This window comes from Coptis chinensis, chromosome 5 (assembly GCF_015680905.1).
Source record: "Coptis chinensis isolate HL-2020 chromosome 5, ASM1568090v1, whole genome shotgun sequence".
Taxonomy (NCBI): domain Eukaryota; kingdom Viridiplantae; phylum Streptophyta; class Magnoliopsida; order Ranunculales; family Ranunculaceae; genus Coptis; species Coptis chinensis.
Genome location: NC_141460.1, coordinates 52,695,700 through 52,767,788, shown reverse-complemented (window position 1 = coordinate 52,767,788; position 72,089 = coordinate 52,695,700). Strand labels below are relative to the sequence as shown.

The 72,089-nt window shown below is 37.0% G+C and overlaps 2 protein-coding genes and 1 pseudogene across 2 annotated transcripts; all 3 read left to right on the top strand.

The window, feature by feature from the left end:
• Positions 1–10,573: 10,573 nt before the first annotated feature.
• Positions 10,574–11,245, top strand: LOC147497907 (uncharacterized). Its single transcript, XM_086563050.1, has 2 exons — positions 10,574–11,061; positions 11,161–11,245. The coding sequence occupies exons 1-2, from the start codon at positions 10,574–10,576 to the stop codon at positions 11,243–11,245; spliced, it is 573 nt and encodes a 190-aa protein (XP_086419176.1).
• A 17,298-nt stretch (positions 11,246–28,543) lies between these two features.
• Positions 28,544–30,022, top strand: LOC147497906 (WAT1-related protein At1g43650-like; annotated as a pseudogene).
• Positions 30,023–34,878: 4,856 nt separating this feature from the next.
• On the top strand, positions 34,879–36,915 carry LOC147497905 (uncharacterized). Its single transcript, XM_086563048.1, has 4 exons — positions 34,879–35,449; positions 35,580–35,758; positions 35,864–35,983; positions 36,361–36,915. The coding sequence occupies exons 1-4, from the start codon at positions 34,879–34,881 to the stop codon at positions 36,913–36,915; spliced, it is 1,425 nt and encodes a 474-aa protein (XP_086419174.1).
• Positions 36,916–72,089: the final 35,174 nt, after the last annotated feature.

The following is a 72,089-nucleotide window of genomic DNA, read 5'->3' as shown; positions in this document are numbered from 1 at the left end:
GGTACATTTTGAGCTGATTGAATGCTTTTTGGCATTCTTTTGTCCAAAAAAATGAGGTATTCTTTGGCAGTAACATAAATAAAGGTTTGCACTTATCTGAACTCTTAGAGATGATTACCTGTTCAGGGCTGCTAGCCTGCCTGTGACTTTTTGAACCTCTTTCATGTTTTTAGGTGAAGGCATCTCTATGAGCACCTGGATCTGATCTGGGTTTGCCTTAATTCCTCCCTTAGTGTGATAAGAGCCCAAAACTGTAGTTTTAACCCCTTAACGATATTGCTTTTTGACCAATTATATAATTAATAAGTAAGAGTTAGTACTGTTATCGTGTTCTTATGTATTTCAGGCATTAGAGTCGAATATGTGCAGAAATGCGCCCCTTTCACGAGATAATGGAGTAAGGTTGGTTGCTAAGAAGTTCTATGATTAAAGGCCAAGATTCAAGGAGAAAGAGCCTTTTTAAAGCCCGATCAAAGTTGAAAAGTCAAAGTTAATGTGGGCAGAAATAGCATACAAAAGTCAGCAAAACTTCCGAAAGCCATATCTTTAGGTTCAGATCTCGAAATTGGACCTACCTTATGTCAAAACGACCGGCTCAGAACGAGCTTTCTAATGGTCCATGTCTTGACCAAATCAGAGAAGTAAAAGTAGACAGAAAGGCTATTGAAGTCATTTCTAACTGAAAATCCCTTTGTGGACTGAAGTAATGAGGTTTTGGGCTCGATTTTCCGGCCTAAAAAATGGCGCCTCAGCCCATGCATGAAATTGTGGATCTAGTCTCTTCTATATGAAGAGACAAAGACTTAGCTCTTAAGTTAGTTAGTTTTTATCTAGTTAATTAGCATCAAATTTGTTTTGAGGACAAAATTTAGTTTTTAGAATCAAATAATTAGTTTATATTTCAAGTTTTAGTTTCTAATTCAATACTTAATTCATAGATTTAGTTTGTCTTAAATTGATAATTAGTTATTCATAATCTTAGTTTTAAATTCAGTTTTAATTCATTTTGAATCATTATCCTCTTGTTCAATTAGATTAATAAAGTTTAATACTTATTCAATAATGACTTATTCTATTTGTTCTTGTGTTAGAAATGATAGTGTAATAATTCAAGGCTAAAACCTCTATTAGAGAGGTTTGAGGAAACCTTGATGAAACTTGATTTTGATTAGCATTGAAATGGTCGTAGTAATCTATGCCATTCTAGAAAGTAATTAGTTCTCTATGAGAATGGTTTGATTGCTTCATATACTGATTGTTAGTTGGTAGAGATTACCATGAACAATTAGGGATTAGATAGACTCAATTGTTATGCGAAAACATAGCAATTCGGATTACGAAAATTCCTCGTTAGTTTATTAAGTAGAATTAAGGTGGAATCAAATTCCCCTAATTCATTCTCATATCGTCAATTTAGTATTGAATTGCCGTCATTTCATTTATTGCATTTTGATTTGTTGATTTATCATCATAGTTAATTTCAATTCCATTACTCTCACGACTTTGTTAGCTTACATGAACTAGGAACCTTCATATCTAAATGACTTGGAGTGGAACGAATTCTCTACTCTATTGCATTGATAACGTATTACATTTGAGTTTCATCACTTATTCGTAGGTAAAACTATCGTTTTCCCTGTTATCAAATGGTGCCACTGCCATCTTAGTTGTGTTTAGTTTCATTTTCTTTAGTAGTGTTAATCCTACCGAAATCCCATTAAACCCACCCACCCTTGTTTGGTTCTAACTAAGGTTGTTTACTTCAGAACTAATTTTTTTTTCGCAGAAATACATTGAGCGCACCCCGCACCTCATTGGCCTAAATTCAAAGCGCACCACGCGGTGAAGCCCCTGGAACTTGAGATAGACACGAGCGCGCCCTACGCCCACCCAAGGTAAATTCAGAGCGCATCCCGAGCTGAAGTGCCTAGACATCGAGTCAGGCAAGAGCGCACCCTGCGCCCTTTCGAGGAAATTTCAGAGCGCACCACGTGCTAAAGTGTATGGTCTTCGAGTCAGGCAAGAGTGTGACCCGTGCCCTTGAAAGGCAAAATCTGAGCGCGCCACGCGCCCTATTATGAACAGCCCGATTTCCATAGATTAGTCCAAATTTTCATTTGTTCAAGTTATTCAGTGTTTCTAACTTGTTAAATACATTGAGCTCACGTATACAAGACGTTATTCATAAGCGAAGCAAGGAGGCATTCAAGTACTTCTTTCTTCCACTCCTCGCACCTCCTGTTAGAGGATTTATACTAGCATATCAAGCTTGTTTTGACTGTTGTCGTGTTTCTTTAATATTGGACTTAGCCTTGCATGAGATTAAGGTCAGGTAGAGAAAAAACGACTAACGTAATCTATCGTGAACGTCAACACACACACCAATCTAGTATACCACACACTACACCTGAAATAATGGCTGAAGAAAGAGAGTCTCCTCTCTCTAACTTTTACAAAGCCCTGAACGATAGCCCAAAATCTTGCATCATTCTTGCAGACCCAGTGGGGGATTTCCGAATCCCCCTGAATATATTTAATTTGTTACCAGTTGTTCATGGGTTAGACCATGAAAAACCTTATCAGCATATGTGTAGGATTGAACAAGTTCTTACCACATTTCATCATCCTACGGTAGGTGTGGAACAAATTAAACTGAGGGTGTTTCCTTTCACCCTAGCCGATAAGGCTGCGTCTTGGTTAACTACCGAAGCACCTAATTCTGTGGACTCATGGGCCAAACTTGTTCAACTATTTATGGAACATTTTTACCCACTGCTGAAGACAGATGAAATGCTTTCCAAGATTCACTTTTTCTGAAAGAATCCTCATGAATCCTTTTCAGAGGCTTGGAATCATTTCACTGACCTTCTTATAGAGTGTCCACATCATAACCTTGCGAAAGACACGTTAATTTGTGTCTTTTTCAAGGGACTTTTACAACACCATAAAGAGGTCCTTGATATAATGAATGGGGTAGTTTTCTCAGTAAAGGAGCCTCAGAGGCTTATAGGTTCTTAGAAGATCAAACAAAGCATAATAATAATGGGGGTAGTGGACGATATCCCCCACTCCGCTAGTTCTTCTTCAATAGTTAAGGCTACCAGTATTTTTAAGGTTAAATCTGATCCTGAGCTTAAAACTCTAATTGAATCCCTCACTAAAAAGGTAGAAGTTATTTCTGTTCAACAAAAGCCTACCCCTATCGTGAATGTAAACTCTATTACATGTAATTTATGTTTGAGTCCGGAGCATCCCGACTCCTATTGTCCTCTAGCCTATGAACATCCATCTGCATAGCCGGATAATGTTTGTTCCATTAATAGCGAACCTAACGTACCTTGGTGACAAAACCCCAACTTTGGTTGGCAGAATAATCAACAAGTTACACCGCCAAGGTTTAATAATCAAAATGTTAGGCCAACAAACAATTACAATCAAGCTCTACCGAGACAAGGACAAGGACAAGGTAATTATAATAATTATAACAATAATAATTAAAATGCTAATAGAGGTATCATTCCGGTTAATCATAACATTCACAACCCACCTGTTAATAATCAGCGTGAGATAGTTCTTGTCACACCACCCGTAACAACTACACATCCACAACCGGATCATTTCGAAGCCTTTATGCAAACCCAACAACAGATTTTACAGTCTATCCAACTTTCCTTACAGTAGTTAATACAAGAGAAAGTACAACCAAAAGGTGTGTTTCAGGTCAAGTGATACCTAACCCTAAAACACCAAACACAGCTTTTGAGATAAACGGTAATACTAGTAATGAAAATGGAAACGTAGGTGAGCTAAATGCCATCACCACTCTCCATTCTGGCAGAGTGGTTGATAACGTCATAACTATGCATGTAGTTACCTCACTAGTAGTCTCTACACCTGATATTTTACTAGATACCGAAGTAATAACTGAAGATCCTACCCCTATAGAGGTACCAGTTAAACCATAACCTAAGAAACAAAAAGCCAAGGTTAAATATCCTGTTGATCCATATGCTAAATATAGAGAGAAACCACCATTTCCCCAAAGATTAGCCATGTTAACCAAGGATACGAATTTCGATGAGATTAGGGAAGTTTTCAAAAATCTAACGATAAACCTGCACTTTCTTGAAGCGATTAAAAAATTACCTTACCATACTAAGTTTCTTAAAGAGTTGTGCACTACTAGGCGTAAAACAAATATTCCAAAAGACGCCTTTTTAACTGAACAATTTCCAACTCTAACCAAACATAATGGAATCGTTAAGTATAAGGACCTTGGTCATCCTACGGTACAATGCACCTTAGGAGATTCCCATATGACAACCGCACTATTAGACCTAGGGGCGAGTGTTAACTTACTCCCTTATGATCTCTATAAACAAATAGGTATACAAGATATGTAATCTACTAAAATGATGTTGCAATTACCTAATTGGTCTATTAAGTATCCTAAGAGTGTTGTTGAAAACGTGCTTGTTAAGGTTTAGGATTTCTACTATTCAGCTGATTTCGTTATCCTCGACACAGAAGTCGCTAACGACTCTGTTCCTATCATTTTAGGGCATCCCTTCTTGGCTACTGCCAACGTTCTCATAAACTGCCACGATGGTTCAATGTCCATGTCTTTTGGCCATCTTTCTGTTGAGGTAAATGTTTTTAAAACGATGAAACAGTTCCCAGATACGACTTCGAATGGAGAGGCTAGCATGATTGAGAGCTTAACTCAAGATTATTTTGACAACACGGTTCCTGATAATCATATGCACAAATTTCTAACCTCCGGAAGTTCCAACATTGACTCCATGATAGAAAAAGAATTTTTTACCCACTATCCCTGTGATTCTTCTAACTCACCTATTGAAAAATGTCTTGCATATCTAAAAACTTCTGATGATATGAACCTGAGAGCTCTAGCTGAACACCATTCACCCATCTCACATTATCCTGTCACTCATTCACCTTCCATCAATGTTCCCTGCCCTCCACCTTTTCAAAGGAACCTTGAGTTTGCACTTAACCCTCTTGTTTCTACTATGCTTCATGATTTCTAAACTCTCCTAGTAAGAAACTACTACCTAAAGTGCCACCCGAGATCTTCATTTTCATATGTGTGATAATACCATGAAGTCAATACATATTCTCTATGACCCATTCTTCTTATGTACTGGGACAATATTAGAAATCCAGGTGGGGAAATTGATCTCCCTAACAAAGTTAGCTGCCTTTAGTTTTTCAACTTCGACTTTTATTGCTTTGGATCTGTCAGCACCTATCCTTCTAAGTTTTTGCTTGACCACTACTATATCACTGCAGATATTTAGCTGGTGACATGCCACATGGGGGTCAATCCCTTGAATTTCTTTGAATGACCAAGCAAACACGTCTTTGTGTTCTCGAAGGAAGCGCATTAGAGCCTGACGCTCTTCAAAACTCAACAAGGTGTCGATGAAAGTGGTTGTTGACGAGCTGCCTCCCATAATTTCCACTTCCTCTAATGGCTATAGTGAGGGGGGACTCTCCCTCTCTTTTGGGACCAAGTCTGGGAGAGGGGGATCCAACTGTAATTGCTATTTGGCAGGTTACCTCACCTCCATTGGTTCAAAAGGGACTGGGGACTACTTCGTCGCCAGTGTGTAGCATGCTTTGGTAGCCACTTGATCCCCTTTGATTGTCTCAATTGACCTGTTATATGGGAACTTCAGACATTGGTGATAGGTGCTGGGAACAGCTCGGAGTCTATGCAACTAGGTCCTGCCCAAGATCATGTGATAGGGTGTGTTAGCTTTTACCACAACAAAATTTATGATAAGAGTTACCAGACCAGTAGCAACAGGTAGTTGGATCTCCCCAACTATTAGAGCTTTGTCCCCGCTGAATCCATATGGGTTGGAGTTGGTGGTGATTATCTCAGAATCAGGAATCTGCGGCTTTTTGAATGCGTCATAGTATAACACATCTGCTGAGCTGCCTGGATAAACCAATATGAGATGCAAATCATAACCTCCAAAAGGAAGTGTTAGGACAAGTGCATCCTCATGTGGGCTCTTGATGCTACGACAGTCAGCCTCAGTGAAGAGGATAAATGGATCTTTGTGGGCTACCACATTGACCTGTGCGCCCGTAGTCAGTTTGCTATTTATGATCCTCATTTGCTTGGCAATACGCATCTGATATTACGCACCCTTTTCAGTGATCTGCCCACTTCGTTTGCTTGCCTTTCCAAAAATCATATTTATCTGGAGGCGACTCTTGAGCGGTCCAGTTCCTGGGGGATCCTGAACTAACGTGCTAATCTCCTTAGGCTGTACTGCGTTCACCTATTCGTGTGCTACAAACCGCTTCCAATTCCCCTTTCAACCAGATCTTGTAGTTCATTTTTCAAAGTCTTGCAAGCTCTGGTGCTATGACCCTTACTCTTATGGAACTTGCAGTAGCTCCTTTGGTTTCTAGTACCCAGGGAGCCTGGCTTAAGCGAAGCTGGCCATTTGAGGTAACTCTAATTCTTGATCGAGTCCAGAACCTCATCTGGCATTTTGTTCAAAAGGGAGAAGTTTTTGTCCATCGAGGGAAAAGCTTCTTTAGCTCCTTCCACACGATGCTTATTCAATTCTGTGGTTTTCCATCTACACTACTAGTTACATTATGGTATTGTCCTCTGGGCATCCATCCCTTTGATGGGGATTCAGCCCTTTGGCAGCCACGATGACGGTTTCTCTTCGGTTTTTGAGTGGAAGAGTTCCCTTCTCGAGGGGCCACAGGAGCAGTCCGACTAGCCTTTTTTGTTTTCTGACGTCTGTTTAGGACATCCCCCCCCTACCCCGCATGAGTCTCAACCCTGTCTAGGAGTTTCTCCAAATCACGGGGTGGTTTCCTAGAGAGAGTTCCGAATAAGGTGTTGTTTTCATCCAACCCTTGTTTGGAAGCTATTATGGCAGTCTGTTCGTCGCAAGACTCTATCTGGATTGAAATTTCCATGAATCGTTGCATGTAAGGCCTCAATGCTTCTCCGTCCTTTTTCTTGATGTTGAATAATTCGTCGATCCACTTTGGCTGGTGCTTGTTGCATGAGTACCTGTCTATAAAGGTCCTAAACATTTCTTCTGATAACCTGATCTACCGCTCAGGTAACCTATAGTATCACTGGAGCATAGATCTAGATAGGGAAGCTTTGAACTCTTGACACATGGCGTGGTCATACCTTTCATATTGTCCCATAGTTACTTGATATCGGAACACGTGATCCACTATATCTGACTTACTATTGAAGACACTAAACTTCAGTTGACGGTAACCGTAAGGGTAAGGCTTTCTCATTATTCGAGATGCAAAAGGAGATCTGCCTACCTCCATTATGTTGGATTGAATAAGGGAGTCTTGCATTTTTCTCCCCTTGCCTGTCATCCGATGCATCTGACAGATTAGGTCATTTTTCTTAGTTTCCCATGCAGTTTCTTTGGTAGAATGCTTCTTGGTCTGAGCTTTTTTCCTATGTTGAGGGTCGACATTACGATCCTGGTCAGTTGACTCTAGTTTGGATGTTGTATCCGAGTCCTCATTTGAGTTGCTATATTCTGACTTAGATGTCTCTCGTTGAGCTGGACCCCCACACCTTGGGTTCCTTGCATGACCACCTTCTGGAAGGTCATCATCATTGAGATCGATAAGTGGTTCCTTCCCTGTGTCAGATTGATACAAATGCCTTAGTAGCTGTACTTCTCATTCAAGATTTCTTCTTTGATGTTCTAGAGCCTATACTGCCTGGTTTGCCTGAACAAACTCTGGGTTGGTGAGGACAGCATTCTCACCATCTTGATGCTCCTCTTAAGCGTTATTCATGGGGCCTGCACCGGGAGCTATTGGTCCATCGGTGCTTGTCATAGGTCTTTGGAGGGGATCACTTGCATCATGGTGACCGACATTCTCCCCCCTTCAGGTAACTCGCGCTCTTTTTCTTTCACAGCGACGCTGCGCGTGGTTGCACCACCCTTTATTTTCTTTGCTCCTGCCATCATAATGGTAAGAGTTTTTAAACTAAATCAGTCTTTTGGAATGAATGTTTACCTACTTTCGTCCTCATAGACGATGCCAAAAGATGTAAGGGAGTTTTCGAGTATCCCCTAATCTTCCTCTGTGCCTTGTGATCTAGAAGCTTTTACTGAGTAGAGAAGAGATGAGATGATTGTGAGTTCAGGATTGAACCGCTTGGCGGCTGCCTACATATCCCCTTGTTTATTTAGAAGAATTAAACTCTATTTTGCGTAGTTCCTAAGACCGAATCCCTCTGGTTTATATAGGAAGAGATACGAGAGTCCTAGGGTTAGGACTGTCCTCACTACTTGTGAGTTATCTTCCATCTTTGGACTCTGCCTTCTTATTAGGATTCCTCTCCTTATGGAAGTTTGAATCTAGACCATATACTATGAGAGGTAAGTTTCCTTGTTGATCATAATATCCCATCGTGTATGAGAAGATTATATCTAAAAGGTAACTCTTAAGATATGTCGTCACAATTCCTTCCTTATCATCAAAGATCGCCATATTCAGTTTCCTTTTGTTCAGGAACTGTCTATATCAGTTCCTAATGACTTGGAGAGCTGTCATACTTAGAGGCGGTCAGCCACGTGCCTAGCATATTTCCACTAAACACTTGTGCTAAGCACGAGATCACTTGTTCACAGAATTGATCCGATTGTCTTCATCTCATTCTAGACATCTATAGTGTTAGGTTATTTCCCATACACGTGTCATCTGTTCAATGACGGGAAATCCCCCTTACATCAGTTATATACTAATCCTATGTACATACTGATACAAAAGCATAAACTCTTAAAGGACAGAATCAAGCCATGGGCTAGAAATAATTTTTCTGATATTCATACAAGAGTGGAGCAGGCAAGGGAAATCCTATATGATTTGCAAAGGCAATTGCAAAACAAACCATTGGATTTATTCTTAGGGCAAAATGAAAAAAATTGCTCTAGAGAAATACAATAAGTTAGCAAGAATAGAGGTTGCAGAGATTAAGACTAAATATGATGAGTCCTGGTCAAGGGAAGGAGATAAGTGTATGGCATTTTTCTTTAAAGCTCTAGAGGAAAAGAAGGCCAAGAGTGGCCTTTGGTGTCTGCAGAACTCTAATGGTGGTACTGTGATTGGTCAGGCTAAGGTTATTAAAGCCTTTGTGGAATATTATGGTGAGATTCTTGGGTCTGAAGCAGAAGAGATAAGTGGAGTAGACTTCTTCAACAACTTAAAAGTCAAATCAGTGTTGTCACCAATTATGCAAGCAAAGTTGGGAAGTGATATCTCTCCGCAAGAAGTTAAAGAATCATTATTTGGCATGTATGAGAAGGCAACTCCAGGACCAGATGGATTCACTCCTTTCTTTTTCACGAGCTGTTGGGCTGCTGTTCGGAATGATTTTACTCAAGCCATACTCAATGCTTTAAAATTTTTAAAATTTTCGAGAGGTGTTAATGCCACGTTCATATGTCTTATTCCTAAGGTTCACAACCTTTCAAAGATCTATACAGGATAATATCCTTTTGTCTCATGAACTTCTCAGAGACTATGACAGGAAGTATGGTACACCCAGATGTTCTATAAAGCTGGACATAAGGAAATCTTACGACACTGTGAGTTGGGAGTCTATCTTAGCGATGATCAGAGTTTTCAAATTTCTTGATTCTATGTTTAAATGGATAGAGATGTGCATTGTGACTCCCTCATAACTCTATCCTTATCAATGGATCTCCTGAAGGATTCTTTGCTGGTAAAAAGGGCATTTGTTAAGGTGACCCTTTATCACCTTATCTATTTGTGATGGTTATGGAAATCCTGAATGGTATTCTCATGCAGCGTATCAACAACAAAAACATCTTATTCCATTACAAATGTAGCAAGGTGAGATTGTCACATCTAGCATTTGCAGATGTTTTTCTTATGTTATGCAAAGGTGATAGTGCATTAGTGCAAGCTATTAAAGACGGCTTAAAAGTCTTTGGAGATGCAACTGGGTTAAAGATCAATAATCACAAGACGTCTTTACTAGCTGGAGGCCTTAGTCAGTAGGATGCAAAAGCTTTAGCGGAGATTATGGGAATAGAATTGATTAAACCTCTAGTTAGATATCTTGGGCTACCACTCATCTCTGCAAGGTTGAGGATTAGAGAATGTTAGCCTTTAATATAGAAGGTTGCTAGCAAGATTTCGAATTGGAAGTCAAAGTTGTTGTCTCATGCAGGAAGACTACAAGTTATAAACTCTGTTCTTATTGCTTTCCATACATATTGGTCCATAACTTTCATTCTACCTTCCACGGTTCTTGAACAAGTTTAACAGATATGTGCAAAAATTTTGTGGACTAGTTCTATAGAGAAGAAAGGGCATCACCAAGCTAGCTGGAATACTGTTTGTCTTTCTAAGGAGGAACGGGGTTTGGGAGTCATGAACCTACAAAGGTGGAACATTGGGGTCTACTGTGGTTTGATTTTTAAGTTGGTCACAAGAGAAGAAACTGTTTGGGTTGACTGGATATGGCAGCAACAAATTAAAGAAAATTTTTTTCTGGTCCATGAGTATCCCAAAAGACTACTCATGGATGCGGAGAAACATTTTGGATACTAGGAATGAAGCTAAAAGATTTATCAGATATGAAATTGCTAATGGTGAAGACACTCTCTTATGGCATGATATTTGGTGTTCAAGATCTCCTTTGATCGAAGATGTAAAGGCGAGAGCAGCATGGGACTTCCAACTGAATGCTACAGTAAATCTCCTTATTTTCGATGGCACATGGAATTTAGAAGTTCAAAATTTGCAGGTGGCAGGATTGAAGAAGGAGATCAATGAAGTGCAAATCAATTCACACCTAGACAAAGACTTCATCATCTGGACTCTTCATCAAAGTGGTAAATTTACTTCCAAGAGTGCATATGAAGCTTTGACCAAAGAAAGAGAGAAGAAATCATGGTGCAGTACATTATGGGGAAGATGGGTTTTTCCACGCCACTCCTTTTCCACATGGCAGCTATTTCCTAATAGCATACCTACACAGGACAGGTTAGTACATAAGAAGATTCTCAACAGTTCGGTGTGCTACCTGTGTAATGAAAGCAGAGAATTCTCAGCCCATTTATTCTTTGAGTGTCTGTATTCAAGGAATTTCTTTGGAAGAGTGAAACAATTAGTAGGAATTTGCACTAATGCCAGCAATGCGAATAAGGAATGGTTTTTGATAATTTGACAGTGTAAAAATGTAGAGGTGGGGGAGATCTATAAGGTGTTCATATGTGCTTCGGTAGATAGCATATGGAAAGAACATAATGCAAGACGCTTTCGACACAATGGAAAACCTCCTAAGGTAGTGTTTAACAAGATGGTATGGGATTTGAGAAACTATTTACAAGTTCTAAGACCTGAACTCAAAGATAGTGAAAGTGGAAGAGGGTTGTTTCTCAGAATCGGTATTACCAGTGATTTCAAGCAACAGATGTACACAAACTGCTCATGGATTCCTCCGATGGGTACGAGAATGGAAGCAAACACAGATGATGCGTTAGATAATTATGGGCCAGGTCATGGAGGAGTGATAAGAAATTATGAAAGTAGGGTTATGGCTGCATTTAGTGGAAGTGGAGGTATGGCGTCAGTTATATTCCAAGAACTGAAAGCTATAGAGGTCTGTCTTGGTCGATGTCTGGTAGAAGGCTACTTAGAGGTAGAAGTAGAATCTGATTCATTAAAAGCCATCAATGCGATCAACAAAATTGAGAAACCTCCATGGTATTGTCGAGATGTAGTGGCTGCTATTGAAAGAAAGAAAGAAGGCTTCAGTTTCATATCTTTTTCACATGCTTTCCGAGAAGTGAATAGGGCAGCTGATTATTTTGCTAGTTTACATAGAAATGTTAAAAATGTTGAATTTTCTACTGTATACTTTGCACATCCTCTAGATTTTGTTGTACAAAACATTGTAAACGAGGATGAGAGTGGAACTACGTATGTAACGAAAAGTTAAATTAATACAAGTGGGGGTCTGCCTAACCCTAGCTTATTTGGAAAAAAAATAGACCTTTATTGTAACTTAAAAAAGGGTAAAAATCGAAAGGTTGGGCCTGATTCTCAGATCACACGCCAATCGATGTCGCCTTCTCCTCAAACAATGTGTAAGCACGCCTTGAGAGGTAAATCTAAACCTCCTCGAAGCCTGAGTAAAAGGATGCCTTGTGTGTTTAAGAATGCTTACGTGATTGTTTGAAATTTAATTTCCGCACTGCAATTTACATTCACGCATGATAACTAGAGAAAAGTAGATGTGGAAACAGTGTTTCTACACTACAAAACTCATGCTATTCAATCAATATATTACACTCTCTAAACATGTTGTTATATGGGAGTAATCGTGTTCTCCACTCTTGCTTGCACTTACTTGTAACGAATTGAGACTAAACTAACTATTGCACTAATGAGAGAGTAATATGAGGCTAAAAAAACAGTAAATATAAGGTAAGAAAACAGTAAATTAATGAATGAGAGAAGATTAGAGAGAAGTTAATCCACCATGCGACTCGATTGGCTATTAGTTTAGTAATCAATTTGCCTTTTTTGATCCCTAGCAAACACCTACATCTCTGTTGTCATTGTCTAACTAGTATGAGAGATTAGCACCCCCAAAAATCTCTTTGATGGGGTTTCTAATCTCTAGCCCTTTTGTTATGAGAATTATCTATAGAAACTCACAACAAGGGACTTGAAACTCTATTGCAAAATAATGAATAACTAAGAACTAATCATCCTCACATGACTTCATAAACTCCCTCTAATGGAGGTTTAGCCTTGTTTCATTGGAATCATACTAACTAAATAACAATAAAAAGACATAATATAAAAGAAGAGAATTGAATATTAAATAACTAAGCTTTTATTGATGGGGAATAATGGAGGCTACAATTAAACTACTTAATTATAACTCTAAACTAAACTACAACTACACTAAACTAATTAGAGACTAAGGGGAGGAAGGAGAGAATAAGTTTAGCCTTAACCCTCTTTATATAAGAGAGGGTTAGGGTTAAATTTTCGTGCATGGGCTAAAAAAGGGGACTTTGAGCCTCTAATGCCCAAAGTTGATTAGGTTAAGTCTAAAGAGGCCAAAACTATTAGAAATTACTTCAGTGCCCTTTTAGTCTACTTTTACAATTTTGATTAGGGCAAGACTGGATCCATTGGAAAGCTTATTTTGAGCCGGTCATTTTGATGTATAGTAGGCCCAATTCCGAGGTCAAAGTCCAAAGATTCGCCAATTTGAAGTTATGTTGACTTTTTTGTTCTTTATCTACCCGAATTGACTTTGACTTCCAAGCTTTGACTGGGCTTGAAAATGCTTTTTCTTCTTGATTCTTGGGACTTAAACATAGAACTCTTCTAGCAATCATCTTGACTCATTTTCCACGTAAAATGACATCTTTAAGCACATAAACAACTTCAAGAACTGAAATACACAAAAACACGTAAACTATACTAACTTTTATTTATTATAAACTTAATTGGCCTAAATGTAATACCATTAAGGGGTTTAAACTACACTTTTGGGTGCTTATCACACCACCCCCAAACAATATTTTGCTTGTCTTGAAGCAAAGATGAGAAATCAAAATAGATAAGTGGCAAAAAATATGGTCCTAACTAATCTCGTTTTGCAGAGTGTGATTGCATTAACCATATGCAATAAGGCCTTAAACCACAAGGAATTCCCTAGTAGACGAGTTATAGCCTCGTGAGAGTTTTCTAGAGAAGATACTAACAAACTTCATTTATACTACAACGACTAAGAAATAAAAGTAAATGTCCCCTAATTTTATCTCAGAATCTATACATATCACTAACATTTAAACAATGATCATCAATCTAACTCCTAAATTAATACAAGCATAATAATCAAATCATCTTAAGATAAATAACTATACAATAAACTATGTTATGAAATGCAATCGCAGGTCTGTTTCTAAAACTTTTGGGTAGCGTGCCTAAGTAGGTTCTCACAAGGAATGTGTCAAGACACATAACACTCTAATTTTTCCTCTCAAGTTTGCTAACTCCAGTGTGCAGTGGGCACATGTTTCCTCACAATCTCAATGATAATCCAAGGAAGCTTAGGTCGATCAAACACATCTACCACTTACTATCATACCAACATATTCCTAATTGAGCTAGAGGTCTTTATTAGGTGATACGGGGCATAGGTGTTGGTTAAAGAAGGAAAGAAATGGATATTCAAAAAGACAAGTCTAAGATAATAGGGTATTCAAAATATGTAACTAGAGAAAACCTTGTTTTTACTTTGCTTCTACACTTTGTTTCCATCCTTAGCCCTTTTGTTTTGGCTTTTGACTCCTTTTATTCTATTTTTGGAGTTCTAACTTTTTATTTTATTTTATTTTTCTTCGGATGGAAACTTTATTTTCTTTTATTTTTCTTTTATTTTTCTTTTGAAGCAGTTAACTAATTTTTGTTTACACAGGTTTTTCTCTTCTCTTTTCTTCACTCATCCTATTTCTCAGACTTATCTAGATAGGTAGCTTGATTTTATTTTTTATTTTGTTTTATTGGGTAAAAGATTTGTGGTTTGTGAAAAGGCTCAGTGGGGCGACTAGCGGATAATTACTTATAGGTATGAATCTTTAGCTATATCGATCCAAAGAGGGCTTAAATTCTCACTTAGGATATGGCATGGTGATCAAGCAAGTGGATGTATGATATCTCTACTTGGAATTTACTTCTCCCTTGTGTCATCACTAAGATATTTCACTCTTATGAGGCTTTTATGCTAGATGCTCATAGAATATGTATTAAGTACTATAACCTAGGATATGTATTAAGTACAATCATAAATGCTCATGCAATATGTTCATGAAAAGATGCAATGACTATTACCTATATATTAATCTAAGTTTCAAAAATTAAATCCTAATTTATGTACTATGTGAGATTTCTAGACTAATATCATCATGGAGAAGAGAACAATACCATTATCACTAAGTGCATAGTATAAACTATTTTTATGATTTTTATATTTTTTATACGACAAATAATACATAATATACAACCTAATATGTGCTTAACCATTTACAACGTGTTTCTATTGTTAGAATATTTGTTACTTTATTTAGTATTAGCAAGTATCTTGTAATCTTAGTAAGTGTATTATCTTTTCCTAGATATGTGGATCTAGGAGATCTTCTGTATTCATGGAGGCTCCTTCTTGTATATATATCTCCTGGTTATCTCTACTAGTAGTATATCCAATAATGATTGTGGCCTCTTAAATTCATCCGGGTCTTTTTCTTACGCATAATACCCCTGGATGAATAATAAATTTTTCTTACGCATAATACCCTGGATGAATAATAAAATCAGATGCCTAGATATTTATTAATGAGGACTACTTTGTCTTTTTATGCTTTTATAAATTTTCAGTACTGATATTGTCCTTAAATAAAAATATTGCTTAACACCTTTTAATAGGAGCAATCAATCTTTTCAGGTGGCAATATATTAAAAAACCAATTCTACGCCATTTTGAATTGTCCGCATTACTATAAATGGTATTTAATTAGCAATTATTGGGTTATTTAATAAGACGTTAAGCAAAGGAAAAGTCTAATGAGAGAATACCAAGTGATTCTTTTCCCTTCTCTCCCATCTCTTCTGTTTCTCATATTTCCTATCTCTTTGTTTGTCATTGTTTCCAATCAGAGTTGCCCTTAATTCAATAATTGAGGTAAGTCATGCTCTGAGTTATTTTATGTAGCTTTTACAATTTCTTCTTCGATTTCTTTTTTCCCTATAGTACATTTCCCATTCTTTTTTCACTGTATTATTGCTTTATAGACTGCGCACTTCATATATAACCAAGTTATTTTCCATCTGCTAGCGCAATATGGTACATTGATTTGTTACCTTATGTTGTTGTTTTTTTTTTATTGATTCTTTTCTCTCAACATTCAGCGTTAAGATAGATCCAGATGAAGCCTTCTTGAATAATGAACAATATCCTGTACTCACGGTGTTGTCAGCAGGTCATGCTTTGCATGTCTTTCTTAATGGACAATTATCAGGTAAGCAAGGTCTGTTTTACCTTCTATGGAAACTAATTACACAAACAAAGATATCATTACAACAACTTATATTCTAAAATTTTCATTGCTTTTCTTGGCAGGAACTGTGTATGGGAGTTTAGAAAACTACAAATTAACATTCATTAGTAGTGTGAAACTGATAGCTGGCATTAACAAGATTTCCTTACTTAGTATAGCTGTTGGCCTCCCGGTTTGTTCTTACTCTTTCACTGAATTTTTCTTATACTTTGTGAAGCACGTTTGTTGCAGGGAATATTATCGTTGTTGTTTTTTTTTTTTTTTTTTTTTTTTAAATAGAATAGTGGCCCACATTTTAAGACATGGAATGTTGGGGTTCTTGGCCCCATCATGTTAAATGATCTTAATGAGGGGAGACGAGACTTATCATGGAAAAACTGGTCTTACAAGGTCGGTCTTGCTATTAGATCCTTTAAATTTCCATTGATACCACCTAATAGAGGCCGACTCTTTAGATTTTTGCCCGCAGATTGGTTTAGAAGGAGAAGTTTTGAGTCTTCATTCACTCAGTGGAAGTTCCTCTGTTGAGTGGGTACTGATAAAATGTAAAACTATATTTGATAAAATGTAAAATGATAGTTTTACCTACGAATAAGCGATGAAACTATACGCAAGTAAAACTAGAACTATTTTCGGCTTTATATTGCCTTATCAAAGTTTTCTACTCTCGATGCTATTGCAATAAGTGGAGTAGAGAATTCGTTCCATTCCTAGTTCTTTAGAATTCAATGTTAACTATGATAATCAGTCTATCAAAGTCAATAAGAGTAACGATGGAATTTATACTACGATGGTAATTCAACTAATCAAGATACGATAATTCAACTACGAAAATACTAAATTGAAAATATGATAATGAATTAGTGGAATTTGATTCCACCTTGATTCAACTTAATAAACTAACGAAGAAATGTCGTAGTCTGAATTGAAATGCTTTCGCATAACAATTGGGTGTTTCTAATCTCTAATTGTTCATGGTAATCTTTACCAACTAACAACTAGTATGTGAAGCAATCAAACCCATTCTCATTGTGAACTAATTACTTTCTATAATATAATAGAATATTACGACCAATTTCTATGCTAACAACAATCAAGTTTCATCAAGGCTTCTTCAAACCCCTCTAATAGAGATTTTAGCCTTGAATCATCATACTATCATTTCTAAAACAAGAACAATCAAAACAAGTCATTATTAAATAACTAATTAACTTTCTTAATCTAATTTAACAATAGTCTAACATTCAAAATGGATTACAACTGAAATTCAAACTAATCTAGAACTAAAATTATGAATACTAATTATCAATTTAAAACAACTAAATTTATGAATGCAAGATTGAATTCGAAATTGAAGATTGAAATATAAACTAAGTATTTTATTCTAAGATTCAAAACTTTTTCTAACAACTAATATAATTGACAACTAACTAGATTAATCTATATAAACTAATTTAATGAATTAAAACTAAGTATTTGGGTCATTCACTAATTTCAACTAACTAGAAAAATGAATTGCTAAGTAAAAAACTAAGTTCCAAACTAATTTTCTAATCTAGATCTAGGTATCCTTAAGAGCTAAGTCTTTCTTTGTTAAATGGAGGAGACCAAACCCACATAATCATGCATGGGCTGAGGAGCCTGTTTTGGGCCGGAAAATCGAGCCCAAAACCTCAGTACTTCAATCCACAAAGCACTTTTCAGTTGGATTTGACTTCAACAGCCTTTTCATCCACTTATGCTTTTCTAATTGGGTCAAGGCTTTGACCATTAGAAAGTTCATTCCAAGCCGGTCGTTTTGACATAAGGTAGGCCCAATTCCGAGGTCTGAGTCCAAAGATACGGCCTTCGAAAGTTCTGCTGACTTTTGTGTGCTGTTTCTACCCGCGTTGACTTTGACTTTTCAGCTTTGACCGGGCTTTAAAAAGGCTTTTTCTCCTTGAATCTTGGTTTTTTATCATAGAACTTCTTAACAGCCAACCCTTGCTTCTTATCTCGCAAAAGGGGCGCAGTTTTGCACATAATCGACTCCAATGCCTGAAATACATAAGAACACGATAAAAGTACTAACTCTTACTTATTAATCATATAATTGGTCTAAAAGTAGTATTGTTGAGGGGTTAAAACTACAATTTTGGGTTTTTATCAAACCACCCCCAAATAGCATTTTGCTTGTCCTCAAGCAAATATGAGAAATTAGAATAAGTGACCAAAAATGGAGTTCTAACTAATCTCGTTTCGCCGAGTGCGATTGCATTGACCCTATGCAACAAGGCCTTAAACCACTAGGAATTTCTTAGTGGATGAGTTATAGCCTCGTGAGAGTTTTCCAGTGAAGGTACTCACAAACTTCATCTATACTACAACTACTAGGAAATAAAACTATTGTTTCCTTATTTATGTCTCAATTATCTATACATCTCACTAGTAATTAATACAGAATAATCAAGTCAAAACCTAAGCTAATATATGCATAATAATCAATCATCTACGAATAAATATATATATACAATGAGTAATACTATGAAACGCACTAACAGGTCCGTTTCTGAAACTTTGGAATAGCGTCCTTAAGTAGGTCCTCACATAAAAGTCAAGAAAAAAACACTCTGATTTTTTCGCTCAAGTTTCGCTACTCCAGTGTGCAGTGGCAGGCTTTACCTTACAATCTCAATGACACACAAGGAAGCCGAAGTCGATCAAACACATCTGCCACTTACTATCACACTAACCTATTCCTAATTGAGCTAGAGGTCTTTATTAGGTGTTGCGTGGATTAGGTGATTGTTTAAGAATGAAGGAAATGGATATTCAAAAAGAACTAGTCTGAGATAATAGAATCTTCATATTCAATTCTGTAACTAGAGAAAACCTTGTTCTTTTGCTTCTACACTTTGTTTCCATCCTTAGCCTTTTTATTTTGGCTTTTTAACTCCTTATATTCTATATTTGGGGTTTTTATTTTGTTTCTATTTTTATTTTTCTTTTCTTTTCTTTTCTTTGGATGGAAACTTCTTTTATTTTTTCTTTTCGGAAGCAACTAACTAATTTTTGCTTACACAAGTTTTTCTCTTTTGTTTTCTTCACTCATCTTGTTCTCAGACTCGTTCTAAAATGGGTAGGTTGATTTTTTATTTATTTTTGTTTTTGTAAAAGGTGAAGGAATTGTGGTTTATGAAAGGCTAAAAAAAGGCTCAGAGGGGCGACTAGCGGAAAATAATTCATAGGTTTAAATTTTTGGTTATATCGATCCAAAGAGGGCCTAAATTCTCACTTAGGATATGGTATAATGATCAAGCAAGTGGAAGTGTGATTTCTCTATCCGGAATTTACTTCTCCCTTGTGTCATTTCTCAAATATTTCACTTATATAAGGCTTTAAGCTATATTCTCACAAGATTTGTAGAATAAGTACTCTAGCCTAGATTTTAGAAACTTACTACCAAACAATCATAGATACTCATGTAATATATTTATAGAAAGATATAAAGATTATTACCTACATATTAACCTAAGTTTCTAAAAACTATTATAATGCAAAAGCTAACGTGAGACTTCTAGATTATTAAAAGCATAGAGAAAGAAAACAATACCAATAATCCTAAGTGTATAGCATAACTTTTTTTTTTTTTTTTTTTTTATTTTTTTTAATTTTTTTAATTTTTTTGAATTTTTGAACTTTTTACTAGAAAACAAGTGCATATTGTACATATCTATATCCTAACAGGTGCCTTAATTTACCCGTGTTTCTATGCCACCCCCAAACAAAAAAATGTTTTGTCCTCAAAGTAAAGAATTAAGGAGGATAGGAGTTACCATTGAAACACGTGAAAATTTAGAGCATCTGCAAAACAAAGTTAAAATAGACTAATATAGATAAAGAAAAACAGACGCAACTCTATATGAGTTCCACCCGTTATGGGATAACAAGAATCAAATTGCTTAGGACATAAGCAGACACTAACTAAAATAAAAACTTACCTTATCTCTATCGTTTAAGCGTCATCCTCCTCCTTTTCATAAGAAGAAATGAGGTTCCTTCACATCTTGCCATGCCATGATGATTTGCTAGGCTTCATGCCATTTATCATCTACGATCGCTAACCTGTTAAGCACCACTTGGTCGGATGGGTGTAAGGTACAACCTGATGAGGTTGTATCCTCCACCCTTGCCAAGTCATTGCACGAAAAGATTGAATAATACAAATGGTGGGTTTCACAATGTCGACCCCAACCCAAAACGTGAAGCGGGCACAAAAAACAGGAAAGAAATATAGCATAATACGGCAAACTAAAATAGGCATAAGAAGGTACTTATGCCTCATGCTATGGGTTCATGCTAAACTAGACATTATGGTCTGGGGAATATCATAAAGTATACGTCCCCCAGCTAAAGCAAGGAAAATATCACAAGTTTCATCATTCGCAGAAGAATAACGCCATTCCCCTCTAATGTTTAGCATGATCCAAAACATAACAGTGCCCACGTTCATGGACAGGCTTCCAAGGGCAACGTTATATTCCCCTTGGTCCTCTATCCTAAATATTCCTACCCCATAATGCTCATGCAAATTCTCATAGTTATAAATGTACATATTATCGACCAAATAGGCTTGTGAGTCTTGTATTTCAGCGGGCATAGCAAGTCCAAGAACAAAAGCTAGCAAGAACTTGGTAATTTCCATTGGTTCATCCTCAATGGTGATAGAGAACAAGTTCTCCATCTAGTTTACCAAAGAACTTACAATTATCATAAAAATAAGATGTAAGTGTCGGAGAATAATGTTCATAAGGTCTTACCATTAGCGATTCCCAGCCTACGTGTATGATCACCTCGTGAAACCAAGCACCATAGGTGTCGCTTTGGAACAAATCTTCAGAAGACTGCTCCGGTATGATTGTAGGAGATGGCATCACAATAAACACACTCTAGAAGTGCTACAAAGAACCCTGGAACAACTCACAAAAAATCAAAAATTTCTGGGGCTACGAAGGTCAGGGCGCGGGGTGCGCTCAGAAATGGTCTTGGTAGGGCGCGGGTCGTGCTCCCCTCAAATTTGAGTTACAGTGTTTTCAGTGCAGGGTGCGCTCAGAAATGGGGTGTGTTGGGTGTGGGGCGCGCTCCGTGTGTGAAGAACAGGGTGAAGTGAAAAATAAAAGGAAAAATGTAGAGGTTCAGGGTGAGAGATGAAAGTGAGATGTGTAGGTTTTGTGTGTAGAATAAATCAAGTATATATAGGGTTTTAGTTTCTAAAACAAATTAACAGGTTGCCAAAAAATTTAAGGCAATTGTCGGAAACAAAATATTTCCAAAACCTAAAACGGAAACAACCCAGATTCATTATTCCAAAACCAACCTAATATCTTTTAGATTGAATTTAGAATAGCAACTTCCTAACTCATTGAAATTTCATCCTACCACAATATCTAATCATAGCTACACCAATAGTAGCAACATTCTCGACCAACTCATTGTAAAATTACTTCTAAAATGGTGGATCAGATAAAGGCAATGCTAAAAATAATAATATCACCCCCAAACAATTCGGGAAGGTGGGATTTACGCAAAAATCATCGCATGCTTAGACAAAATCCAAGTTAAATTAAAATAGAATTTCAAATAATAATTAACTACAGAATTCAAATTTAACTACTGAATTTAACAACTTAACATCTAATATACTAAAAACAATAAAAACAACATCAAAACAACAAATTTATAGAACAGAGTTTCGGATGGAACGACCAACACCCCACCCCCAAACAAATTTTATAGAACAGAGTTTAGAAAATTTGTTTTAAACGTGGGTCTTTTAAAGTCAGATTTCTGAGACTTCATCTCTAACATATGTATATAATGAACATGCAGTTTACCATATATCAACAACCAAAATAGTTGTGAATTTTTCCATAAATAATTAACATGGAATGCACCCCCAAATAGAATCAAGCACCAAGATTTTCTACGACGCAACTTAGTGAAATGAAAGCGAAGTCTGATATACCTAGAACGTAACCGAGCATACACCTTCTTCTTCATCTTTGAATGAAAGGGTGTCCAAGTGAATGATCGTGAGAAAATGGATGTTTGTGGAAGATATGTTGGATATGTATAAGTTTTAGAAGGAAAGAATGGAAAAAAATGGGAATGTGGGTTTAGCACAAAACTCATTCATGGTGTAGGTAGGAACTGTCTCAATTCTAAAAATGAAGGTGTCAAGTGCCTTTTCCTTGGGAATTATTTCTGTATTAGAAGGATTTTGAAAATCATGAAACACAGGAGAAACAAGAGAGTCAAGTACAAACTCAAGGTTCCTTTGAAAAGGTGGAAGGTGGGGAAAATTGGTGATGGAAGATGAATGAGTGATAGGATGATGTGAGGTAGATGAATGGGGCTCGGCTAGAGCTCTCAGGTCTAGATCATTAGAAGCCTTGAGATATGCAAGACATTCCTCAATAGGTGGGTCAAAGGAATCACTGGGATAGAGGGTGAAAATTTTATCTTCCGTCATAGCGTCAAGGGATGAATGTATGTTGACAAGGAGGGACTCGCGAGGTGGCAAGGAAGAGTTGCAAAAGAGTCAAAGGAAATCTTCCTCGACTTCCAGGGAGTTCTCGTCGAAATTGAAACTTCCAAAGGAAAAGAATTTGTGCATTTGATTATCAAGAAACGTGGTTTTGAAATAATCTTGAGCTAAGCTCTCGATCATGCAAACCTCTCCATCCAAAGTTATATCTGGGAACTATTTTGTCGTTTTAAAAACATTTACCTCCACAAAAAGATGGCCAAAAGACATGGACATCGAACCATTGCAGCAGTTTATGAGCGCGTTGGTAGTAGCCAAGAAATGACACCCTAAAATGATCGGAACAGAGTCGTTAGCGACTTCAGTATCGAGGATAACAAAATCAGCAGGATAGTAGAAATCTTGAACCTTAACAAGCACATTTTCAACCACACCCTTAGGATACTTAATAGACTGATCAACTAATTGCAATGTCATTTTAGTAGGTTGCATCTCCTGTAGACCTATTTGTTTATATAAATAATACGGGAATAAGTTAACACTTGCCCCCAGGTCTAATAGCGAGGTCGTCGTGTGGGAATCTCCTAACGTGCATTGTATAGTAGGACGACCAGGATCCTTGTACTTAACGATTCCATTATGTTCTGATAAAGTTGGAAAATGTTCAGTTAAAAAGGCGTCTTTGGGAATATTTGTCTTACGCCTAGTAGTGCACAACTCTTTAAGAAACTTAGCATGGTGAGGTAACTTTTTAATCACTTCTAGAAATGGTAGGTTTATCGTTAGATTCTTGAAAACTTCCCTAATCTCATCAAAGTTTGTATCCTTGTTTAACATTGCTAATCTCTGGGGAAATAGTGGTTTCTCTCTATATTTAACGTATGGATCAACAGGATGTCTAACTTTGGCTTTCTGTTTCTTAGGTTGTGGTTTAACTGGTACCTCTACAGGGGTAGGATCGTCAGTTTCTATTTCGTTATCTAGTTCAATATCCAGTGTAGGGACTACTGGTGGGATAACTACAGGCATAGTTACAGTGTTATCAACCACTCTGGATTGATGGCATTTAGCTCACCTACATTTGCATTTTCCTTACTAGTATTACCGTTTACCTCAAAGGCTGTGTTTGTTGTTTTAGGATTAGGTATCGTTTGACCTGGAAACACACCTTTGGTTTGTACTTTCTCTTGGGCTAACTGTTGTAAAGAAAGTTAGATGGCTTGTAAAATCTGTTGTTGGGTTTGCATAAAGGCATCAAAACAATCCGGTTGTGGATGTGTAGTTGTGATAGGTGGTGTGACAGGAACTATCTCACGTTGATTATTAACAGGTGGGTTGTGATAGTTATGATTAACGATACCTCTATTTGCATTATAATTATTATAATTACCTTGTCCTTGTCTTTGTCTACGTGGAGCTTAATTGTAATTGTTTTCTGACCTAACGTTTTGATTATTATACGCTGGAGGTGTAACTTGTTGATTATTTCGCCAACCGTAGTTGGGGTTTTGTTACCAAGGTGCATTAGGTTCGCTATTAATGGAACAAACATTGTTCGGTCTGTGCGGATTGCTGTTCATAGACTAGAGGACAATAGGAGTCGGGATGCGCATGACTCAAACAGAAATTACATGGAATAAAGTTGATATTCATGACAAGGGTAGGCTTTTGTTGAACAGAAATAGCTTCTACCTTTTTAATGAAGGGTTCAATTAGAGTTTTAAGCTCAGGATCAAATTTAACCTCAAACATACTGGTAGACTTAACTGTTGAAAAAGAACTAGCGGAGCGGGAGATATCGTCACTACCCCCGTTATTATTACGCTTTGTTTGATCTTCTAAAAATTTATAAGCCTCTGAGGCTCTCCTTTACTGAGGAAACTACCCCCATTCATTATATAAAGTAATTCTTTATGGTGGTGTAAAAGTCCCTTGAAAAAGGCACGAACTAACGTGTCTTTCGCAAGGTTATGATGTGGACACTCTATAAGAAGGTCAGTGAAACGATTCCAAGCCTCTGAAAAGGATTCATGAGGATTATGTCGAAAAAAATGAATCTTGGAAAGCATTTCATCTGTCTTCAGTGGTAGGTAAAAATGTTCCATAAATAGTTGAACAAATTTGGCCCATGAGTCCATAGAATTAGGCGCTTGGGCTGTTAACCAAAACGCCGCCTTGTTGGCTAGGGTGAAAGGAAACACCCTCAGTTTAATTTGTTCTGCACCAACCGTAGGATGATGGAATGTGGTAAAGACTTATTCAATCCTACGCATATGCTGATAAGGTTTTTCATGGTAACAAATTAAATATATATGGGGGGATTCGGATATCCACCACTGGGTCTACAAGAACGATGCAAGATTTTAGGCTATCGTTCAAGGCTTTGTAAAAGTCAGAGAGATGAGACTCTCTTTCTTCAGCCATCATTTCAGGTGTAGTGTGTGGTATACTAGATTGGTGTGTATGTTGACGTTCACGATAGATTACGTTAGTCGTTTTTTCTCTACTTGACCTTAATCTCATGCAAGGCTAAGTCCAATATTAAAGAAACACGACAACAGTCAAAACAAGCTTGATATGCTAGTATAAATCCTCTAACAGGAGATGCGAAGAGTGGAAGAAAGAAGTACCTGAATGCCTCCTTGCTTCGCTTATGCATAGCATCTTGTTTACTTGAGCTCAGTGTATTTAACAAGTTAGAAATAGTGAATAACTTGAAGAAATGGAAGTTTGAACTGACTTGTGAAAATCGGGCTGCTCCAACAGAGGGCGTGGGTTGTGCTCAGAAATAGCGTAGACAGGGAGCGGGTCGCGCTCAAGTCCAACTCGAGTTCCAGGCGCTTCAGCACAGGGGGTGCTCGAAATTTTCCTTGATAGAAGCTGGTCGAATTATAATCGGGAAGTTCCGAGTTCGAATAACCTTGGTAGCTCAAAGTTAGCCTTTTAGATGGCGATAGGCTTAACCCGTGCTTTTTCCTAGGAATTTTTTTTAATTTCTGAACCAGACAATCACGGTTAGAACCAAACAAGGGTGGGTGGGTTTAATGGGACTTTGGGAAGACTAACAATACTAATGTAAACAATTCTAAACAAAACTAAGATGGCAGCGGTGCCATTTGATAAAGTAAAAGATAGTTTTTCCTATGCATAAGCTACGAAACTATAAGCAAGTAAAACTAGAACTATTTTCTAGTTAATATTATCTTATCAAAGTTTTCTACTCTCGAGGCTATTGCAATAAGTGGAGTAGAGAATTCGTTCCACTCCTAGTTCTTTAGAATTCAATGTTAACTACGATAATCAGTCTATCAAAGTCAATAAGAGTAACGATGGAATTTATACTACGATGGTAATTCAACTAATCAAGATACGATAATTCAACTACGAAAATACTAAATTGAAAATATGATAATGAATTAGGGGAATTTGATTCCACCTTGATTCAACTTAATAAACTAACGAAGAAATGTCGTAGTCTGAATTGAAATGCTTTCGCATAACAATTGGGTGTTTCTAATCTCTAATTGTTTATGGTAATCTTTACCAACTAACAACTAGTATGTGAAGCAATCAAACCCATTCTCATTGTGAACTAATTACTTTCTATAATATAATAGAATATTACGACCAATTTCTATGCTAACAACAATCAAGTTTCATCAAGGCTTCTTCAAACCCCTCTAATGGAGGTTTTAGCCTAGAATCATCATACTATCATTTCTAAAATAGGAATAATCAAAACAAGTCATTATTGAATAACTAATTAACTTTCTTAATCTAATTTAACAATAGTCTAAGATTCAAAATGGATTACAACTGAAATTCAAACTAATCTAGAACTAAAATTATGAATACTAATTATCAATTTAAAACAACTAAATCTATGAACGCAAGATTGAATTCGAAATTGAAGATTGAAATATAAACTAAGTATTTTATTCTAAGATTCAAAACTTGTTCTAACAACTAATATAATTGACAACTAACTAGATTAATCTATATAAACTAATTTAATGAATTAAAACTAAGTATTTGGATCATTCACTAATTCCAACTAACTAGAAAAATGAATTGCTAAGTAAAAAATTAAATTCCAAACTAATTTTCTGATCTAGATCTAGGTATCCTTAAGAGCTAAGTCTTTCTTTGTTAAATGGAGGAGACCAGATCCACATAATCATGAATGGGCAGAGGAGCCCATTTTGGGCCAGAAAATCGAGCCAAAATCTCAGTACTTCAATCCACAAAGCACTTTTCAGCTGGATTTGACTTCAATAGCCTTTTCATCCACTTATGCTCTTCTAATTGGGTCAAGGCTTGGACTATTAGAAAGTTCATTCCAAGACGGTCGTTTTGACATAAGGTAGGCCCAATTCCGAGGTTTGAGTCCAAAGATACGGCCTTCGAAAGTTCTGCTGACTTTTGTGTGATGTTTCTGCCTGCGTTGACTTTGACTTTTCAGCTTTGACCGGGCTTTAAAAATGGTTTTTCTCCTTGAATCTTGGCCTTTTATCATAGAATTTCTTAGCAACCAACCCTTGCTCCTTATCTCGCAAAAGGGGCGCATTTTTGCACATATTAGACTTCAATGCCTGAAATACATAAGAACACGATAACAGTACTAACTCTTACTTATTAATCACATAATTGGCCACTTTTTTGTAAGGATTTCAAGGTCTATATTAACCATCCTTTTCTAATGGCCTGATATGATGTATTTTCCTTTGTTGTAATGCTTTTAGACTACTTTCGATTTAACATGGGTAAAGGTCAATGGATAAATGAGCAGAGCATTGGGCATTACTAGCTTGCATATAAAGCATCTGGTACCTGTGGTAGTTGCAGTTATACTAGAACGTATGACGAGAAGAAATGCCTAAGCAATTGCGGAGATGCCTCCCAGAGATGGTGAGGCAAAGGTGACCTTTCCTAATTACATAGTTTATGTTAATCAATGTTACCTAATCAATCTTTTATGTTCGATGCAGGTATCATGTCCCCCGCTCATGGCTGAATCCAAGCGGTAACCTTTTAGTCATATTTGAAGAATGGGGCGGTGACCCAAATGGAATTTCTTTGGTTAGCCGAACCGTTGACAGCGTTTGTGCTGATATATTTGAATTGCAACCGACATTGTTAAGTTATCAGAGGCGAGTCTCTGGAACAATCAACCGGCCATTAAGGCCCAAAGCTCATTTAAGGTGTTCTCTTGGGCAGGAAATTTTGTCTATAATTTTTGCTAGCTTTGGAACTCCCTAAGGGGTCTGCTGCAGCTTCAAGGAGGGGAGCTATCATGCCCATAAGTCATATGATGCTTTTGAAAAGGTAGAAAATTCGCATGAGAATGTAAGCTTGTGTTTCCACATTCCTTTCTTTATTATAGAAAGTAGACATTGAGTCATTTCTGATCACTATACCGTTAAAATAATAAGCTCCAAAGTTATAATGATCATCAAGACAGAGAAATGAAATTAGGATGTAGGGTCCTCTCCAAAACCAGCACGGGTAAGATTTTGGTATACTACACTTTCCAGTAAGCAAAAACACCAATGATCAGCATATTTCATTTTTTTTTAGCAAAAAACAAAAGGTGTCCATTTACTGGCAAAAAATTATCGAATGAACTGGCGGGTTTACCCTATCGCTCACCTATCTCCGTATCGAAAAAATAAAAATAAAAATGTGCACTACAAAACAGGTCCCATTGACAAAATCTTTCTGTGGCAAATTTCCTGCTAACCTTAAGTTGGTCTGACAACAGCACAGGAGATACTTTTGCAAGAATAAGTTGCGGTTAGTTAGATTCAAAACACTATAAGTAGAGGAGCATCTCATAGTTAATGCATTCACTATGAGCAAGATGAAGAATTTTCTTAGTATTTCAGTGTTTCTTGAGACCCAAAAGCCTTATCTTGCAATGCTCCTCACACAATTTCTGTATGCTGGCATGGCCTTGCTATCTAAGGCAGCAATTGATGAAGGAATGACCCCTTGTGTATTTGTGGTTTATAGGCAAGCCTTTGCTTCGCTTGCCTTAGCTCCATTCAGTTTCTTACTAGAAAGGTACTTCATTCAAATTATAGTTGTTTCTACCATGGTGCACGTGTAGTTGTTTAGTTATTGACGCGCCTGACTTATCTCTAGGAAGCAAGCTCCACCAATGTCATGTCCTGTACTTTTCAGAATTTTCTTAGCGTCTTTATTTGGGTAAGAAGCTTCTTTCTTTTTCTTCTCTGTTTTCAAATGTTGATATATAGATTCCTAATAATTGAGGTACAACTACGAAAATTTCAGGATGACTTTAAGTTTGAATCTCTACTATGTTGCACTCAACTACACCTCAGCAACATTTGCTGCTGCTTCCACTAATACAATTCTTGCCATTACATTTATCGTGTCTACTTTTCTAAGGTAACAAATACAGCTTTTTGTAATTAATTTAAGTAGCTAGATTGTTTAAAGGACTCTTATTTATTTTGTCACCTATTACAAATTTTATCATGATGGAGAGCATTTCAATGAGACATCTTTATGAAGTGGCAAAGGTGTTTGGGTCGGTATTGTGTATATCAGGGGCACTGTTGGTGGCTTTCAATGAAAGTCCTCCCGTAAAATTTATGATTTGGTACTCAACAGCTCACAAGGAAGATTCCAGCCTGAACTCATCTGCAATTGATTTTAATTCCAAGTTAGACTGGATTAAAGGGCCACTTACCATGCTTTTGGCAAATACAGCTTGGTCAATGTGGCTTATTATGCAGGTTAGTTTAGTAGCATTGAGAAATGCCACCATTAAATTAGCATGTTGTGGTGCGTAAATATTATTGCTCCTCCATGACTCGGCCAAGATATAATTTTGTTCAAATTTATACGTTTGTTGAACCTACATGAATCAATACATGACAATGGCAGCAATTAGGATTACTGGGCTTTAGTTGTTCCCCTGCTTTCTACAGATCCAAAATCAGCTTATACGCAACTTCTCTATAATTCAATATACAACTTTCTCGGCACTATTTCCTTCATGTGGCTCAAAAAATTTGTTTGCCTAATTGTAGTGCTTATATAATTGTTTTGGTCTCTTATTTTCATTTGGCTTTCCGTTTGCAGGTCCCCTCCTGAAAATATATCCAGCCAAAATATGCCTGACCAAAGATGATGTTTCTTTAGCTGCATTCTATCAGCTATTTGGGCCATTGGTTTTGATAGAAATATTTCATCATGGAAACTTGGTTGGAATCTTCAACTCTCATCGGTTTCGTACTGTGTAAGATCTCTACTTCCATCAACTCCTGCCTTTATAAAGTTCAAAATTCTGTTGCAACAAAGGAAACACTGATGGACTGAATCTGAAGGCAAAATTCTTTATAGATTGCCACTGCACTTTCTGTCTATTTAGATTTTGTTTTCTTTATATATCACTTGAAGGAGGAGTTACAATGCCTGTCACAATCAACAATGTGCATTAATAATAGCATGTGTACCACATGCGTAAATAGATAAGGAACATAGAGCTGTAGGTCCCTCGGTCTACATGTATGCTCCTGCAGGAACATTGGCATTTTGTATTTTTGCCAATCACATTCATGTGACTGTACATATAGTTAGTGTTAGTTACCTTTATGAATTCTTATCAACTCAAAGTCTCAAACCATGATTTCTTTATAGATGGCTGCATTTTAATTGTGACTTTTTATTTGGGTTTAATTAAATGTGGACAAACCTTAGTAGTCTACAATAATATGGAGGATGGCAATGCACCCAAGACTTGAAAGTATGGAAATGGATACTGTTCCTATGTCATTAGATACAAATGTAAAGATTGTTGAATTGAAACTTGCAAGGATATGTAAAAATGTTGGGGTTTTGGCCACTACACTGTAAATATGGTAGATTGGTTGGTACTGGAGTTAGTGCTTCTCAAGGTGTATTGATCAAAGGTGGCCAAGCACTTGAAATTGCCCATACGGTTAGCTTGACAGTTTTCTATAACTTCTTGACTACTATATACTAGAATGATGGGAAAATGATTCCAAGTAAATAAGTATTACCACTATCGGATGTTACTTGACATAAAGATATGTTTGCTACTATTTGTTCTCATCTGTCGAACTAACTCTTGGATACTAAATTGTGTTTTTAAATCCAAATTTCTTCTGAGAACTTAAAATTGGTATGTGATGACCCAACTGCATAACTAATTTTTTACTACAAAAAAGGTCGAAAGCTGTTGATTAATAATTCATTGCGGTCTTTGACTCATTTTTGTGGGTGAAACGGAAGCTAATTAGCAATCTAAGATGGTGATTAGGGGTTTTACTTTTGCTTAAATTTTTAGAAATGAGATAAGAAGAGATCAGATAAATGTGCATATGCTTAGAAGTTGTCTCTCCAACTGGCACTGGATTTGCATCTTGGGAGCAGTTGTTATGTTCATTAACTACTAATGATTTAATGCAATTATTACGTCATACCAATACTCTATAACCAGTGTGACTCTGTTGGACTGCTTTACAATACCATGGGTCATTATTTTGACATGGATAATGTTTCAGCAATAAACTGCTTCAACACAACGAGAGCAATGGTGACGAACGTACTAAGAAACAGAGGATTTTGATGTTGGGGGAGATGAAACTGAACCAAATAATGGCTGCCTACGTACCCAAGATCTATTCTCTACGGATCAAGTTTCCACGTAGTTCCTTATGAAAAATAGTTTGATATTTATAGAGATAGAGTAGAGAGTCCTTGTAGCTCAAGTAATCTTGTATCTTGAGTAATTGTGATAGAGTATAACTGTCAACTGATAACTATCTCTTTGATAAGGAATGAATCTGGACATAAATCAACGTATATTAGTGGCAAGCCATGTGGCTAAGGTTCAGCCTTAGACACATGAGTTAATGGGCCTGTACATTGATCCATGATATTGCGAATTGGGCTTTAGCCCTGTTGATTAAATGAATAAAATAGAGACCCCTACTAATGGACGTTTGCCACGTAGGTGGGGGTCGAAACACCGCCCCCTCTTTGTCAGGCGAACAAAGTTCACATGGCAAAGAAGAGAAGATAAATCACGGAAAACGTGAATTAATAAAAGAGTAAGCGGAGTGTATAACAAAGTGTCGTGGGAGTGGAAACGATAAGAAAAATGGACAATCGGGAAAAATTTGTGAATTAGCGGAAATGAAAAAATGTCAAATTAACGTATACGGGACACAATGACGTAGTTAAATAAAAAAACGGCCGAAAACGCATAGATAGAATAAAAGATGCACATAAATAAAATACGGGCGAAAATATCAAAAAGAAATTGAGTCTTTGAATCAGATCTGCAAGCATTTTAAGTAACAAAGGCTTAAAAGTGATGTCGATGGCGATACCAGTGAATAGCAATACTAGGATTAGGCCGTTGAAAACTGTGGAGAAAAATCCGCGAATTATCCGACGGAACGGACATAAATCGGCGAATTACTGTGAACGAAATAATTGGAATTCGATATATGTCCGAAATAACGAGAAGATGTGCATGTGAAAATACCACAGAAACTAGGATTCCAAAAATAAATCCGGATTGGATAATGCTTATCATCAAGTCTTGCACATGAAGTCGGTTTGGCTAAATAGAATTTTATACGAACTTAAACACTGGACCAGCGTATATATAAACAGATGAACACAGAGAAATACATGCTTAGCATAAATCTTAGAGAAAAATCACGATCTAGCACTGATAAACGGTAGAAAACAAAAGTAAACACCACCGTGTTCTCCAAAGTACTAAACCATTGTGATAGGAAGTTGCCGTACTGTGCTGGGGCGTTAGTTTCGCTGAAGAAAAGTTGCGGGTAGACGAAGAAAAGGTTAGTACTGTTGTCATTGTTTATCTATACATACGGTTTTAGGCATCGACAGATCACAGGAGAAGTGAACATGGAAGCCGCTATAACATTGATGACGTTGTATGAGCTGTTGGCGTTGGAGCTTTAGTTGATATAGGTAGTTTCATCACCTTGTCGTTGGAAGACCCATGCTGGGCTTGGAAGGCGCCCGCAGAAACTCACCCGTCAGCGCAGCGAGGATATCGTGGTAAGAATTCTTTGTGCGTTATGCTGTTTTGTTTTTTTTTTTTTTTTTGCATGGGCGTTGAACTGTTGAATTCCTTCCTTAGGATGTCTGATGTATTCAACATGTGGTGGCGATACACAAAGGAAGACGGTTTGGTGGTGTGCGAGACTTCGGCATGAGCTGCTGAAGAGGGAAGACGAACTGAGATGGCGAAATTGATGGCGCTGCTATGCAAACCAAGAGAAATCAAATATGATATGGTGCAATACTCCCACAATACAGTATCCGTGCTAATTCCACTACTAAGGCAATGGCGTTGTGTTTTAGTTTGGTCCCAGTGCACGGGTGACGACTTTGAACCTGTGACAACTCCAACAGTTGTCAGGCCGTGCTTCACGTTCGGTACAAATATTTTAACACCTGAATAGCTAGGTTCATGGAGGACGATCATGTCCCCTTTGCCTTTCAATAACTTTCTCCAATGGTTCTATATTGGGAGGTTTGTCTCTCTACATGGGGGCGTCTCGTTCTTTTACATTCATAAATCAACAACACTAAGTTTTATACAGGTATGTTATCTGACATCACAATGATATTCAATAGCCAACACATACTTTATTTTTATTTTCATAAAAAGAATTTTTAGCTCTACGATATTACATACTAGCAATCACATGATCATTGGTTTGGGAAAATCCAATGGTTTCTTCCTAACTTTTCGCATATACAACTCATACAAATCCTTGTAATTCATCTTCTCACGTTCTAGTTCATCGCCCGTTTCTATTAAAGTCTCTGTCAGTTGTCTTACGGACGATTCACAGTGTGCCATTTGCACGTGATCTTGGCCGAGCCGCTCGTTTAAATCTGTCATTCGCTTGTTATTTTTCTCTACCTCTTTTTGCGCACGTTTAACTTCCTAATCTTTGGTTGCCACGAGTGACTTCAATTCTATCACATCTGCTTTTAAGTGTTTGTGTTCCTCCATTATCTCACAGGCTTTCCCAAATTCTTCGTACGATCTCTCCTCTGCTTCTTCCGTCCGCTCGGTTAAGTTTTTGTTTTCATCTTCTAACTCTCTGATGGTTCCGCTCAACGCTTTGTTTGCCTCTTCCAATTTTTGGTTAAGTATCTTCACTTTCTCTATCTCTTCTAAGGCATTGACTTCATTCGGAACGATATTTTTCTTCGCGACGGCGCCAATTATGTTTCGGTAATAAACTGCTTGAACACAACGAGAGCAATGGTGACGAACGCACTAAGAAACAGAGGATTTTGATGTTGGGGGAGATGAAACTCGAACCAAATAATGGCTGCCCTCACGCATCCAAGATCTATTCTCTAGGGATCAAGTTTCCACGTAGTTCCTTATGAAAAATAGTTTGATATTTATAGAGGTAGAGTAGAGAGTCCTTGTAGCTCAAGTAATCTTGTATCTTGAGTAATTGTGATAGAGTATAACTGTCAACTGATAACTATCTCTTTGATAAGGAATGAATCTGGACATAAATCAACGTATATTAGTGGCAAGCCATGTGGCTAAGGTTCAGCCTTAGACACATGAGTTAATGGGCCTCTACATTGATCCATGATATTGCGAATTGGGTTTTAGCCCTGTTGATTAAATGAATAAAATAGAGACCCCTACTAATGGACGTTTGCCACGTAGGTGGGGGTCGAAACAGATAGGAATCGGAGCCTTTTTTTTGGTGTTTGGTTTCTTTTTTTTGGTCATATAATACAATTTGTTACACTATATCAGATTGTATTTATTACCCTCTTCTTCCTTATCGTTCTTGTCTATTGATCTAGTTCATTGTTTGTGTTCTATATCATAATGACAGACTTACCTACCAATAGTGATTTCGTTGTTGTGCATTCCAATAACGATTCCGCTATCATGTCTACTCTTTATATGAAACAAATGTCCTCACTAATTACTCCAGAACGACTTGATGGTACTAATTACATCGAGTGGTCATTGATTCGCAAAACAAGATCAGGGGCAGAAAGCGTTAGGGCTTTATCTCTAGTACTAAGGATACTCCAACAAACATAAATTATGAGAAATATGAAGCTTGGGAGGACGAGAACTTTCTGGTCAAGTCTTGGCTTCTTGATGCAATGACCAAGGACATCAGGTCAATTTTTCTTCATTTGTCTACGGCCAAGGAAATCTGGGACACTGCAAAACAAACTTACTCGGTCAGCCAAGATGCATCAAAGGGTTATCAGCTATATTGTGAGGGAATTTTTGTCCACCAAAATGGCGGGTCTGTTATTCCTTATTTTGGAAAACTAAAGAAAATATGGCAGGAATTTGATGCTATTGAAGACTGCACTATGGAGTGTGCCAATGACATTAAGAAATATACCACAAAGGTTAATTCTCAGTATGTGTATGTTTTCTTGGCCGGTCTTGATTCTCATTTTGATGGGGTTCATGGTCGTGTCCTTGCTAATAGACCACTTCTAGACATACAGTCCGTTTATGCCATAGTTTGTGCAGAGGCGAATCGTCAGGACGCCATGCTTGGTGGGACATCAAATGAAGGGACTGCTATGGTGGCTCAGAAATCATTTGCTTGTCCAGATTCAAAGAAAGGAGTTCGTAAGTGTACCCATTGTAATGGTGATAACCATATAGTTGATACCTGCTTTAAGCTCCATGGTTATCCAGATTGGCATCCAAAGGGTAAGATGGCGTCCCCCATGTCTTCTAACTCTAAGGCAGAGGGTTCAAGTTTGAAGAGTCACTTAGTCACTGTTGCCAGATTTGTTGCCTAGTCAGGTATATCTAACTCTGCTCTTATTACTTTTACCAGGAAATAGTCATTGGATAATTGACATGGGTGCTACTGATCATATGACTTGTGATCGCTATAAATTTAACCATTTCTCCTCTAGTTGTTCTAAATCAGTCATTACTAATACTAATGGTGTGTCATCTCTAGTTGTTGGTGTTGGCACTCTACCTTTGTCCCCTACTTTATCTATCCATGATGTTTTATTTGTTTTATCACTAAACTGTAACCTTCTCTCTGTTAGCCACTTAACCAAATCACTAAATTGTGTTGCCTTGTTTTTTCCTACTCTCTGTATTTTTCAGAACATCCATACCAAGGAGAGGATTGGTAGTGGTAAACAAAGTGGAAGATTGTACTATCTGGAGGATGGTTTTCAACGGTCCAATCAAGGAGTACAAGCTCTTGTTATGAGTGATGATAAGGTTAATAAAAATAATGGCGAGATTTGGCTTTGGCATAGACGACTAGGACATCCCACATTTGGTTATCTTAGGAGATTATTTCCATCTTTATTTAATGGTTGTAGTCTTTCTGATTTTTCTTGTGAAACCAGTGTAATGGTGAAAAAAATCAGAAAGACTACAACCATTAAATAAAGATGGAAATAATCTCCTAAGATAATAAAGCTGATCCTCCTTTTTCTTTAGTTCATTCAAATGTTTGGGGTTCTGCCCCACGTCCTACACATAATGGGATGAAATGGTTTATTACATTTGTCGATGACTGCACTGGGATGACCTGGGTATATTTTTTGAAACATAAAAGTGATGTTTGTACAGTTTTTCCCCTTTCCCATCAGATGGTGCTCACACAGTTTGGAATCTCTGTAAATGTTGTTCGCTCTGATAATGGGGGTGAGTATTTCAAAAAGGAGTTGATTGGTTTTATGCATTCAGCTGGTATTTTACATCAAACATCTTGCTCTTATTCCCCTCAGCAAAATGGGGTTGCAGAACGAAAAAATAGATATCTTTTGGAAGTCACTCGGTCTTTATTAATTGGTGGTCATGTCCCATCTCACTTATGGGGCAAAGCCTTGAACTCTGCTGTTTACTTGATGAATCGTACACCTTCTAGTGTTGTCCAATTTCGGAGACCCTTAGATGTGCTTTTTGATCACTGTATGCTTCTGCCCATTGTTCACTTAGCACCCTATATCTTCGGTTGTGTGGTGTATGTTCACTTACATACACAACAACGCACCAAACTTGATCTACGTGCATTGCAGTTTGTCTTTGTTGGGTATGGCTCAACTCAGAAGGGTTATGAGTGTTATCATTCATCTTCTAAATTTTTTTTGTCTCAATGGATGTCATTTTTCATGAACATGGCCTTTTTATACAGAGATCACTAATTCTTCACTTCAGGGGGAGAATAGAAATGAAATACAGAATCATGATGATATAATGGTCTTTGATTTATCGAGACCACAATCACCTAGTGATAAAAACTCAATAGAAGAAGTCGATGCAACCTCCACTGAGTGCCCAAGTAAAGGATGTGAAGATCAAGTTCATGATAGTACATTACCTCCTACAATGGATCCACTAATCCAATCTTCTCCAGAAGACCCAGTAGAGGTATCACCTGACTCTATTATTGTTGATTCCAATACTCATAATGTTGGTGAGTATAATATTCATGATGTTAATCTACCTAGTCTTAATTCTGAACTAGTTCAATATCATCTTCCACCTTGATCTAACTATGGCCAACCACCAATTAAATATGAACCTGATCCTAAAGATAAAGTGAAATATGCCATAAGCAACCATGTGTCATCTCACAAATTGTCCAAGTCATATGCATCTTATGTATTCCAGTTATCATCTATCTCTATTCCTAGTAAAATGCAGGAAGCTTTAGCAGATTCTAGATGGACTAAAACTATGGCAGAAGAAATGGCAGCACTGAAAAAGAATGCCACTTGGGAACTTATAATCTTACCAAAAGGAAAGAAGACAGTGGGGTGCAGATGAGTATTTACAGTCAAGCTCAAAGCAGATGGGGCTATTGAGAGAGGCAAAGCTCGGCTGGTTGTGAAATGGTATACACAATCTTATGGTGTAGATTATCAAGAAACTTTTTCACCGGTTGCTAAACTCAATACTGTGAAAGTACTTTTGTCATTAACAGCTAATAAAGATTGGCCTCTTCTTCAGTTTGATGAAAAAAATGCTTTCTTACATGGAGATCTTACTGAAGAAGTATATATGGATCCTCCCCCAGGTATACCATAATACTCAAATACAACAATAGTCTGTAAACTAAAGAAGGCATTGTATGGGTTAAAACAGTCCCTAAGAGCTTCGTTTGGCAGGTTCACCAAGTCTATGAAGAAGTTTGGCTACAAACAAAGCAACTCGGTTCACACATTGTTTTTAAAACACAGAAGAGGTAAAATCAATGCTTTGATTATCTATGTTGATGTTATGGTGGTGACAGGTGATGATCATGAGGAGATTTCTAGTTTACAACAGTATCTGGCTTCTAAATTTGAAATGAAACAGCTCGAAGACCTTAAATATTTCCTTAGGATTAAGTTAGCCCGATAAAAAAAATGGTATTTTCTTATCCCAGTAGAAATCTATTCTTGATTTATTATCTAAGATGGGAATGCTCAGATGTAAGCCAGTTGATACTCCCATTGAACAGAACCACAAGTTGTTTCTGTGTTTGAATGCAACTCCAACCGATAAGGGGAGATATCAAAAGCTTGTAGGGAAACTGATCTATTTATCGCATACTAGGCCAGATATTGTGTATGTAGTTAGTGTCGTGAGTCAATTCATGCATGACCCACGTAAACTTCATATGGATGCTGTAGAGCGCATATTGAGATATTTGAAATCTACTTCGGGTACAGGCTTATTGTTCTTGAATCATGATCACCTAAAAGTAAAAGGTTACACTGATGCAGATGGGGCAGGTTCAGCTGACAATAAAAGGTCTACCTCAGGATACTTCACTTTTGTAGGTGGAAACCTTATGACTTGGAGGAGTAAAAAATAGCCAGTAGTATCAAGATCTAGTGCTGAAGCTGAATATAGAGGTATGACATATGGGGTATGTGAGTTGCTGTGGTTGAGAAATTTGTTGAAGGACTTGGGTTTTGAACCAAAAGTGAAAATGAATCTGTATTGTGACAATACGTCAGCTATAGAGATAGCTTATAATCTTGTTCAACATGATCGGACGAAGCATGTGGAGATTGACAAACATTTTATCAAAGAGAAAGTTGAAGCTGGAATTATTACTTTTCCATTTGTAAAATCTGAAGACCAACTAGCTGACGTCATTGCTAAAGCAGTGGCTAGCAAGGTGTTTGTTGACCCTTTTGTTAAGTTGGGCATGTGCGATATCCATGCACCAACTCGAAAGGGTGCTGCAATATTGTTGGGCGCATACGCACCCTTGTCTAGGCAAAAGTCGAGCACATACGCTCCTAAACAACCTGGAAGTCGCCAAAGAGAGGAGCGCGTGCGCACTATTGTCCAGGCATACTGAGAGAGTGGGCACGCCTAACACCAAAGAGAGAAAAACGTCTGTTTTCCTCTCCATTTGACTCTCTTGTCAAGTTGGATATGTGTGATATCCATGCACCAACTTGAAGGAGGGTGTTAGAATATTTGTTACTTTATTTAGTATTAACATGTATCTTATAATCTTAGTAAGTGTATTATCTTTTCCTAGATATGTGGATCTAGGAGATCTTCTGTATTCATGGAGGCTCCTTTTTGTATATATATCTGCTAGTTATATCAATAAAGACTATCAGAAATATTCATTAAACATATTTGACATTTATACCACTCCTAAACAGAATCATGCTTTGCCCCCAAAGTATGGAATGAAAATAAAGGATAGAGAGTACCATAGAAACGTGCTTGTAAATGGGAGCACCTGAAAAAGAAGGTTATTCTATACTAATATATATAAAGAAATAAAAACATACATAACTCCTATATGAGTTCCTCCATTATGGAGATAACAAGAATGAATTAATAAATAGCGCTTGGGACATAAACGAACTCTAACAGAAATAAAATACTACCATACGTTCACAAATTAAGCATGCGCATATCATGGCTCCTATAGGATTAGCTTCCGAAATTCCGAGAAATAGTTGAATTTTGCGAAATTAAGGTACCTAATTACATTATGCATCCCAATTAAATCAATTTTGCGATATTTATACATGTAATTTGAATATGTGAACGTACAATGTGCCAACATTAAATATACAACCCCCAAACAATTTTGGAGAAGGGGTTCATGAAATAATTCAATATCACAATTAAATTACGTAATAACTAACCTAGAATTCAATAGCATAATTTCATAGACTCGATTGGAGTAAACATGAAAGGCAAAGGGTGGCAAAAGTTTTAAAATGAAAGACCAAAATACGCCACCCCCAAACAAAATTTGAAAGCCCTTTTTAAGTTTGAAAAATTTTGTGGCCTATACTCCAGAAATTACAAGCAGTTTATTTCAGGTTCCGATTTATCCTTCTCCTTCATCCTTCATTGAGGGAAAGGAAATCTTTGGTAAGTTATGATTTTTTTTTCTTCTTCTTCAAAAATTATTAATCAAACTTGTTTGTAGAAATAAAAGAAGCAACTTTTTTCTTTTATTAGAAACAAAAGCACTAATTTTTCAATGTGAATTCCTTAATGAAAGGACTTTTGATATCAGTTGAAGCTAACAGTTCTGGTGATTTTTTATTTATTCTAGTTTGGACTTTGGATAAGTACGTGTTCAGGTTAAATTTTTTCTTTACGAGCGTGTTCCATTGACGAGTTTTTGGTTAATTATCGATGTGTTTGATTGATGATATGTTGTTTCTAGTATGATTGTTCCATGATTTTGTTGTTTCATTTCGAGTATGTTTGGTCGATCAGTACTTGAATGTTTTTTGGTATGGTTGTGTTGCTATCCACTATTAGTTTGATGCATGTGATCAACATGGTACTTACATGCATATATACATGATGGTAATTCCATCTAGTTTAATATCTCATTGGTCTAATAATGATCTCCTGTACCATGTGGATCTGTTGTTACAATAGTATTTTATATAGCTGGTAGTGAGTTATGTTAATGTATTTTGGATGGACAAGAACTTTGGTTCACTGGCCGGCAGTAGAAGGTCCATGGCTAATTAAAGGATGGCAGGCGGTAAACTTTGTCATTCCTATTCGCATGCATTGATTTAAGTTAATTGTTAAGTTTATGATTCAATTAAAAGGCAAGTAGATAAGTTGCAACTAACAGCCAGTTTTGTTTTTGTTATTAAAGATCATCTATGCGCGTGCTTGCACATGAACATCAGTACAACTCGCTTCTAGTTTGGCAGCCAAGATGTCTTGGGTTGTTGACTTGTTATCTTATTCGAGATTTTGAAGTTTAGGATATGTTTGAGGTTTTTTGGACACTTGCTTGTGTCGTTCATCTTTTGTTGTCAATCTTCATTCCAATTTTGATGGAGCTTTTCTAATGTCTGCAGACATCATCATCACACTGCTGAAAATGTTTGAGCTTTGTCGATATTTTTTTTACAAAGGTCTAGGTCAGTTTGGTTAAGGGAGGGATTGCATTGGCTTAGGGGGAATTTTATGGCATGTTACATAAGACGCATTTGTGAAGGGGGAATTTGTGTTGCATTGGCTTAGGGAGAGTTTTATAGCATGTTACATAGGACGCATTTGTGAAGGGGGAGTTTGTGTTGCATTGTTTGGCTTTGGATTTCAATGAGCTAGAATGGTTTATGCTTAATCGGTTTTTCGGGAGTGTTCAGTCCTTGTTTGGGTGGAAGCTGTCCTTGTGAGATGCCAAGTGCTTATGTTATCTTGGCTCTTCTAACTTCTGTCATAACTTCAAAAAATAGCTTACTCTTCTGTCATAACTACATTGACTGCCATACACTTTCAATAGTTATGCTAAAGGCTACGAAGCACCGATACGTCCCTAAGGGTGAAGTATTCGTGTCCAATACGTGTCCGACACGGATATGCCCCGATATGCGTCCGATATGTGTCAGATACACAATTTGGAGTATCCGATTTTATAATTAATTTTTTAATTTCCGACATGCGGTGGATACACGGGGGATAAGCGGGGAACACGCGGGGGACAGTAATCTCACACATACAAGAAATTCTTTTTGAACTTCAACAAAAAAAAAACAAGTGAAATAAAATCTAAGTTAAGAAGAGATGCAAGAGAAGAAAGATGAAGTGAATCCAAGTTATACATGTAAGTTGCTGCTTAATGTGTTTGAATTGGTCATTTTATGAAGTAAAATTGCCATTTGAATTTGGTGAAAAATGCTCAATTATATAATATTTATATATATATTATTCAAACGTGTCTATGACGTATCCGTGTCCTATATTTTTGAAAAAAATGTCGTGTCCACGTATCTGTGTCGTGTCGTATTCGTGTCGCATATCGGTATTCGTGCATCCTAGGCTAAAAGAATGGTTTGTATTTTTTTTGGCTGGAAAGGAATAGCTTGTTTGTTAAGGCATGGTACTACCATTGATAACATTGTAATTGCAAAATGGATTATTAGAGTGTACTTATTTTGGGTTATTGTGCTATAAATGTTCTGTGTGCATTGCATGCTCTTTCTCGGGTTGTTGTCCATTTTCCACATGGTGAAAGGGTATAAACCATTTCCCCCACTTTGACTGATTTGTCATTTTAGGGACTGAAGAAGGTAGGTAGTTGTGACAAACCCATCCCATCCTAACCCATCATCTGAGCAAGTGGCACCCGTAATGGCATATACATAGGCAAAGGTTAAGGAAAGCAGAGCTAAAGCATATCCATCTAGAGTGGAGGGGAAAACACCATAGGCAGGGGTTGAGAAAGCAGTCAAAAGCATATCCTGAAACATAGCCAGTAAGAGATCTAGAGACTAGGAAATCTAGAGTATGCTAGACAAGGAAATCTTACCCAAACTTTTATAGCCATAGCTTATTCTAGGTCCTATTGAAGTTAACCGGAAAAGGCGGGTTCATTTATAGTGAGTGTTCAGAGTGTGCCTAAAACTTGAATGCGTTGCACACTCGATGGCACTTATTTGAGTTCACATTGGTTCATTTGCTATGGTTATTATATATTGTGCAATTAGACTTTATTATTGTGCAATTACACCCATGTATTGTTTGTGCTAACTTCTTCTAATGCATTACTACGTAATTGTATGAATGTTTATGACGATTGTCCTCAATGAGTTGTACTCTAAATATATGTTATCATATCTTGGTTTTACATTTCATTGGAAATGAACTAAATGTTGTCATATTTGTTTGCAGGTTCTGAGAGTCATGCGGTTTGGAAGAAAGAAGCTGTGGGTTTGTTTTGGATTATTTTTTTGGGTATAAACTTTGGATAGGATTCACCATTTCATTGGGAAATGTTGGATGTTAAGACAATTTTATTTATGTTTGTGGTTTATAAAACTATTATATATGTAATGAATCATATTATACTCTTAAAAATGGAAATGGTGATATTTATATATGACTTTTGGGTATGTTGTTGCTTAAATTTAATGTGGTTAAAAAAAAATAATAATAACAACGATGCTTTGTTAGAGCGTCGCTAAAATGATACTTGTAGTGACATACCTATAGCTCCATCACATGACACATACTTAAAAAGCATAGCCAAAGGTTGATCTCTAGCGACGGTAAATAATGTCGCAATATGAATTTTATTATCCAAAATTTGGGGTTGTTGTCACGAAATAAAACGTTGATAGTGTGAACAATTACTGACATTTTCCTATATCGTCCCCATAAAATACTTTTTGCCACGTTTTAAATAATCAGACGAAAATATATATACTGACGCTTTTTTGGGCTCTAATGACATTATAAAATGTCGCTAATATAATACTTTTGCCGACGTTTTAGTTTGGTGGCTTCAAACCTTTTGCGACTATACAATTTGCGACGATCCAGTGATGATAAAAAAACGTCGCAACTGACCATTACCGACGTTTTTATATCATTTTCTAACATTTTTTTTCGTTGCTAAAAATCTTATCTGTTGTGGTGTATTTTACAAAAAATTATATGGGTCTTTTAAAGTCAGATTCTCTAGAATGTCTATCTAATTTATCTAATATATATTAACATGCAGTTTACCATATATCAACAGTCTAAAGAGTTGTGGATCTTTCCATAAAAGTTAACACATAAAACACCCTCAAACAAAATTAAGCACCAAGATTTTCTATGATGTGGCATGGCGGAATGAGAGTGACATCTGATTGACCTAGAACCTAATCTAGCATGCACTTTCTTCTTTTTCCTCAAACGAAAGGGTCTCCAAGTAAATGATCATGAGAAAAAGAATGGTTATGGAAAATACGTGGAATCTGGATAAGTGTTAGAAGGAAGGATGGAAAAAATGAGAAAATGTCAAGTGGTTTGTCCTTGGGTATTACTTTTTCACCAGATGGGTTTAGAAAGTCATGAAGTACAGGAGAAACAATAAGGTTTAATACAAACTAAAGGTGCCTTTGAAAAGGTAGAGGGAGTGGAATCGAGGTGGTGGTAAATGATTGGTATTTATTAGGGATTAGCTCATGTAGATAATGGTCGGGTGGTGCTTTAGGTAGTTCTTGAGCGGGTGGATCATCACAGGCTCTTAGAAACTCGACGAATTCCTCTTCTAGGTTGTTTGCATCCACATAATTATGGTATTCATCTGCATCTTTGAGGAATTCATCTATCTCTTCCATTGTGAGATTGACTACATCTCCCATAGGGTCAGAAGGCAGGGTGGAACATTCTTCCTCTATAACAGTTATGTTTAGGGAGTCGAAATTGTGATCTTTGTCTTCTTCCCTAAGAGGGGTATCTACTAGTGTGGGGATGAAAGCATCAGCCGCACTAATGTGAGATACAAAACTCTTAATAGACTTTACTTCTCCTTCTACAGGCAAACCTAGTTGTCCATGCTTGAGTCTAAACATGTTAATCTTTACAGACAGATTTCCAAAGGAAAGAGTCATTGATCCATCCCGGCAATTGATTTGGGCATTGGCAGTTGCCAAGAAAGGACGCCCTAAGATGATGAGGATATAATCAAAAGAAACTTCTGTGTCAAGAATAACGAAGTCGGCTGGATAGTAAAAATCTTAAACTTTAACTAGAATGTTTTCAACTACACCCTTGGGATACTTAATAGAATGATTGGCTAACTGCAAAGTTATTTTGGTTGGTTTAAGTTCATGGAGACCTAACTGTTTATATAAATAAAAAGGGAGTAAGTTAACACTCGCCCCCAGGTCTAATAGTGCAGTTGTTATGAAGTTATCGCCTAAGGTGCATTGTACAGTAGGAGGACTAGGATTTTTGTACTTAACAATTCCGTTATGTTCAGATAAAGAGGGATATTGTTCAGTTAAGAAGGTTTCTTTGGGTATATTGGTTTTCCTCTTCGTGGTGCACAACTCTTTTAGAAACTTAGCATATCTAGGTAGACTTTTTATAGCATCTACAAAAGGTAGGTTTATAGTCAAATTTTTAAATACTTCCCTAATCTCATCAAAATTCTCGTCCTTTTTAGACATAACTAGTCTCTGGAAAACGGTGGTTTTTCTCTATACTTAGCATAAGGGTCAACAGTATTATTAAACTTGTCTTTATTTTTTGCCATTTTTCAACTAGGTTTCCATAATGGAACATCTACAGGTGTAAGATCATTAATTTTTATTAAGGGGTTTTGTAAGGTTTTCCCTTTTGGTTGTGGTTGTACTGGAACTTCTACAGTTGTAGGGTCTTCAGTTTCTATGACAATATTAGGTATGGTTTCATTTTTAGCTTCTGTTTGTGGGTGATCTTTAGGCATAGTCACTTGGTTATCAACTACCTTACCCGAATGAAGGGTAGTAATGACCTGTAGTTCCCCTGGGGATATATTACCATTACATTGAGTATTGTTTACTTCGAAGGCAGTGTTTGTTGACTTAGGATTAGGCACTATTTGACCTGGAAACATGCTTTGTTGGTTATTATTTTAGTTAGGAGACAGGTCAAGTACCTTTTGGAACAATGCCTGCATCATATTAGTTTGTTGTTGTTGGTTTTGTATCATGGTTAATAATAATTCATCTTTTGATGGGTTAGCCGGTTGTGCGGTAATAGGATGGGTTACCCTTTGGAACAATGCATGCATCATATTAGTTTGTTTACTTATTTTTTTTTCTTTTCTTTTTGAAGCAAGTAACTATTCTGTTTTTGTATAAGGTCATCTCTTCTATTTTTCTGATATCCATCCAGTTCTCAACTTGTCAGCGGGCTAAAATTTTTATTGTGTGTTGTAATAGGTTAGGAATTTTTGGTGAAGAATAAAAAGGCTTTTAGAAAATGGTGAATGCTCAAGAGGGGTAACTAGAGGAAAACTCTCTTTTTGGGTTTTTAACGTGTATTTGGCTATATCGATCCAAAAAGGGCCTAAATTCTCTCTTGGGTTATGGCGTGGTGATCAAGCAAGTGGACATGTGGTTTTTCTATCCGAACATCCTTTGAGTCTGTAGGAACCGTTATGGTTTTGCCGAATGATTTACTACGAATGAACCGCGAAACACCCACGCGCAGTGGAATAAGGGGTGTCACGGTTTGGTTAGAAATTTACCTTTTTGGATCGACTTCTTGATATCTTTGAGAATCCAATAACTATGAAATTAGCAACCACCTCTTGATCTTCTGTTGTATTCCTTTTAATAGATTGGACGTTGTGTGGGCAAAGATCTACCAACCCCCTTCTTTTTCACAAAGCTAGAACCGATTTTGGATCTATCTTTTCTTGCCTCTCTTTTCAATCCAGGTGAAAATTAAAAACGGCCAGGAGAGAAGGGTTTCTATTTATAGGCTACAACAGGGACCATGAGGAGAAATTAAGGTTGGGCCTCCTGACGGGCTTAGGCTTCCCATTTCCGCCCATAACACACGACCCAAGTCCGTCAACAAATGGCTTATTCCACTAAAGGCCATTGTTGCACTACAACCCTAATCCCAAATTACGTGTTACGTTTATGGGCTCCATATTATATGCTCATTGATCTCCCCGTGTTTAAGATATCAAATGTCTGTTGATTAAGTCAAGTTACTGACAACTACATTAATCAACTTCTTATGTCCTTGAGTAGTACCACTCAACCTCATTGTCATGTCGGATCAAATCCACCTGCAGGGTTTACATGACAATCCTTATGAGCTCCTCGAGGGGACATCATCAGCCCGACTTCTTGCGGGACATGAATTCCTTCTATAATCAACAACACACCTTACATACAATGTCATTACCCAATCCATCGAGTTTGTTGATTCACAAATGAATCTCACTCATTGATGATTTAAAGCAATGTACAATGCACGTAAGTGCCCGTTATTATATCTGGATTAAGAGGACAAACATCCATAATAACAGAGGTATTTGTTTTCTTATATAGTCAGTATAAAGAGAAACAACCTCACTTGGTCCTGTTCAATACACACAAAATGTACTAGTGTAATCATATAGTCAAGATAGACAAATACCAGATTATACTGCAACCGTACCAATGGTTTGTCCAAATCCATCTAGGTTGTGAACGATTACTTATACTTTATAAGGTGCTGATGATATGATCTTCTGTGTGTCACCACACACCATATCATCTACAACATAAAGTATTAGACACATGTATATAGCTAATAACATATATAATATGCATAACATTTGCCCATATGATTCTCATTCAAAATATAAAGAATTAGAGTTATTAGAAAAGTAATGCTTTTACTATATAACCTTATCAGAGTCATCACTCAATAATCATTCAGATGAGGTTTTTGGCTAGATTCTCACAGGAATGGAACTTAATTATTCTAACCTTGGCTTCGGAAACTCACTGCTATATACAAACAAATGTTGATGCATGCCATTCATGAAAAGATGCAGAAACTATTGTACGTATATTAGTCTAAGTACGAAAAATAATTCCTTACTTTATTGCTATAATGAGACTTCTAAATTTTTTATTCATCATAGAAAAAGGAAACAAGACTTTTTAATACTAAATGGAAAAATATTTTTGGTCTTTTTCAAAAATATTTTTTAGAAAGGAAGAAATATACTATTATATCTACTATATAGAAAATGTTTAGTTTTTGCAAAATGTTACTATACCACACCCAAATAGAACTATGCTTTGTCCTCAAAGTATGAAGAGATAAGAAAAGAGATTGCCATAGAAACATTAGCAAAAACGACAATACACCTGTATTATGTTCTTCATGATGAAAATACGTCACCCCCAAATAAGTTTGGGGCGTGGGTTGTTTGATATAAAACAAGAAATACATGGTTTTATTAAACTAGGGATATTTATTCTACTATGAATTTTTTTTGGGTTTTTGTATTTTTTTGAAAACATATATGAAATGCATGAAAGAAAAATTGAAAATTTTGGCATGATGTATTTGTTTTACCTTCTACTCATATACCAAATTCTACAAGAAAAGACAAAACAACATAAAACAAGCAAATAATATTAAGCATAAAGTTAAACTTATACAACATCATACACGTGAAAAAAGAAACTCAAAAATAAATAAATCTAACTATACGGAAACTAGGAATCCTAGTCAGAATCCGTGTGTGACTCGTCTCGACGTTTAGAAGATCCATCTCTTTGTCGACGTCAGGACCTGGCATGTTTATCACTACGCGGGAGTGCGTCTCTGATGCTCTGCAGTGTTCTAGTGACACTGTGCTGAAAACGTCGCTAGAAGGACCGCTGCTCCTCTCTGAAGGTATGCTATTCGGATCTGATAGTCTGCTATTCCGCTATGATGTTCCCTTGAGTTTCCCTGAGTTGGTGGAGATACGAATGCAGAATCCTCAGGCCTCCATAGAGGAAGTGAATTCTGTCCATAGGCTGAGTGAACTGTCGAGTGGCATCTTCAGCGAAGTAATCCACCTTCATGGTCTGGCGTGCTTGCTCAGCAGCTCTGGTGGCAGGTGGAAGCCATAACGTCTGGATGCAGTCGGCATAGATAAGACATGTGGTAGCGTCCTTGACCTCCACTAGGGCGTTTGTGGCTTGAAACTCCAGTGCTGCATGATCTTTTTGACCAGCACTAGCAGAGGGGTGGTTGACTTCTTCGGTTTGCAGAGTTGCTCGAAAATAAAAGAGACGATGCATAAGCTATTCTTCTGCTCTTAAAGAATCCATAAAAGATGTAGCATTGTCTTACCTATATCTGAAAGCTTGGCCGAGCCTAGCAGGTTGTAGACTAGCCACTGAGATACTGCTAGATGGTCCTTCGTAGCGAACTCTGAAAAGCGCAGTGAGACTTGGGGTTTTTAACCCCCTCGAGAAGTGTCTCTACCATAATCACGTCGATGGTCTTTTTGTTTGGGGACTATTCCGTCTAAACATAAGCCTTTAGATGAATCCCCTGAACTCCACTCACCACCTCCTTGGTGAGCTCCAGCGAGCGACCATCCTTGACAACCGTGATGCGGTTATCCTTCCCTCTAAGCATGCAGTTATAAAACGAAAGAGTAAAAAAAGGAGAATAAGCTGCACCTTCCAACAACACCAAGGGTGCTCATCCTCTTATTTTGATATCTGCCCTAAAGTGCACTTCAAACAGATCGGAATAGAAGAGGTCTTGAAAATTTGCTCCGGCACAATTTTAAGAACTCGAGCCATTTGGAGTAGGAATTGATGAAATTGGGGTTGCTGGAATGGGGGTTGAAAATGGGGTAGGCTATAAAAAAATTGGATGGAGGTGTGTTGAGGTGAGGTAGCGGTCGCGAGTTAGATGGGGGCAGGCATGAGTTGGCTTGTGGTTGCTAGGGTTTGGAAATTTGTGAGGAAGAAGATGGGAGGTTAGGTGGTCGCGTGGGCTTAATAAAGTTGATGGCATGTGCCTCTTTAGTGAATTTGAAATTTTGGCCCAACCCCAAATGAAATCAGGAAATTCCGATCTTGTCATAAGTGCCTTGCCAACTTCAAGAGCCGATCCTGCGCTTCGTTACTCGTCCGATCTTGACTCGTGAGGTACCAAAACGATCATCATCGAAAATTTAACATAATGGTATCAGGTGCACTCATATCTAATGGGGGATGAAAAATAGATAATGGAAAGAACTGTACAGGAACTGTAGGGAAATATGTACAAATAACAGAAAGAAAATTTTAATTAATTTTTTTAGGTTTTGAATAAGTTTGATTGAAATTTTAAAAAGGTGGGTCTTTTTGAGTCAGATCCCCAAGACTTGGAAGTTTTTGAAAACTCGAATTAATCCCTACCAGATGGCTAGATTACTCTCTTAGACCGAGCGTAATACACTGGGGGATAACACATGTAGACTTTATAAACAGAATTATTATGACGTTGAAGACTGGGGCAAGTTGGTGTTTGACAATTCAAGCACCATCCTTCTCTCATAGCTCGTCTCTTACATACGTATGAAATTTTACGTAAACCAGGGATAATTTTCAGTATATGTGTCCATATCTTAAGCTACAGTTCTCTAAGAAGTGCTTGCACACGATTATTGAAATTGATCCATCTTGTCATGCTAGGTGAAGGGTTTTTGTTTGCTACAGAAGACATTTTTGAAAAGTTTTTCAGAAACGAGAGAGATTTAGAAAGGGAAAAGATTTAAATGAGAGGGGAAAGATTTTTAAGAAAGAAAAATTTTGAAATTTTGAAATTTTTTAAGTCTTTTAACGTCAGATTCTCGAGACAAAATAGAGAAATGGAGGCAAAAGATACAATTAAACAGAGAATAATATCACTTTGGGTTACTTTATTTGTTTAATTCTCGTTTGGAGACACCTCATCTTTTTTTAGTTGGTTTTCTCATTCAATATATCTCTATCCATATAGAGGTTTTGCCAAGAAGATAAAAATTATACGTTAATCAGGTATCATTTTGGTTACTCCGAGCGTATAACTTTTATTTTTATATCCTCTGGTTTTGAAAACTATGGAGAGATATTTTAAGAAACTCGTACTCAAAAGTTGTGATTCTAGATGGTATTACTCGAAAACAAATCATAACAGATAATATTAGGCAACTTTAGTGTCGGCTCTATTTCAAACCTAATCTAGGTAGACAGACCTTTAGCTACGCGAGTTGGAGGATTTATTGCGCAAGACATGGAATGTCCTAATCCGGGCGAATAGCTCGATGATATAGGCGACCCTTAGTAAGCAGAACTAATCTCAAACCGTCTCTAGATTGCATTGTTCTAGGGGTTGGTGGTCTATGTTAAATCGATTGCCCATTTTGAAAAATCACTTAACTATTGATGTATCGAGAATCTATCATTAACAGCACAAAGAAAACAAACATTTTTGAAAAAGAAGTGTAAAATAAAGAAAAGAAAAATTGTATACTCGCTCCATAGATTCACACTTACTCCAACGATGAGTAAAAAATGTTTTAAAAAGAATATGTTAGATATACTATGGACTAAGGCTTCGGCACTTACAACCACACCCTCCAAGTGGAGAGGTCCAGTTACCTTATTGATGTATCCTCTTAAAGGAAAAGATGGAATGGAATGGGAAATGAATACATCGGAAAATAGGAGTCAATCCTCGTAGATGGGATCTTTAAGAAAGAGTTTTTAGCACTCCAGCTTCATTCATGTCACTTGTGCATTCTATTCTCGCTATAAACTAATAATCTAAATAGTTGAGGATCAATCCATAAAAATAGATAAAATCATACACCCCCAAACAGAATGAGATGATGCATATGGAATGTAAGATGCAGAATGATAAGAGAAAACTTATGTAACCCATCATGGAATTTATGCAATAACCCATCATGTTTGAATTGTCCAAAAGAGTGAGAGGTTGGTAGTATACGTCCTTCATGAGGCTCAATTGATGGGGAATAGGACATACTAGGTTTCTCGACTACGGAAATGATGGACTCTTGTGCTTGTATATTGAGCACAGTCTCTTTACTGGGAAGGTTTAGAAAATTATGAATCATCTCAAAGGCAATTGGCTTAAGTGCAAATTTGAGGTTTCTTTGAAATGGTTTCGTAGTGCAATTCTCAGAAATTGGTGGATTTTTTATGAATGGAGGATGGATTTCAAGAGGTTTTAAATTGGGGTAATGATGGTTGGGTGGTGGTTCTTCACATGATCTCAAGGACTGAGAAAGTTCTTCATTTAGTTTTGGCATTTCCACAAGATTGTGGTTCATATCTGCAGTAGTAAGGATGTCACAAATTTGTTCCATCGGTAAGTCTTTAACGGCCAAACTAAATTGAAATCCACTTCCCACCATAGATTTTATTCCCTCTTTTCCAAGCACTTCATTTTCTTTATCCTCTCTGCCTAGATCTTCATAAAATTTCTCACTGCCATTTTCCAAATGTGTCGAGTCCAATACATGCTCTTGAGTTTCTTTTGCCGGAGTTTTCCCATTTATGGGTGTTGATCCAATAAGACATGTGAGAGAAAATGTGACTTCAAGCAAATAGTCATCGTCATAAGATCTGGAATTCACATGATAGTCAGGTGGACGGTGGTGGAATTTTAATTGGTTATTAATATCAACATGGGCTTTAGCAATGGGCTTTGTAATAGTAACACCTTGTTTCTCTTGTTGGATGGGTTCTAGATTGGTAGGAAGAATATTAGTCTTAGATGTGGCATTATTTGAATTGGCTTGGAGAAAACATAAGATAGTTGCTATTTGCTGAGTTAGTATTGTTTACTTGACTATTTCCTGGTAGAGTTGGTCTGTGATGAATGGTGTAGTGGGATATGAATTTGATATGGATGGTGATGTGAATGGAAATGAACTTTGGGTGAAACCGAACCCTAACTGACCATATGGATATATGAATGGTGGTTGACTATTTGTGTTGGAACTCCATGAATTTTCGGCATGACTAGAAAACTCTTGAGTGTATAGGGTACTAGGGAAGTTTGAAATTTGAAGTTCATAATCATAAGGATTTCCTGTAGTAGACTTGAATTCTATATATAATGGACAATGAGATAACTAGTGATAAGAACTCCCGCAAAAAGAACAAGGTTCTGGGTTTGCATTGTAATTCCATAATGGTTACGATGCATATTGATAAGACATGAATGCTTAATCAATGATGATGCGCAAATAGTAGAAATTCATATTTTTTTTTTTTTTTTTTTTGAAAATATTTGCTTGGTCTATAATTTACTATGCCATGTTTAGAAGAACAGTTGGGTGCGAGACTAGGATGGCTCTACTACACGTCTCAAAAGAGTAGGCAGTCACTTCACCAAGTGGTGTGCTACCAAGAATCTCGCTCATAATGAATCTGGGGGAGGGAAGTGAGGAAGGTAGTTGGTCTACTAGAATCTGGTAACTGATTACTCTAAATCCTCGTGGCTATATTTTTGTCCTTTTCTGGAGGAACGTGACTATTTTGGGTTCTAGTTGATTGATTTTAATTAAAATTTTTTTTTTTGGTCTAGGGCTTTCAAGAATCAAGCAACGTCCAATTTACCTTCATTGGGTAATGACTTCCCAATGGTTGTTATGTGACTCGGGTTCAGCCTTATGCGCAAATGTAAATTGCAGTGCAGAAAGTAAATTTCAAACAATCACGTAAGCATGCTTGAACACACAAGTATCCTCTTACTTGGGCTTCGAGGAGGTTTAGGATTTACCTCTCAAGCCTTGCTTACACGCTTCTTGAGGAGAAGGCGACGTTGGGTGGCACGTGATATGAGAAGCAAGCCCAACCTTCCGAGCTTTACCCTGTTTTAAGTTACAATAAAGGCCCGCTTAAAATGCCCACAAGTTGGGTTTTTGACAATTTATACAACTTTGCCTTCAAGGGCCCAAAATTAAAACTAAACTAATATTATACTAATCTAATTAACTAGTTTTATATTAATAACCTAGATTAACTAGTGTCAAATGGACTTAGAGTGTTGATTCAAAGTGTGTGAGCTATGATCCACAACTTGCCTCACACACTTGAACTTCCCAAGGCAATTAAAACTCTAATCCCTTGCTAAGTATATAACTTAAACCAAGTTTAACTCATACTCATGTTCATCATAAGGAATCAATCAAAAACAAATTTTTCCTAATATTTTTCGTTTTTTTTTCATCTCTAACTATTACAATCAAGTTCCACTGTTTTCTCATAATATATTACAAAATCCAGGCTCGGAGTATAACTATTCATCAAAAATCAACTGAGTGGCCAAAAAACTGGACACACTTCTTTGGAGGTGATTGGGCGGTCGCGCCCCCCCCCACCACCTAGCCTGCGGTCACCCCCCGGCATTGGTGAACCTTGGTCGTTCTTTTGCTGTCTCTTCAACTCCTTTCCAGTTTTGTTGTCCCGTAACCTGATTTGCAAGAAAGTGGATCAGTACTGAAATAAAATAAAATAACAAAAAATTGAAAAAAAAAATATAAATGGAGAGATGGGAATGATGCTCCCTTCTTAGATTTTCAACCAATCACTCTCACTCTTCAATCCATGACGGCGGCGACATTTGAATCTTTAGATAGTGGTAGTAATTTCAAAAGAGTTTGTTTTTAGAGGTGAGGTTCATCATAAATTGTTTAGAGTTTGAGTGAGGGAGATGTGAAGAAGAAAGGTAGACTCTTGTATGGATTAGAATGGTTCTATGCTAATAAAAACTTGAAAGCTTTGATTGTTGGTATGGAAATAACTTGAAAACTTGAAAGGAAAATTAAAACAAACTTGAAATAAGAAAAAGTAAATAACAAGTTTGATTGAAATAAGAACAAGTAAATAACAAGTTTTGATAGGGGGATCAAGCTATTTGTTTATTCTTGGCTGAATGTTCTTGGGACGAGAATGCCAACACAGACGAGAATGGTCTTGGTGAAGTTATAGATATTTTTTTTCTTTTGTCATTCTTTCATTGCAATAAATTTTATAATACATGACAAGATGGAATAAATTGGTTTGGAGGCTCTTTATAATATATTTGTATTGATTATATTAGCTAGAATTTGGATTTTCGATTGGGAATGGATTGCTTTCGGATCGTGTTTAGAATTAGTCATGTGGACCATAATGTTTTGAATATGTGCTGAAGTGGAATGTGATTAGGTGATTTGGAAATTGGAATATTTAAATAATCAGGGTTTTTTTTTTAAATAAAAAAATGTATATACCACTGTTTTGGAAGAACCGTGGCAAATACGGTGACTTAGTACTTCGTAAAGGGCAATAGCCACGGTTTTGAAAATTTTATTACCACGGTTTTAGAATAAACAGTGGTTAATAGGTATAAGTTTATACCATGGTTTTGCCAGAAGTATTTACCACCCCAACTAATACCACAGTTTATAAACAGTGGTAAAAGGCTTTTTGCCACTCTAAAACATAGCGGTATATGACCTTTTCTGTAGTAGTGAAGGAAATAAAACAACAAGAAAATCAAAATAAGAATTGAAAAAGTAGACAAGAAATTAAACAAACCAAATGGCTTGGATCCTAAGACAATGGATGGTTTCTCTCTCCCTTGCTTTTAGCTTATATACCCTTACTTTTGCTTTTTACAGACTTGCCCTTCTCCATTACAAATTAGACACCTCACACTTCACTTTTGTTTTTGATTTTTGGTTTTTTCTTGACCAAGGTAGGTTTAGGGAGAAAGTTATCATATTTTGAGATAAGGGCCTCCATCTCTGGTCTTTTGATTTGAGGGCTTTGACTTTTGACTTTGACCGTTGATTTTGACTGGTTGACTTTGACTTTTTCAGCACTTTTCTATAGCAGCTACTGGTTTTCATAATTAGCGTGATTAATGCTCCTTTTGGTGCTAGGACACAGCTTTTATGATAAGTGGTATGAAATACTCCTTAACCTAAAAAAGACAATAAAAGTTATGAGTTATCTTCTCATTAAGCGTAAGAGGGACTATAATACAACAATATATGGGTAATAAAATGCACATTTGGGAGCTGATAAGAGGTGTAGCTTGTTGTTGTGGATTCTAGTTAGTGTTTGGCCTCCATTGTGTGTTATGGTTGCTATTAAAAGCGCAGACATTGTCTGGCTGTGGTGGTGGTTGTTCATAGACAAGAGGACAATAGAAGTCGGAATGCTCAAAACTAAAACAGAAATTACAACGAGGATAGTTTATGTTCATGTCAAGAGTGGGTTTCACTTCTTGTTAATTGACAGAGAGGGCATTAACCTTACGAGTGAGGGATTTAATTAATGTTATATGTTCAGGATCTTGTTTTATCTCAAACATACTGGTTGCCTTAACTGTTCAAGAAGACGAAGTGGAGTGGACGTAATCGTTACCTCCCTAGTTGTTACTTTTCTTGGATTGATTATCTAAGAAGTACAGTTATATGCATCTATGGCTCCTTTACTTAAGAAAGTACCTCTGTTCATTATATCTAAAGTCTCCTTATGGTGTTGGGAAAGGCTTTTAAAGAAGGCACGAACTAGTGTGTCTTGACCAAGATTATGATGGAGACATTCTAGTAGAGATCAGTGAAATGATTCCAATCCTAAAAAAAAGGATTCTTGAGGCTTTTGGCGAAAGAAATGAATATGTAATAGCATCTCATCAGTCTTCTGTGGTGGGTAAAATTGTTCCATAAATAATTCAACTAGTTTTTCCCATGTGTTGACAGAGTTTGGCTTTTGTACTGTTAGCTAAGTTGTTGCTTTGTCAGCTAGGGTGAAAGGAAACACCCTTAGCTTTATTTGTTTAGGTGTTATGTTAGGATGATGGAATGTAGTAATAAGTTGTTTTATCCTACATAACTGTTGATAAGGCTACTCATGGTCTAACCCATGGAAAACAGGTAGCAGATTAAATATATTTGGGGGGATTCTAAAATCTCCCGTAGTATCTGGAAGAATTATGCAGGACTCAGGTCCATCGTTCAAAGCATTATAAAAATCAAAGAGGGGTCTCTCTGCTATTTCTTCACCCATTGCTACAAATGTAGTTTGGGTGGGTGTAGGTGGTGTGTGAATTTCTAGATAGGCGATTATTGTTGCATCTACAATAAAATAAGGCAGGTTTATGCGTACTAGATTTTAATTTCATGCAAGTTTTAAGTTTAATAGGCAATTCCTAACGAGCATGCAAAAATAGCCTGATTATTACTAGAAATAGATTCCTCTTACAGTAGATTCGAGAATGTAAATAGGTGTTACCTGGAGCGTCCTTGCTACGCATATAAATAGCGCCTTCAATAGCCTTGAAGCACGTCTAGTGTTACTTGAACAATTATACGGGTACTGGTCCTGGTACACAGTGTGGATTGTGAAGTCCTATAAAAAGTTAACCCTGATTAGTGATAAGATTTTAAGAATAAGGTTTAGGCTTTTTACAATGGGGTTCGTGTTGGGCCTGGATGTCAGGCCTGTGAAACGGGCTTCGGTAGTGGGTGGGCTTACTAACTAATATTAATTAATTTTTTTGTATTTTTTATCAATCCAACGGCCAGGTGACTTAGGAATTTGAGGGAGGTTGTCCGTGTGTGCACGTTCTTTAATTAGAGAACCCCAAATTCTGTTAGTTTGCTAGACACCATTTAGAATGAAGGAAAATAATTTTTTTAAAATTTTGTAATTGGTAGCATACGAGTAATGTATTGTACTCATGAGATAATATTACAAATAATATTAAAAACTTAATTTAAGCTAATTAACCTAGGGCGCGTGCGTGCTTAGAAATATGGCAAATTGGGTGCGGGTTGCGCCTAAGCAGTAGAATACGGGTTGCGCTTTGTGAAGTCAAATTGAGGGCGCGCGCACACTCGTGAGTTAAAACTAGGGTTTCAATTTTTTTGGGTCAGGTCACGGGAGGGCAGAGAGTTGGTTGCGTAAGGCGTATGCACTCAGACAGTAGCAGAAAAAATTGAAGAAATTGCAAACAATGTTTTCAATGTTGGTTTTGTGAATAGTAAAAACAGTTTTGCTAATCTAAAAGCGCAATACGTAACAAAGCAAGATGGCAGCGGCGCCATTTGATAAGATAAAAAAAAGTAGATGTGAAAGCAGTGTTTCTACACTACTAAACTCATGCTATTCAATCAATATATTATACTCTCTAAACATGTTGTTATATGGGAGTAATCATGTTCTCCACTCTTGCTTGCATGTACTTGTAACGAATTGAGACTAAACTAACTATTGCACTAATGAGAGAGTAATATGAGGCTAAGAAAACAGTAAATATAAGGTAAGAAAACAGTAAATTAATGAATGAGAGAAAATTAGAGAGAAGTTAATCCACCATGCGACTCAATTGGCTATTAGTTTAGTAACCAATTTGCCTTTCTTGATCCCTAGCAAACACCTACATCTATGTTGTCATTGTCTAACTAGTATGAGAGATTAGCCACCCCACAAATCTCTTTGATGGGGTTTCTAATCTCTAGCCCTTTTGTTATGATCGAGTTCTATCTCTAGAAACTCACAACAAAGGACTTGAAACTCTATTGCAAAAGAATGAAGAACTAATAATCCTCACATGGCTTCATAAACCCCCTATAGTGGAGGTTTAATCTTGTTTTATTGGAAACATACTAACTAAATAACAATAGAAAGACATAATATAAAAGAAGAGAATTGAATATTAAAGAACTAAGCTTTTATTGATGGGGAATAATGGAGGCTACAATTAAACTACTTAATTCTAACCCTAAGCTAAACTACAACTACACTAAACTAATTAGAGACTAAGGGGAAGAAAGAGAGAATTAGTTTAGCCTTCACCTTTTTTATATAGGACAGGGTTAGGATTACATTTTCGTACATCGGCTAAAGAGGCCACAATTGTTAAAAATTACTTCAGTACCCTTTTTGTCCCCATTTACAACTCTAATTGGGGCAAGACCAGATCCATTGGAAACCTTATTATGAGCCGGTCGTTTTGACATAAAGTAGGCCCAATTTCAAGGCCCAAGTCCAAAGATACGTCTATTTGAAGTTCTATTGACTTTTCTATTCTTTTCTATCCGAATTGACTTTGACTTTCCAACTTTTACTGGGATTAAAAATATTTTTTCTTCTTGATTTTTGAGCTTTAAACACAGAACTCTTCTAGCAATCATCTTGACTCATTTTCGACACAAAATGGCATCTTTAAGCACATAAATAGCTTCAAGACTTGAAATACACAAAAACACGTAAACTATACTAACTCTTATTTATTATAAACATAATTGGCTTAAATGTAATACTATTAAAGGTTTAAACTACACTTTTGGGTACTTATTAGCGCATAAGGCTAAACCCAAGCCAGATAACAACCATTGGGAAGTCATTCGCCAATGTAGGTAAATTGGACGTTGTTTGATTTTTGAAGCCCTAGACCAAAAAAATGAATTAAAATCAATCAACTAGAGCCCAAAGTAGTCACGCTCCTGTAGAAAAGGACAAAAATATAGCTATAAGGATTTAGAGTAATTAGTTACCAAATTTCGGTGGACAAACTACCTTCTTTACTCCCTTCCCCCAAATTCATTGTGAGTGAGATTCTTGGTAGCATAACACTTGGTGAAATGACTTCCTACTCTTCTGAGACGTGTAGTAGAGCCATCCTAGTCTCACTCCGAATTGTTCCCTTAAACAGGGCATAGTAAATTATAGAGCAAGCAAATATTTTAAAAAATCCAAAAAAATGAATTTCTACTGTTTGTGCATCATCATTGATTGAGAATTCTTGTCTTATCAATATGCATCACAACCATGGAATTGCAATGCAACCCTATAACCTTATTCTTTTTGTAGTAATCCTTATCACTGGTTATCCCATTGTCCATCAAATACCGAATTCGTATCTACTACGGGAAATCTTTACAATTACGAACCTCAATTTCCAAACTTCCCTAGTACCCCATACACTCAAGAGTTTTCTAATCATGTCGACAATTCATGGAATTCCAACACAAATAGTCAACCACCATTCATATATTCACCCAAGTTAGTCAGAGTACGGTTTCACCCAAAGCCTATTACCATTCACATTACCATCCATATCAAATTTATATTCCACTACACCATCCTTCACAGACCAACTCTACCAGGAAATGGCTAAGCAAACTATACTAACTCAGCAAATAGCAACTACCTTATGTTTTCTCCAATCCAATTCAAAAGATTCAACATCTGAGACTAATATTCTTCCCACCAATCCAGAACCAAAAAGAGAAACAAGGTGTTACTATAACAAAGCCAATTGCTAAAGCCCATCCTGATACTCATGACCAATTAAAAACCCATCATCCTCCACCTGACTTTCGTGAGAATTCCAAATCTTATGATGATGACTATATGCCTGAAGTCACAGTTTCTCTCACATGCCTTAATGCATCATCACCTATAAATGAGAAAACTCCAGCAGAAGAAACTCAAGAGCATGTATTGGACTCGACACATTTGGAAAATGACATTGAGAAAATTTATGAAGATATAGGCAGAAAGGACAAAGAAAATGAAGTGCTTGGAAAAGAGAGAATTAAATCTATGATGGAAAGTGGATTTCAATTTAGTTTGGCCGTTCAAGACTTATCGATGGAACAAATATGTGACATCCTTACTATTGCAGATATTAACCACAATCTTGTGGAAACGCCAAAACTAGATGAAGAATTCTCTGAGTCCTCGTGATCATCTGAAGAACCACCACCCAACCATCATCATTCCAATTTAACTCCATTCATAAAAAATCCACCAATTTCTGAGGACAGCACCACGAAACCATTTCGAAGAAACCTTAAATTTGCACTTAAGCCAATTGCCTTTGAGATCATTCATAATTTTCTAAACCTTTCCAGTAATAAAGAGACTTTGCCCAATATACAAACACAAGAGTCCATAATTTTAGTAGTAGAGAAACCTGGTATGTGCTATTCTCCATCATCTGAGCTTCATGAAGGACACCTACTACCAATTTCTCCCTCTTCTAGACAAGTCAAATATAACAGGTTATTGCATAAGTTCCATGATGGGTTACACAAGCATCATCTTATCATTCTACATCTTACTCTCCAAATGCATCATTTTATTATGTTTGGGGGTATATGCTTTTATATGTTTTTCTATAAAGATCCCCAATTGTTTAGATTATTAGTATACAGTTAACAACATATCATCCATCTCATATGCATAGTCTTAGGGAATCTGACTTAAAACGACACCCCACATATAGTCTTGAATATCTGACAATAAAAGATTCATGTTATATTTTCTCGATGCATTCCATGGGAGAGCATCCGTAAGGTAACTGGACCACTCCACTTGGAGTATGTGGTTGTAAGTGTCGGAGCCTTAGTCTACGTATATTTTGCATATTCTTTGTAAAACACTTTTTACTCGTCGTTTGAGGAAGTGTGATCCTATGGAACACGCATACAATTTTCTTTTTCTTTCTTTTTCATTTCTTTTTCAAAATAGTTGTTTTTCGATCTCCATTCTTATTATGAAAGATTTTCGATGCATCAATAGTGATGTGTTTTTTTCCAAAAACAAAATGGGCATTGGATTCCACAAAGACCAACCCTTAGAAGTATGCAATCTCCATTCTTAGAAGGGCAGTTTGAGGATCAGTTATGTGTTACTAAGGGTCACCTATATCACCATGCACTTTTTGTCTCAGCTTAAACCACATAAATACCAATTGTCCCTTGCTCACCAACATATCATCACTTCACCCTGAAGAAGTTTGTGCTTTCAATGTACCAAATGCACCATGGAGGCAACACCCAAATGCCACAAACCCAACCACCTCCAGGGTTCATTCACCGATCACATCAACCACCAAATACATTCAGACAAGGACAAGGTACCTTCAACAATCATAATAGAGCATTGGTTCCATCCCATTTTAACCAGAACTACCAAAATCCACCAAAGAGACCTAGTTCCACCACCCACTAGTGTCCAATCAGCTAAACCTTCCCATTACATCTTGCGTAGTAAATCTACCAACACACACATAATTGAAGCCACAGTCTGACTGGATTGGGTTCAATAAAGAGCTGACACGAAAGTTTCCTAAAATACATGTTACAGTTTGTTTTCAATCACTGCTTTTGAGTACGATGAGTCTCTTTATAACATCTCTACATAGTTTTCAAAACCTTAAGATATAATAATGAAAATTATACACCCCAAAGTAACCAAAATGATACCGGATCAATGTATAATTTTATCTTCTTGTCAAAACCTCTATATGGTTAGAGATATCTTTAGATTGAGAAAAACAATTGTTCTTAAAACACACACACACACACACACACACACACACACATTTCATATGTGTCTGTATAGATAGTTATTTACATATTTTTTATTTCTTCAATCGTAGTCTAATCATAATCATGCATGCATGTTAGATTTTCTGCATTTCATATATGTTTTCAAAAATACAAAATCCAAAAAGATTTTATAGTAGAATAATTATCCCTAGTATAATAAACCATGTATTTCTCATTCTATATCAAACATCCCACGCCCCAAACTTATTTGGGGGTGACGCATTTTTATCATGAAGAACAAAATACAGGTGTATCGTTGTTTTTGCTCATGTTTCTATGGCAATCTCTTTTCTTATCTATTCATAATTTGAGGACAAAACATATTTCTATTTGGGGGTGGTATAATAACATTTTGCAAAAGCTAGGCATTTTCTATATAGTAGAATTAATAGTATAATTCTTCCTTTCTAATATATATATATATATATATATATATCGAAAAAGATCAAAAATATTTTTTCTATTTAGTATTAAAAAGTCTTGTTTGACTTTTTCAGCACTTTTTCATAGCAGCTTCTGGTATTCATTATAAGCGTGATTAAAGCTCTTTTTGGTGCTAAGACGCAACTTTTATGATAAGTGGTCGAAAGTTCTCAGTAACCTGAAAAACACAATAAAAGTTATAAGTTGTCTTTTCATTAAGCATAAGAAGGGTTACAATGCAGTAATATAAGAGTAATAAAATGCACATTTGGGAGCTGATCACCACCCCTAAATAGCATATTACTTGTCCTCAAACAAGGATGAGAGAAAAAGCTAAGATCACAAATGAGTGATTTATTATAAGTTATACAAATCTCGTTTCACAGAGTGCAATTACATTGACTATATGCAACAAAGCCTTAAACCATTAGGAATTTCCTAGTGGACGAGCTTTAAGCCTCATGAGAGTTTTCTAATGAAGGTATTCACAAACTTCTTCTATTTAGTATAAAAGGTCTTGTTTCCTTATTTGTTCTCAGAAGTCCATACATCTCATTAGTGGGGAATAAGGACAAGCTCATTTGAACTTAAAATAACATATGTATAGTAATTTAATCATCTAAAGATAAATGTATAAAACATGAGCAATGAAATGCAAAAGCAGAGTCGTTTTTTGAAACTTTTGGAGATCGTCCTTAAGGTGGGTTCTCACAGGGGTGTGTTTCAATCACAACTCTATAATGGATTCACTCAAGGTTCGTTCCCTCAAGTGTAGTGGGCACTTATATTCTTTGTATACTCAAATGATGTCCAAAGAAACTGGGATCGATTGATCAAGCTTGCCACTTACTAACACACCATCCTATTCCTAATTGAGCTAGAGGTTTTTTATTAAGACTTATAGGGCTAGGGTGATGGTTTAGAAAGAAAAAGGAAGGGAAACAAAATTTGATAATTTGAGAAACTGTGTCTTCAAGATACTTATAAGCAGAGAAGATCCTCATTCTGTTCTTTGCTTCCGAATTGTGATACATTCTTTTAGCCCTTTGGCTTTCTGACTCCATATGATTTTGAATTTTTTGGAGTTATAGCTTTGCTTTTGTTTCTTTTTGTTTTTGTTTCTGATATCGTCTCCTTTTGATTTTGAACTTTTGGGAGATTCGATTTTTTACTCCTTTGATTTTTTTGGAGTTTTGCTTTTTGATGGGTCTTTCTTTTCTTTTTTTTTTCTTTTCTTTTCTTTTCGAAGCAAATAACTGTTCTATTTTTGTACAAGGTCTTCTCTTCTCTTTTTCTGATATCCATCTAGTTCTCAACTTGTTAGCTGGGTAAACTTTTTATTGTGTGTTGTAATTGGTTAGGAAGTTTTGGTGAAGAATAAAAAGGCTTTTAGAAAAGGTTGAAGGCTCAAAGGGGGTAACTAGAGGAAAACTATATTTTTGGGTTTTTAACGTTTATTTGGCTATATCGATCTAAAAATGGCCTAAATTCTCTCTTAGGATATGACGTGGTGATCAAGCAAGTGGATGTGTGGTCTTTCTATCCGGACATCCGTTATGTCATCACTCAATAATCATTCAGATGAGGCTTTTTGGCTAGATTTTCACAAGATATGGAACTTAATTGTTCAACACTACTAAAAAACACTTGTGTCGGTTTTTAAGTGACACAACAAAGCTGATGTGTCGGGTTTTTATGATTTATAAAGCGACACAAGTAGTGGTGACACAACAGTTTTTATGAAACCGACATACTAGATATATTACTTGTGACGGTTTTTAAGTATAAACTGACACAACAAGTGTACTACTTGTGTCGGTTTTAGCCTTGCACACATGTAATTTTATTTTTTATTTTTTTTTGATTGGCAAGTCTATTTTAAATGAGATCAGTAAGTCTTTTAGAGAGTTAAGGCAGACCCACACCGACTACATTGAAGGACCCTAGCCCGAAGGCTTACATTGCCCGAAGGCTCATCAACCCCGAAGGGGGTCTTACATTGCCCGAAGGCTCATCAACCCTGAAGGCCTCGCCGATGCACCATTTTGAGTAGACCTATCCGCCTCCACCTTGTCCATGAAAACTTGTTGTTTCTCCACCTTATCTCTAGGACCTTGTCTTTAGCCCAAAGGCTAGCTTTGCCCCAAAGGCCCATCACATAATTACACAAGAAATAAATCTCATCCAACACTTGGTGAGATTCGAACTTGCAACCTCTCCCATGAGGAGAGGGGTACATAACCAATTGAGCTAGAAGCTCTTGTGTATAAGTGTAAATTTGCTTTGGGGAAAGCACAAATCAACACAAGAAATAGAGTTGTTATGTCGGTTCTTCTTTAAACCGTACAAAACTGGATCCCTTCTTGTGTCGGTTTTAGTAGATCATTTGTTTCGATCGAAAAAAAAAATGTAGAACTATTGACCTGTATAAAATCATTGTCATCCACATCGATATAATGATAAAACATAAAATGAATAGTTTACCTACGAAATGAACGATGAACTCAAAATGTAAGTAAACTAAAACTATCTTACGTGTCTATATTTATCAAAGTTTCTACTCTCAATCCTATGAGATATAGTGGAGTAGAGTGATTCGTTCCACTCCTAGTCCTTCCGCATGTTAAAGTTCTCTTCATATAAGTATTCTTACTCTAAAGTCTAATGAGAGATTTACGAAGTGGCAACTAGACTACGATGCAACTACCCACAAGATGCAACTAGTCGATTATCAAAAAAACTATGGGAATGCTACGTTGATTCGATGATAAGGAGTTAGAGGGAGATTGATTCCACCTTAACTCAACTTAATCCTATTAACGACGAATCGTCGAAATCCGACTTGAACTGCTTCGCAGAACAATTGGTTCTTCCAAATCCCTAATTACACATGGTATTCCTACCAATTCATAACTAGCATGTGAACGATTAAACCCATTCTCATGGTGAACTAATCGTTTCTAGAGTGGAAGGGAAATTACGACGACTCTACGATAATCGGAATTAAGCTTTCATCAAGGCTTCTCAACCCCCTCTAATGGAGGTTTAGCCGAGAATCATTACGCAATTATTTTCGATTAAATTAAAACTAAACATAATATAAAGAATTGAAATTTACTAATCTAAATTAAACAATCATTAAAATCTAATTAATAACTAAGAATTGAATAACAAGTAATAAATGAAATCAAATCTAACACAAATGTAAATGACAAGAATCGAAATTAACAAACTAGCTATTTTATTAATCAAACTAATTAAGAGTAATGATTCTAAGAGTTTAATCTAAAACAAGAATTGAATATAAACTAAACTCAATTTAATTAAATAAAAACTAGATCTATTATTTTAGGTCAAAAACTAGCTACCTTAACTATCTACCCTATCTACCCTTAACAAAGAGCTAAGCTTTGGTTTTTATACTTTCAGATCCAAAAATAGTGCATGGGCTTGGAGCCACATTTTGGGCCAGAGAATCAGGCCCAAAACCCAATTCTTTCAGTCCAAAAAGGCCTCTTCAGCTGCAGTTGGCTTCAACAGACTTTTCGTCCACTTATGCTCCTCTGATTGGATCAAGGCTTAGACCATTGGAAAGCTCTTTCCGAGTCGGTCGTTTTGTCATAAGGTAGGCCCCATTCCGAGGTCTGAGTCCAAAGATACGGCCTTCAGAAGTTCTGCTAACTTGTGTGCTGTTTCTGCCCACGTCGACTTTCCAGCTTTTGACCGGGCTTTAGAAAGGCTTTGTCTTCTTGAAACTTGGCCTTTAATCACGAAACTCCTTAGTAACCGACCTTTGCTCCTTTATCTCGCTAAAGTGGCACATTTATGCACATAATGGACTTTGAAGCCTGAAATGCATAAAAACACGTAATTAGTGTTAACTCTTAATTATTACTCACATAATTGGTCTAATAGTATGACTGTTACAGGGTTAAAACTACAGTTTTGGGCTCTTATCAAACCACCCCCAAACAGCATTTTGCTTGTCCTCAAGCAAAGATGAGAAATTAGAAGAAGTGACCAAAAATGGAGTTCTATCTACTCTCGTTTCGCTGAGTGCGATTGCATTGACCATATGCAACAAGGCCTTAAACCACTAGGAATTCCCTAGTTGACGAGTTATAGCCTCGTGAGAGTTTTCCAGTGAAGGTACTCACAAACTTCATCTATACTACAACGACTAAGAAATAAAACTATTGTTTCCGTATTCATGCTCTAAATTAACTATACCTCTCACTAGCAATGCATATAGAGTAATCAAGTCGAAACCTAAGCTAATATATACATAATAATCAATCATCTACCATAAACATATATACAATGAGTAATACTATGAAATGTCTAGCAGGTTCGTTTCTGAAACTCGGGATAGCGTCCTTAAGTAGGTTCTCACAATAATAGTCAAGATACAACACTCTAATTTTTCCACTCGAGTTCCGCTACTCCAGTGTGCAGTGGGCACACTTTACCTTACAATCTCAATGACAACAAGGAAGCCGGAGTTGATCAAACACATCTGCCACTTACTATCACACTAACCTATTCCTAATTGAGCTACAGGTCTTTATTTGGTGTTGCGGGGATTAGGAGATGGTTTAAGAAAGAAGGAAATGGATATTCAAAAGGACAAGTCTGAGATAATAGAGTCTTCATATTATGTAACTTAGAGAAAACCTTGTTATTTTCTTTTGCTTCTATACTTTGTTTCCATCCTTAGCCATATTTTTTTTTCTTTTTCTTTTCTTTGGCTTTTGACTCCCTTTTATTCTATTTTTGGAGTTTTTATTTTATTTCTTTTTTTATTTTTATTTTCTTTGGATGGAAACTTCTTTTCTTTATTTTCTGAAGCAATTAACTAACTTTTGTTTACACAGGTTTTTCTCTTCTTCTTTCTTCCTCATTCTATTCTCAGACTTATCTAAATTGGGTAGGTTGATTTTTTTTATTTTTATTTTTATTTTATTTTTATTTTGTTTTGTTTTGTAACAGGGTAAAGGATTTGTGGTTTATGAAAGGCTAAAGAAAGGCTCAGAGGGGCGACTAGCGGAAAATAATTCATAGGTTTGAATTTCTGGCTATATCGATCCAAAGAGGGCCTAAATTCTCGCTTAGGATATGACATAGTGATCAAGCAAGTGGACGTGTGATTTCTCTATCCGGATTTTACTTCTCCCTTGTGTCATTTCTCAAATGTTTCGGCTTCATGTAAGGCTTTAGGCTATATTCTCACAGGATTTGTAGAATAAGTACTCTAGCCTAGATTTCAGAAACTTACTGCTAACAATCATCGATACTCATGTAATATATTTATAGATAGATGCAAAGATTATTACCTACATATTAACCTAAGTTTCTAAAAATTATTCTGATGCAAAAGCTACGTGAGATTTCTAGATTGTTAAGAGGATAGAGAAAGAAAACAATACCAATATTCCTAAGTGTATAGCATAACTTATTTATTTATATTTTTGAATTTTTGAAATTTTAACTAGAAACCAAATGCATATTATACATATCTATATCCTAACAGATGCCTTAATTACACGTGTTTCTATGCCCCCAAACAAGAACCATGCTTTGTCCTCAAAGTATTTTAAATAAAGAGGGTAGGAAAAATACCATTGAAACGCGTGTGAAATTCAAAGAACATGCAAAATAAAGTTAGAACGCACTAAAATAGGAAATAAAACTGGCGAACTCTATATGAGTTCTACCCATTATGGGGTTAACAAGAATGAAATTGCTTGGGACATAAAGGCAGACACTAACTAGAATGAAAACTTACCTTATCTCCCCGCGATTACTCATCATCTTCCTCATCCTCTTCTTCCATAAAGAAGTGAGGTTCCTTTAAGGCCCTGCCATGCCATGATAATTTGCGGGCTTCCCGCCATTTATCATCTATTATTGCTAACCTATTAAGAGCCACTTGGTCTGACGGGGTGTAGGGTGCAACCTGATGAGGTTGTATCCTCCCCCCTTTCCAAGTCATTGCACACAAAGATCGAATAATACTATTGGTGGGTCGTACAGTGTCAACCGTAATCCAATCCGTGAAATGTGTACAAAAAATAGGAAAGAAACATAGCATAATACGGGAAACTAGAACAAGCATAAGAAGGAACTTATGCCTCTTGCTATGGGATCGAGCTAAACTAGACATCAAGGTTCGGAGAAGGTCATGACACATACGTCCTGTGGCTAAAGCAAGGAAGACGCTGCAAGTGGCATCATTCACAGAAGAAAAACGTCATTCCCCTAAAATGTTTAGCATGATCCAAAACATAACAGTTCCTATGTTCATGGACAGGCTACCAAAGGCGACGTTATATTCCCCTTGGTCCTCGATACGGAAAATGTCTGCCCCATAGGACTCATGCAAAAACTCATAAGTGTAGACATACATATTATCTACCCAATAGCACCATGGGTCTTGTATTTCAGCGGGCATAGCAAGTCCAAGAACAAATGCTAGCAAGAACCTGGTAATTTCCATTGGTTCATTATCAATGTTGATGGAGAACACTTGTTCTCCATCTGGTCTTTCAAAGAAAATGCAGTTATCGTAAAAATAAGATGCTAGTGTTGGAAAATAAAGTGCATCAGGTCTTACCATAAGCGGCTCCAGCCAAAATTATGATGTGATCCCACAAAACCAAGCACCATAAGTAGTGCTTTGGAACAAATCCTCGAAAGACTGTTCCAGTATCAATGTTGGAGATGTCATCTCAAAATTACGCTCTGGAATAGCTGCGAATGATCCGGAAACTACCTGCAGAAAACTGGAATTTTTCTGGTTCACGGAAGTCAGGGCGCGAGTGCGCTCTCTTAGGGCGTGAGTGCGCTCTGAAGATTTGGAAATCCAGTGTTTGAGCTGGTCAGCAGCAAGCTTGGGCGATGACAAAAATCTAAAAAAAAATTGCAGAGCTTGAATCGCGCCTCCTAGAAAGCTTGAAGTGCTTTCGGAGTTCTTGAAACTTCGGAAAATGAGACGAAACGTGGGAATCGTGGGAGTGAAAGGTGAGTGATGGAGGTTAGGTGTAGTGTGAGTTGTGAGTGTAGAATGTATGAAGTTTATATAGATTTTAAATTGCTAAAACGGATCGGGAAGTTGCCAAAAGGTTTTTACGGCAGTTTCCGGAAATACCAAAATTTCCAAACCCGAAAACGGAAACAACTCATTTTCTTGATTCTAAAACAAACCTAGTATCTTTTAGGTTGAATTTATGATAGAATCTACCTATTTAATTGAGATTTCATCCTACAATGATACTTATTCATAGATATGCTTAAACGGCCATATTTTCACCTTGACTCCGCAATAAATTCTAAGACGAGCGTCATATAAAAATAATGCTTGAATAGATAAAACCACCCCCAAACAATTTGGGAAGGTGGGATTAATAGTAAATAACCACGCATAATGAAAATAACCGCATTATATTAAAATTTTCATTCGAAGTACATTTCACTACAAAATTCAACTTACGGAAATAAAACTTACATTAAAATAAATGGAAATAATGAAACTACAAATAGAAATAGAAATATCAAACGATACTATCCCTAACCACTCTTGTACTGGTAGTGGAGGGCACACGGTCCGGAGATGGCTCCTGAGCTCCCGATGGGCCAGCACCATTCGTCTTTCGGCGACGACGCTCGTGCCTCGATGGTGTGTCCTCAGAAGGAGAATCCCCGTGAGGTGGGAATCGTGCAAGCATGTCGGTCCGGAACTGGCGCTGAGCTTCTAGCTCGGCCCTCATCTGTTCCCACCTCTCATCCTCTCTCTGGGTACGGATCTCAAAGTTATGATGGATAGTTGCCTGTCGAGTCCGGAGGTCTTTGCAGATAGTGTTGAGCGAACGCATGCCACGATGAATTACAGCCATGCATTCTGCATCTGACCAACACCTCTCCAGGGCATCCGCATCACAACAAGTCAAGTCCTCCTCATCGTCCGAGGCATTCTGATTTCCCTCATCCTCCTCAGCATTCTCGTTTCCACCATCCTCCTCGTCCTCTACCCTATCCTCAAGCAACCTCCAAACTCGTTGGATACACTCCTTATAGATGCAAGGATTTCGGTGTAGGGTGATGTAAGACCTATCAGACGCCTGAGCTACTCTCAACTTCAGCATGATCTTGGTTATCAACACAGGGAGAGGTGCAACAGACTTCCCTACTCCCCTAATCATGCTAAGCAAAAACTCCAAGATACAGAACTCGTACTTCTGCTCCTGGAGTATCCATAAAATGTGGAGGCAGTTCAGGCCGATGTCGCTGACCTTCTCCTTCCCCAGGACGTTCCGACCAATCCACTGAGCTGCAGCCAGTTGGTTGGTTCTAAGGGATGCCTGGCGAACACAATGCGATCTCGCATTGTAGTTTCCTTCGGTAACCGTCACGTTCATCAATGGCTCTACCCCATTATATTGGGACTCCTGCAACGTGACATCCAGATGGATTCTAGGCGGAATGCCTAGAATCTCAGCCAACAACCCAGTAGTCACTTCCTTCCTCCTCTTCGCCACCATAACAAAAATCCTAGTCCCCTCCAACTCCCTCGTATTGTAGAACCGTCGGACTAAGTCTTCGTGGTAATAGGCTTCAGTCGAGTACCACAATCTATTCCAGTCTCTACTGATCATTTCATCACCATAAAACGGTGCGAAGTGGTCGCCAGTAAAAGCTTGTTCTGGTAAAATTCGGCGTTGTTGAGCCATTGGAAGTTTGAATACGGTTTGAGGTTTGTAGAAGGTAGGGGGAAGCAATGAGGGACACCTCACTAAAAAGAACGATGGTGGTGGTGGTGTGGTGGCGCGGCAGCACCAATTTTTTTTTTTTTTATTTTGATTTTCCGGTGGTTTTTGTTGATGTAAATTGGTGGAGGTTGTGGGGCGGCGCGGTTGGAGTAGATTTGGGTTGGGTCTTGGATTGTGGGCGTGGGTTAATTAGGTTTTGTTTTTAATTTTTTTTTTGGTCGGGTTTGAAGCTTTGTTAATGGCGGTTTGTGGAAAAAAAATGATGAACTGATGGTGAAGGTAAGGGCGCGGGTTGGGCCCAAGCCCAATTCGAAATTTGTGAATTTTTTGATTTTTCGCGAAACTTCAAATCAAAATTGCCGCTTCGTTACCGGTCCGATTTTTGCGAATGAGATATGGAAATGATCAGGAGAGAATTTCCAATCCAATGATCCATAAAACACTCTATTCCGACCGTGGATGACATATAAGATAGTGGAAAATGCCTCAAAGTGCGTGCATGACGTACGTTATGCGAACGACTGAACTCTAAATTCATAGATTATGTCAACCCAAATTGGAATACAATTAAACGGCCTAAGAAATTCTAATGGGACATAAACATTCTAGGACGGAAACACGAACACCCCACCCCCAAACAAATTTTTTTACAACAAAGCTTAGAAAATTTGTTTTTAGCAGTGGGTCTTTTAAAGTCAGATTCCCGAGACTTCCTAGATTACTATGTTTATTCTTTAATATATATATATATATATATATATTTTTTTTACTTTTAAAAAGAAAAACAATAAACAAGAAAGACATAATTCACCCCATAGAGAAATGTGACTCAAAAATCCGAGAAAATATGCAAGAGTGGAAAACGTGAATTACGTCAAACGTGGACTTAGGATCCGGTACTTACAGCCACACACTACGTAGGGAGGGCCCGGTTACCTTAATGGTGCACTCACCAATATATGGAAATAAAAGGAAATGCACCAACCACAAAAGTTGAGTCGTTTATAGTCAGATACTT

Coding starts and splice junctions, on each gene's coding strand:
- LOC147497907 (XM_086563050.1), top strand. CDS start 10,574: ATGAGTATCCCAAAAGACTACTCATGGATGCGGAGAAACATTTTGGAT. Junction 11,062..11,160: donor AGCATACCTACACAGGACAG/GTTAGTACATAA, acceptor TCTGTATTCAAG/GAATTTCTTTGGAAGAGTGA.
- LOC147497905 (XM_086563048.1), top strand. CDS start 34,879: ATGACCAAGGACATCAGGTCAATTTTTCTTCATTTGTCTACGGCCAAG. Junction 35,450..35,579: donor TCCAGATTGGCATCCAAAGG/GTAAGATGGCGT, acceptor TACTTTTACCAG/GAAATAGTCATTGGATAATT. Junction 35,984..36,360: donor TTGTTATGAGTGATGATAAG/GTTAATAAAAAT, acceptor CTTTCCCATCAG/ATGGTGCTCACACAGTTTGG.